The 72,089-nt window shown below is 34.2% G+C and overlaps 4 protein-coding genes across 4 annotated transcripts; 3 read left to right on the top strand and 1 right to left on the bottom strand.

Annotated features, from left to right (window-relative positions):
- Positions 1 to 3,734: 3,734 nt before the first annotated feature.
- LOC145036304 (Regulator of chromosome condensation (RCC1) family protein) lies at positions 3,735 to 6,342 on the top strand. Its single transcript, XM_078984753.1, has 9 exons — positions 3,735 to 3,881; positions 4,338 to 4,645; positions 4,724 to 4,876; positions 4,959 to 5,117; positions 5,202 to 5,363; positions 5,465 to 5,596; positions 5,684 to 5,761; positions 5,837 to 5,935; positions 6,023 to 6,342. Exons 2-9 carry the CDS (start codon positions 4,453 to 4,455, stop codon positions 6,196 to 6,198), a joined length of 1,152 nt encoding a protein of 383 aa, XP_078840879.1. The 5' UTR covers positions 3,735 to 3,881; positions 4,338 to 4,452; the 3' UTR covers positions 6,199 to 6,342.
- A 23,714-nt stretch (positions 6,343 to 30,056) lies between these two features.
- On the top strand, positions 30,057 to 33,557 carry LOC145036300 (protein NRT1/ PTR FAMILY 2.13-like). The gene is made up of 4 exons (XM_078984750.1): positions 30,057 to 30,263; positions 30,508 to 30,725; positions 31,633 to 32,213; positions 32,569 to 33,557. Exons 1-4 carry the CDS (start codon positions 30,143 to 30,145, stop codon positions 33,443 to 33,445), a joined length of 1,797 nt encoding a protein of 598 aa, XP_078840876.1. The 5' UTR covers positions 30,057 to 30,142; the 3' UTR covers positions 33,446 to 33,557.
- A 7,196-nt stretch (positions 33,558 to 40,753) lies between these two features.
- Positions 40,754 to 45,433, top strand: LOC145036299 (putative AMP deaminase). Its single transcript, XM_078984748.1, has 18 exons — positions 40,754 to 41,256; positions 41,650 to 41,837; positions 41,927 to 42,134; positions 42,228 to 42,406; positions 42,504 to 42,555; positions 42,619 to 42,746; positions 42,833 to 43,012; positions 43,113 to 43,180; positions 43,263 to 43,405; positions 43,487 to 43,548; positions 43,637 to 43,750; positions 43,962 to 44,102; positions 44,189 to 44,341; positions 44,439 to 44,492; positions 44,576 to 44,686; positions 44,768 to 44,941; positions 45,005 to 45,085; positions 45,177 to 45,433. Exons 1-18 carry the CDS (start codon positions 40,833 to 40,835, stop codon positions 45,342 to 45,344), a joined length of 2,628 nt encoding a protein of 875 aa, XP_078840874.1. The 5' UTR covers positions 40,754 to 40,832; the 3' UTR covers positions 45,345 to 45,433.
- Positions 45,434 to 56,600: 11,167 nt separating this feature from the next.
- On the bottom strand, positions 56,601 to 63,384 carry LOC145036298 (Actin cross-linking protein). The gene is made up of 3 exons (XM_078984747.1): positions 62,698 to 63,384; positions 57,425 to 58,117; positions 56,601 to 57,330 (listed from the first exon to the last, which is right to left on the bottom strand). Exons 1-3 carry the CDS (start codon positions 63,313 to 63,315, stop codon positions 57,007 to 57,009), a joined length of 1,635 nt encoding a protein of 544 aa, XP_078840873.1. The 5' UTR covers positions 63,316 to 63,384; the 3' UTR covers positions 56,601 to 57,006.
- Between the last annotated feature and the right edge of the window lie 8,705 nt (positions 63,385 to 72,089).

Raw genomic sequence — 72,089 nt, 5'->3', positions numbered from 1 at the left:
ATCGTACGATGCTATGTTTTGATTATTAAGCAATATGAGTATTTTATCAAGAATGGTTGAAGGAATTTAACCTCTTTTATTTAAATAAGTTCTTGTGAAATATAAAACAAGTAACTATTAATAAATTTCGTTATGATGTATGACTATGAACCATCACCGGTTTGTGAAAATTAGCATATAACATCATTTGAATGCAACAAACTTAATTTTTGTATCAACATGTCTCTAGTTGATAAGTAAGTTAGGTTATATATAAAACGTGTGCTTAATAGTTGTGGAGGATCTAAATTTCGAACCAAAGTGACAAAATGTGTTTAAAGATATGGTTAACCGGTTAAATGTCACGAAATTATATATTGGTCAATAAATTTTATATTTAAATAAATTAAAATATAAAATGAATTATTATAAGGTATAATTAGAATGTATTTAAGTGTTTTTGAATAAAAAGAATAAAACATAAACATTATAGTTCAAATACACAAAAACTACATTGTTATTTTATACTAAGTATACATGTATGTATTTGTATATATGTATTATTATCTAGTGAATGACTAGTTATGGGTCATGACTTAAATTGATTTAATGTAAGTTTTATGATGTCTAAATCAATTAAGATAAGAAAATTGGTGGAGATAAGTACCAACTTAACTAATAAGTTCTTAATCACTTAAGACATTTTACTAAGAATGCTTCTTAATCCTTCTTCTAGTTTTCGAGATTAATACATTCCCTCTCCTTAACTAGAACTCCTAACTAGCTAAATAACTAGTAGTTACTTAACTAACCTAATCTCTAAGCAACCACCCAAGCAAGTGGCTAGACAAGATCACATCACTTAAACTCACATCCCACACAAGCTAGTCTAGGTTTTATCCCCTTATCCTTTTCCACCCTTTCCTCCTTCATAATCAAGAAATTTCCTCATTATTTTACCCTAAATTCACCAGCCAATACTCCATGGAATTACTCTCAACCTTCATCTCATTTTCAGCCACAAGAACTTCCTTCCAAAGCCATCAAAACCATGAACTAAAGGGATGCTCTCCCTTTTGTGTTTCAGCCACCCTATCACCCATCTACACCTTCCTTTTGCTTGATATTTTTACCACCAAATACCCTTGGAAGTTAGTTGTTATGCTACTCAAAATTATAGATTCAAAACAGTGAGTAAACTTCTCTTTTGCTGTGAAGTTTTCGTGACAGCAACATAGCCAAAAGAGTGGCTGTTTTGGAGCATCAAACCAACACCCAAAAGTTCTTCATATTCAACCTTCCATTCTTCAATTATTCACATAAGGTGAGTTCATACCCCTACATATTCATGTTTTCTTCAAGTTTTAGGGGGGGGGGGGGGGGGAATACAAGTTAGAACACTAAACATAACTTAAATTTAAATGACAGCTTTCTACAAAAAAGTTGAGTCCTGTTCACGGACTGTTTTGACCATCTTAAACTTAATATCTTTCAAAACTGTACAATATGCAAATAGTTCAAGTTTATACCTTTCTAAGGACTACTGTCATGCGTTCATACGATTTTTCTACAATTTATGGCGATTTGTATAAAACTGTCTGTCATTTCAGAAGTAATTTCGAACCAGTCTGTGAAGATGTTCATTTTCACACTAGTTTGAGACCACTAAAAATCATAATAAAAATTAGGAACAAAGTAGACTCATTTTATAAACTCTCAGAGGTGACGGATTCAGTTTTTGACTTACAATGATTTTTCTATGAGTTTTCTAAAAACAGGGACAGTAAAGGGTAAAACTGTCAAAAGTGGTTTATAGATTTATTAACACCTTCTAACATTTTTGAGCAATGTTTATACATTAAGGAAGTTAAAACAGAATCATTTAAATATGTTTAATTACAATTTTTACAAAAATGATAAGTACAAAAAGGTCTTTGTATCAAACTTAAGGATTATTTCATGCAAAGTTTCTAATAAAAACGTAAGAATATAAACAACAATTATGAAACATACCAAATCATCTTTTAAAATTTATATATATATATATATATATATATATATATATATATATATATATATATATATATATATATATATATATATAAAACCATTTACATATATATGTTTTGTTTACAAACTTGTCTTCTACATCAAAAATATACATATATAGTTTACGAAACTCTACTCCATTCGTATCTTGTTGAGCAAATGGTAAAATATTGTCAAATGCATATCTAAATATTTCACGTCATTTTTCATAGCTATCCCAGTCTTAGGGGATGATCATTTATACAAACATTTTCAACACAAAAACAAGTAAACTCGTTGAACAAATTTAGTGAGTTTTGTCTTCACGGTACCTTATAAAGTACACACGAAAGTCCTGTTAAATATAACCAGAGTCTCTTGTAGGGAGAGCGTGATAGTTGTGTATAGATCTATACTGGGACCGACAATCCCGCACCTTAGCTGCTTGCAACTGCTAGACCGGCAGGTCTAGGGGTGACAAATGTTATAACGAAATCGACACCTGAAGAACGTTGCGAACAAGGCAGTTTGGGTCAATCAAGCATGATTATAAGATAAAAATTAAAACTCACGTAAAACAACAATGACACTTTTAGTTTACGCAAAGACAGTCTTCAAACAGTTTTATATACAAACAAAACTGCATAACATCATTTTAAGTAGGAAAATTACTTATACGCTTCGGTCTTGGTTCATTTAAGGCCACATCTCATTTTAGGGAAAATATAGGATTTTCCGGAAAACAAACATTACTACATTTCATAGAAAAGGTTTACAATATACATACAAATGCTTATGAACTCACCAACTTAAATGTTGATACTCTCTTTTAAATAACTTGTATTCTCAGGAAATCAATAAATCAGGTAACAATTGGCTTTGAGGATGGGACGCTTAGGCGTCTACACAAATCTTTTGACAACATATTGTAATTGATATTCTGAAATATGTAATACGTAGAAATGATGTAACTTTTTTTAATTATATATATGTTGGTTGTGTTTGCTTTGAACATTTATACTTAACTGTTATGATATACTACATGATAGTCACCCGCCCCTGGACGTTTCCGCCATCCTGGTTTGGGGGTGTGACAATTTTGCCATCATGTTCAAACGAAAACCCCAAAAAAGAATTTCAGCTTTTGATTATCATACACAAACACAATTTCAGTTTTTAGTTTTCATTGTGTTTGGGTTATGATGTGATAATGTTCAAGAGATTTTCTAGATTTGACAAACAAGAACATTTGCTAATAACTCGCCGGAATATTCATGTTCATCGAAATCTCGCCGAAGAGGACAAAAAGACCGAAAACCTTCAATAAGGGTCGACGGAATCATTCCCGTCCTTCCCGCTACCCGCTAAACCCTTTCTGGAAGGAGGCGAACCCGCCTAAACCCCATCCCTCCCAACCCATCTTCCCCATATTCCTTCTCTTCTAGCGGTTTGAGGAACCCTCAATACCCTCTCTTTCTCTCTTGCGCTCCTCCCGCTCATCCCTCTCTTCCTGCTTGGTCAAACCCGCTCACTCCAACCCTCTATGATTCCCTCATTCCTAACAGGTGATAGCCAGTCAGAATGGGTAATGTGAACACAAACAAAAAATTAAATGGTATATTAAATAAAAAAAAAAAAATGATCTACTGAAAACAAACCAAACAAATAATTATCCTCTTAAATCATTTTTCCTATAAACTATACAGCAAAAACCCATAAATAAAGGCATTACAAATTTACTATCTTTTGGAAGTCAAATAAACGAAATCAAAAGTCAAAATTGAGACTTATAGTATGGGTGCCCTGTTGCCATTGATGCACGAAAGTGAAGAAGCTGCAAAAACAAGCTTTTGATTCTTAGACCAGTCTTCAAGGTATCATATTCCCCATCTTCTGATAATCTTACACTCCTCTTTCCTCTTCATTTAGGTTTTTAGGGTTTCCTTCTATAACTTTTTGGTTTATGTAAACATCTGTCACACTTTAGGTAAGTTTGCATATTCGTGGAAGAAATCTGATCCGCGAAATTGGTATGCTTACATAAGAATATCGTTCGATTGATCGGTAGTTGTATCATGCTCACTTATACTGTCCATTTGTATGAGAACCGAGAAGAATAATCATCAACGAAACTGAAAGTGAACATACGTAGATTTTTAGAGTAACTGAAATTTCTTAATGCATAAAGTACACTTGTTGCTTGATTAAACACTTATCGAAAAGCAATCACCTGAATTGTTGCACATTAGGGCCTAATTTTAAGTTATTTGTGATTGGAGTTTCTTAGTGTCGATTGTCGAACTTATCCATCTAATTCATGTGTTTTCTAGGCATCAAACCCTCACATTATCGATCACAATCAAGTTCTATTCATCTTCATTGACCAATGGGATTAACATTCGTATGATCGTCAGATAACCTTGATCACAAATAAGTAAAACCAAAATGGAAGCAAATGAAAGAGTGAAAGATACAGCAGAAGAAGAAGAAGAACAAGTATGGAGTTGGGGAGCAGGTACAGAGGGACAACTAGGAACAGGCAAGCTTCAAGATGAACACCTTCCTCAACTTCTCCATATCCTTCCTTCTTTATCTCTCCTTTCTTGTGGTGGGGCCCATGTCATTGCCCTTACACCAGGTATCCTCATACCCCCCCTATTTACATGTATGCCATCTGTTTTTTATCTTTATGCAATCGTTCTCTCTTTCTTTACAGATAAAAAAGTGTTGACTTGGGGAAGGGGTACATCTGGACAACTTGGCCATGGAAATCTTGTCAATAGCTTAGAACCAAAAATTATTGATGCTTTAAATGAATTCAATATAACCCATGTCTCAGCTGGATGGAATCACTCAGGTTTTGTTTCAGGTTTGTACTCACTTGAGAGTTCTTGAAAATGTCATTTTTAACAATATTGATCATAATCTGATTTTTCTTTATTTGGTTTTAGAATGTGGACAACTTTTTACTTGTGGAGATGGGCAATTTGGTCAACTTGGACATGGTGATTACAAGTCACAAAGTTATCCAGTCAAAGTCTCGTCTTTTTCATCCAAACATGTTGACCAAATTGCATGTGGGATGCGTCATTCATTAGTCTTGTTGAAAGGTAATCTTGATAGTTGTGATTTGTGAATATTCATTTATTATCCATAAAAGCTTTGTTTCTTTGCTTATATGATTGAATTTTTAGATCATGGAAACCAAATATTTAGTTTTGGTTATGGAAAACGTGGTCAACTAGGAATATCTAATAAAGTCAAATCAATAAATCTTCCACAAAGTGTTAATGGATTGAAGGAAGTCAATGTTAGTAGTATCATTGCAAATGGAGATCATAGTGCAGCATTATCTGGTTAGTGATAGTAATAATTTAAGTTAAAGAAACTTCACATCTCACTAATCATAATTTCTTTTCCATTTATTTTTAATATTTTAATCACATTTTGTTGTTAGAAAATGGTGATTTGTACACTTGGGGAAGAGGGTTTGGAAGTAAAGCAGATGTGTCTAGTCCCAATTTGGTAATTTCACCATTCTCATTCACACAGACTGCCCTTGGTTGGAATCATGCCTTAATATTAACAGGTAGAATTTAAAAAATCAAATTTATATTATATAAGATAATAAAATATTGTCATTGTTTATTAATTCTTGTAACCAAACTTATTACAGATGAAGGGGAAATTGTTATGCTAGGTGGCAGCCATCATGGGGTTCTTAACAGCCTTCAAAAGGGCAATTCGGTCAAACGTATGCACCTAATAAAAAAAACTCATAACACAAAATTTTATAAAATTTATAATTTTTTATAATCTTGATTTACAGAGGATTCAAACGAAGCCCATGTGGAAAAAATTCATGGACTTGATGGGATAAAAGTTGTTGGGATTGCTTCGGGATCAGAGCATTCTGTTCTTACAACAGGCAAGAATTTTGGGTTTTATATATTATTATTTTTTTTTTGCTTCTTTATTATTAATAATAATAAAAAAATGTATAAATTTTATGTAGAAAATGGAGTGGTGATGACATGGGGGTGGGGTGAACATGGTCAACTTGGGTTAGGGAAGACATGTGACGAGAAAAGTCCACAAGTTGTAACATTTGGTCAAAATCAAGATATGACATCAAAGGTGTATTGTGGGAGTGGTTTTACATTTGTTGTTAGGAATTTGAAGTGCAAATAGTCATGAATCATGAAAATAGATTTGTTAATTTATTTAATTAGTTGTGTGGCATGATTGAATGGAATTGTTAAAAATGGAATTGGAATGGTTTGTTATATTGTTTATTGTGTTTGGTTGTTTTCAAATATGAATTGAGTTATTCAACCATGTTGTTTGTTATGCATGATTAATTAAATGGGTAAATATAAGTAAATTGATAGATAAAGAGAATAATGTTATTTTTAAGTAATTTTTAATTAAATATATTATAGACAAAATTATGTAAATGGTCCGTGTGGTTCGTCAGATTCGCAAGTTTCACCCCAAATGTTTTTTCACTACATGAATGGTCCTTATAGTTTCAATTTCTTACGTGGTGGTCTCGACTATTCTACTCTTTTATTCCGTTCCAAATTGATAGTCTAATTTTGATTTTTGAAGTTTTTTTTCTTAAACTTTGATCTTAAATATTTTTATTTATATTATATATTACTTGATAAAACTTATAATAATGAAAAAAACATTTAAAATGCAATGCATTTATATATTTTGCATCAACTATTATCTATAAAAAAACAAAAATATTTAAGTTCAAAGTTGAAGAAAAAAGACTTCAAAAGTCAAAAGTGGACTATCAATTTGAAACAGAGGAAAGCTTATTCCAAAAGATTTGGAAATACCATAGTTGTCTGAACTAGACATCTATAATAGAAGAAATTCAAGTTAGTTGTTATAAGTTCTTAACATAACACCCAAAATGAAATATTAAGGCTAGGTCCCAATACAATATTATACAATTCAGAAGAGGGATACCATAATCCAATTGTAAAATATTTGAAGGTAGGTAAATGACAATTTACCAATTTCCACTATGAAAAACGAAAAAGAATATTAGGCTTTAAATGAATTGAAATTCCTAGATCTTTTAAGATTCATTAAACTTTTCAATGGCATGTTTAAATCTCGATTATATTGTTCAAGTTTGTGACTAGGATGCCAGGATCACAAACAAGGTGTGAATAACCATGCAAATTAGCTTGGTACACTTAATATTACAAATCATCTAATCAATATGATAGTTAACCACACACACTCCACTAACGATTTGATAAGGGGCAAAGTGCAATTTCATGGGTTAGCATCAAATTCACATTTTTTCTAAGTAACTAAGATTGGGAATTTATAAGTGTTTAGTTACTTGGTATTTTCATTATACTTTTAATGAGAATTAATGTCATATCCTACCCATTCGGCTAACGACCATTTTATAAGCAGTAATCTTACACCCCCCTTATAGACCGACTTCGTGAATGAGGTCTACTGACGGTAAGACTGACTTTTAACTTATATATATATATATATATATATATATATATATATATATATATAATATTAAACTTTTTAATTTTATATAGTATAAGGGTGTATTTTAAACATTTAAAATAATAGGTGGTTTAATCTTTTAATTAAAATTGACTTTTAATTTAATTAAGCTTAAACCATGTTATTATGGATTTATTAAACTTCTCTTTTAATTAAACACTTTAATTAATTTAATAAATTCCATAAGGTGTAATTGAACTATTCAAACCATCTAGGTTATTAAAAATTCAAATTAAAACTTTTTAATTAATTTTTAAGTTATGAACCTATGAGTTGCATCTTTTGAAACCTTTCAATTATAGGAGTTAATATTTTCATAATTTGAGACTTTTCAAATACCAAAAGTTGAGGGCATGTTTTGTAACTCTTGAAAACTTTTCATTTCCATAACTTATAAGTTTAATGTCATTTTAATGGATGAGACTTTTCATGTTCCATAACTTGATGACAAGTTATGGAAGTCATTAAACAACATTTAGATCAATTTCAACAAATAGAATTATCATATAATCTAGGAATGATCTAATTTAACTCATATGGCAAGATAATTTATATCAACAATTTACAAGCAACTTTGTTTATCATATAAGTAAAAATTTAACTTAAAACTTTGACAATTATCTTTTAATTGGAAGAAGATCATCATTACCAAATCTGAAAATACAATTGTCATGATTACTAAATAGTTTGTGGTAATGATCATATTCCAATTCTGGCTAAAAACTTGAAATTCTGCAACCAGAAGCACCTACTCGACGAGTGCATGAGCCTGACTCATCGAGTTGCCCTTTTACTGAGTGGACTCGGCGAGTCAGCCAGTGGACTCGGTGAGTTCATCAGTCGGAGGCCATGAAATCGATTTTTTTCAACTTTGAAAATTAACAAGCATCAAATATAACAAAAAACAATCCTAGGCTCTTATACAACTGTTGGGTTTTAAGCACTATAACACTCATATGGCGCACATGCAACCCTACATGCTTTGGATCTATCTTTTCTCTAATTATACATGCAATAAAATTTCCAAAGCATGAAGCCTACATATAGCATACAATTTGGTTCATGAATCATAAACCTAGTTAGAATAATACCTCTTTATTGTAGCTTGTAGTTTCGGCCTTTCAAAAGCTTAGCACCTCAAGTGTGATGCCTCAAATGGTTCACAAACACCATGAACAAAAGAGGGCTTTGAGAGAGAGTATGGAGCACACAAAATTAGTTATATAAACTCTTAGAACACATAGGGTTATGATTTTGGCTAAGGGGAAACATTTATATAGTGTAGGATTCCAAGAGTCATGGGTAAACCCTAATTCGTACACTTGGGTTATGATCCATATCTCATGTGGGATAACTCTTATGGATACTTACATAAACTTAGCCCAACATGGATCAATAGCCCAAACACTATATATCACTGATTTTCATAATTAGTCACCATGAATTTAATTAGTTAATTTTGATTACTAAATTAATTCCAAATTAATTCTTGATCAATACTAATTAAATAATATGATTTCATATTAATATATTATACTTGTAATATATTAATAAATTATAAATAACCTCTTTCTCAAATATCCATCCTATTAGATTGTTCTGGTGAACGCAACCCAAATGGACCATGCTACTCTCGGGTCAAGTACATACCAATTATAGTTATGGGCTTAGACACCTAATCCAATATCTCACACCTGGTCCAACCACCATGTTACCAAGAGTACAAAATAATATGGCTACCCAACCTATAAACCTTTCTGCATCATACACAGACCACCCACTTAATCCTGCAACTTAAAATCCCAAACCTTGACCCAACGGTCTCTACCAGGTCCGATCTGTATTGTCATAATCACACAGGCCTCGCCTATGGTCCTACTCGTCTAGAGCTACACAGGCCCGACTCCGCCTCAGACCCCAACGATCCTCAACCCAAAACAGATAAATACTCCTCGACATCTCTGACCGGCATGTACAAGGCATGAACTGCTTCCCTCTCCAAGCTCATGACCACCTCTAACAGTAGTCTAGCTCGAATTGGTGAATGCTATGATCCCACCGCAGTATTACAACACGTCAACCAACCATGGTTACCACCCATAGCCTTACCACACCCTAACCATCACAACCACACGCCTCCTAAGAAACTTGCATCCAAACAAATGTTCAGGTTATGCTTCGAATCCCAAAGTCGACAACCTGGACTTGACCACAACCTTGTTATGCATAAAAAAGACGTTGACCATCGGTTGGGAAGTTTCCTTAACTCTCACTTACACAATCTTAATCTAACGACCACTTGGTTCGTCTCTCTCCTTTGTCAGGATGTGAAACTTGCCCTTGTTCCACACCCTTCCAAACTTTCAGAAATCCAGATCGATTCTCCCCTACTTGGATTTGACGAAGCTCTCTCACTTATTAGTTCTGATGGGTCTCTGAACTGTCTACCACAATTAGCATGAACCACTTATAACCTGTGCTAATCAATACTAGCGTTCCATTGCTATCCAAACTCCATGATCATCCAACTCCTGAAATCCTGAAGAATAATCTTGAAATATTGGCCATTCTGATATTCTAATTCACCTCCCATGCTACCATACAAAATCCAGAGCTCTTATGCATGTGACTGGAACTATAACCCTTACTATTAACCGATGAATCTTTATCCCAACTTCCATCCTCTTAGAATACTTAAATCCTGATCGACTGCAACCTGAGCGAATATAAACACCCGTGACATTTCAAATGACCAAACAACTCATGCAGCTAACACCACCAGCTTCCTATTGTCGCTCCTTTCCTAGCAGTACTAGTGTTTGAACCTAATAGTTCTTCCATAGGCAACTACCGCTCCTACCAGAATAATTACTAAAATCACTGAACCTTGATGACACTGGAGAACTAACTCGTTGAATCCTAACCATACACCTTCTACACAATACCCCCTGAATCGATCTCGACCAAAACTAGGATAACAATCGAACACATTGGAACCCGCTATACGAGATACAACCCCTCAGTAACCCACTATTTCTTCATGGCATGAAAAAGGCACATAAAAATTCTTGAAGATATAACCGAACAATAACATGGAATTAAACCAAATATAACACTTACCCAAACCAATAAAAGTAACGCCCGTAGATCAGGACTAGTTAATTTAGAGACGATAAGCATCAAAAATGACTTTTTGATGTAATATTATTTAGAAGGATTAATCTTACCTAAGTTATAGTATATGTTACAAGGATTTTGTGCATATAAAGAACGCCGAAATCCAAGTTATAACAAAGAAGTTATGACTTGTCGAAGTTTCGCGACAAAACCGACACAACACAGCGCGACGTAATAAGTGAATTTACGTTAGAGCGATATTTAGCCTTAGCGATATAACTGAAAGTCATAGAGTTCATTAAACCGTGAGCGTGCATAAAAAGAACGTCCAAATCTGACTTTGTATGAGGAAGTTATGATTTTTCTAAGTTCCGACTTAGCAGTATGCAGCCCGAAATACTCGATTTGAGATCGAGCGGTTTTTAGCCGAAACAATCTAAACGAGAATTGAAGATCTCATTAATAGTAGTGAAACGATAAAAAGATAGGTGAAAACGGACGTCGGATGAAGAAGTTATGAATTTATAACGGAGTTTTCCTCTCCCGGCCTACTAAAAATAAATAATAAAAATAAAGTCAAAATTAGCCGACGGAGTCTAAACGAAAGTTGTAGAGCATAGTCTCATATACGTGGGGATATAAAGAACGTCGAAAACAGAGCTCAAATGAGGGAGATATGAATTTTTGAAGTTTATTAAATAATTTAGATATTTAATTTAATTATAAAATACCCGATATTATCCAAAGGGGGGGAGTCAGCTGTCAGCGAGCTTATCCAAGTTACACCCAGCGTAACCTTAATTACGCCCAACGTAATTCGGTGGTTCAGCCCCTATAAAAGGGAAGCGAGGGCAGCCGAGTTCTTTGCTCATTTCTTCCCTTTCTCTCTCGTTTTCGCATCGTTTTTCGTGCAAGAAATATCCCGAAGCCCCGGTATCATTCCCAAGACCCGAAGCAAGTCCCGAGGACCCGAAGGTCCTGAGAAGTGAAATTCCCGAGCCGAAGCTCTGCCCGCGAGAAGCCCGATTTTTGCGAAGATCTTCCAGATCTACCGAAGAATACTACTTTTACAAGCCGTAGTGCTGTCCGAGCATCGTCTAATCAAGTGAGTGTATAGTTACTTTCTTCTAACACATAAATATAAAGTATTAGCTATGAAATACGTGCTATGTGTTATATATATTATTTTTCTATTTGAGATGGGCTTGGAATTGATGTTTTTATACGTGTGTTAAATGATTTAAACTGTATATGTATTTTATATCTACAAATGTATCGGGTAGAACATGGGTAGATGAAATAGCGGCGACTATGAGACGTAGTGCCTATTGAGTAAAGCCTTGGTGACAATGCGACTTCGTACCTATTGAGTAAGCTTTGGTGACGATGTGACTTCGTGCCTATTGAGTAAACCCTGACGACTATGTGACTTCGTGCCTATTGATAAACCTTGGTGACGATGTGACTTCGTGCCTATTGCATAAACCTTGGTGACTATGGAGTTAGCGCCTGATAACTATGGATTTAGTATTCGATAGATAAGCTTTGGCAGCAATGGACTTCGTGCCAATTCCTTAGGTAAATCCTTAGGAATGAATGAATGAAGGATAATGGATTCTTAGGGTAAACCCTTGAGAAAATAAAGTAGATATGGGGATGGGTATTTGGGTTGATTGTTTGATAATTGAATAGAATAAATGTATTATTGTGGGTTGAAAACCCTATATGCTCACCAGACTCCCAAGCCTGACCCACTCAGTTTTCTTTGCATTACAGGTAAAGGCACAAGGGTATAAGTTAGTGGACTTGATGAGAGATTTTGGATTATCGACCAGTAGTTATAAATAACTGTTGTAAGGTCTATTTTATATTGTTTATGCTTTTGGTATGTATCAGAACATGACATCCCGACGTTTTATTATTAAATAAAAAAATACATTCTCTTTGAGAAATATTTTGATAAGTTATTATCATATCTTGTTTTAGGAACAAATTCCGCAACCGTTTTCTTTAAACGATTACTCTGATTTATAAAACAAAGCATAAACAAATTGGTCTTTTCTGGCCGTGAAATTGGGGATCTCACAGTTGGTATCAGAGCATTAGTTTAAGCGAACTAGGAATTTGTAGGATATCTAGACTTAAACTTAGAATGCTAAGCGATGATTGTGAGATGAGTGTCTACCATATTTTAAGACACGAGCACTAGTATATTTTAGGAAAGTTGCCTAAAATGCTTTTGTGTGCTAAATGTTATATGTTTTCCATATATGATATTATTTGTTCGGATCTATGGTTTGCTGCCGACTGGATCTAGAAACCTTATGTGTTTATGATTCTAAGCGTATGTCTACGGTATTAGAACTAACATGTAAACTTTTTGGAGTGATAAGGATGATTTGAATATCTATCGTGAATGAGGATCTAATTTCACTTTATTCGGTGTATAGATCAAAAATGGTGAGAACAAAGAGTGGAGTTGGAAACGTGGACGAAAACAGGAATCAAATACCTGTAATAGAGCCAGATCCAACATCGTGACCCATAAGGGCTCACGTCGTGAGTATCAAGGGTATGTGCGGTTCTTCCAATTGGGGTCACGTTGTAACTCTAAGGCCTTCGTCTTCCTATCCAAAATTGCCACCGGCCTCTCCATATAATTCAAGCGCTCATCAACCTAAATACCGTCCATGGTAATTACCACTAAATCATCAATCACACACTTCCGAAGCCGAGAAACTTGGAAGGTGCTGTGAATTTGGCTTAGCTCCTCAGGCAGATCCAGCTGGTAGGCTACCTTGCCTACCCTAGCCATAACTCGGAATGGTCTAATCAGGGACCCAACTTTCCACTCTACCTAATGTGTATACCACCCTTACAGGGTGATACCTTTAGTAAAACCACATCCTCGACTTGGAACTCTAACTTGGATCATCATCTATCGACATAACTCTTCTGTCGGCTTTGGGCTGTCTACAACCTCTGCCTGATTTGCTAGAAGAGCTCTATCATTTGGAGAACTACCTCAGTCTTTCCTATGAACCTGTGGTTGCCCTCTCCTTAAAAATTTGGTGTACGACACTTCCTCCCGTAGAGAAGGTTGAAAGGCGATGCACAATACTAGAATGGTAGATGTTGTAAGAAAACTTGGCTACGGGAAGGTAGGAGTCCCAACTCAATCTGAAATTGATGATGCAAGCCCTCAACATATCCTCGAGCGTCTGAATGGTCCATTCACTCTGTCCATCAGTCTTAGGGTGATAAGTAGTGCTGAAATGCAGTCTCGTACCCAAATCCTCATGAAACTTCTGCCAAAACCAATAAGTAAACTGAACATCTTTGTTAGATATGATACAGACTGGTACACCATGGCGAGTGACAATCTCACACACATACATTTCGTCCAACTTGTTGGCTGAAGAACTCTCCCGAATGGAGAGAAAGTGGGCACTCTTGGTAAGCCAGTTGACTATGAACCAAATAACTTCAAATCCCTTGGTTGTCCAAGAATACTTGGTGATGAAACCCATAGTGATCTACTCCCATTTCCACATGGGCACCTCCAAAGGCTGAAGCTTGCCATGCGACCTTTGGTACTCTGCCTTGACCATCCGGAAGGTCAAGCATCTCTCCACATACCATGCTATCTCCCGCTTCATTTAGGTTTACTAATAACTAAGTCTCAAATCCCGATACATCTTGGTGGCTCCAGGATGAATCAAGAACCTGGACTTATGAGCCTCCTCCAATACTATCTGTCGAATCTCACCAGAGAATAGGACCCAAAACTGACCTCACCGGGTCAAAAGCCTACAACTCTCGGTAGCAAATTTGTCAATCTCACCTCTAATCCTCTCATTCTTCTAGTTTTCCATCTTGACTCCCTCGGTTTAAGCTTCCGTGATCAAATACATAAGTGGGGAGTCAATGGTCATCCTCAAATGAATTATGACATATGGCGGGAACTATTTGAAACTCATTGCATTGGATACGGTCTCGCTGGTCATCTTCAACCTCCGACTGATAAGTACCCGACGCCCACTGAAGAATGGACTCATTTTGATTCTATTGTTAAATCATGGATCTATGGAAATTTGTCTCAATCTATCCTCCACATGATTCTAAAGAAGAAAACATCGGACTTCGGTGTTTGTCAAAACCTTGAGCAACTGTTATTCTCATAGTTACATCATCTCAAATTCTGACACACATTATCTCAGTTCCCGGGTCCGAGTTCTAATGGGTTTTGGGCATTACAACATTCATATGGTGCACATGCAACCCTAATTCTTTGGATCTAGGTTTTTCTCAAGTTATACATGCAAATTACCTATCCAAAGCAAAACCTAGATCTAGTATATACAATTTTGAAATTCACTTATATATTAGGGTTAGAAGATTACCTCACTTGTTATATTGTAATAACAAGAACAATCCTTGCATGATCTTGACTTATGAAACCTAGTTCCCCAAGAGTTGCACCTCTAATGGAGTCACAAACACTCAGTGCAAATGATGGTTTGGAGAGATCCTATAAATCGACAGGGTTCTTCTAAAGATAAGAGTGGCTGAAAATCCATGCATGGGGGTCCTTAAATAGTTGTGGCTGCTAGGATTTTCAAGTAGAAACCCCAATTTCCTTGCTTAGGCCTTAAGCAGTCCATGAACCTCCATAATAGAAGCCTTGGATGAATTCTATAAGGCCTCCTATAGATTTCGTCCAATCCTCCCTTAGGAGTCCATCAACCCAACTTTGCAACTATCATTGATTTGCAAAACCAGTCCCTCCATTATTAATTAGTTTCTTTAATCCTAAAATTGATATCAAATTAATTTCTGATTAATTACTAATTAATAATATCATTTCCAAATAATATATTAATATTATAATATATTAATAAAATCATTCCGAGTACCAATTTATTATTAATATAATAAATCCTACTCTCTCCACTAGTCATCCTATAAAGTTGCATGAGTGAAGGCAACCCAAAAGGACCATGATTCAAATCAAATCATGTAGATACAAAATATAGTTATGGGCTTAAACACCTAATCTAACAGTCTCCCACTTGGATAAATCTAATAACTATTATTGCAAGTATGACTTCAAATTTTGAATAACAATCATAGCTTTTAAAAGCCGTTGTCAAACTCTGATCTTATCAGTAACATGTCCTATAGATAAGTGATCAAATATTCCTCCATTCTACAAGATATCGTATGGACATGAGACATGGATTATAATCATTCTCTCTGTCCAAGGTTTGTTTCCTGATTTTCGATTTATGAGGACTGACTCAGACTACAATTGAACACATCAACTTAGTCGAGGCCTGGCCAAGCACTTAGGGTGAAATCACTAAATCATCTAGGGGCCCACATATGTCGCTTTTATCCCATTTAGGGCAAAAAGAACGGATAAACTTCGACTCATATGCTTGTATTATTTACTTATCAAATCACACACAACAATACATTTTATAACATCAAGGTACTGATATGTTTACGTATCATCAATGCGCAACTGACTCACAAACAACAACTATATGTCTCCGTTTCAATACTATAAGATATGATCATCTCATAATCACTAGTGATAAAATCCATGAAGTGATTCAAATGAGCGTGAGTTTAATTCAATACTCAAATTCTTATTTCTGGAGTACTCACGAACACTACATCAAACATTTGCTATGTCTATGCACTTAGACAATCTACAGTAAGATTCATGACAGTCTTACCTCATTACTTACTTCCAAAGTATGATCGACTGTGGATATCTGAATAATCTTATTATTCGGGAAGTAAAAACATGCAAGGTGAAATACAAGAATAATCTACTCCAATATGTTCTCAAAACTTTTGAATATAAATAAAACACTTATTATTTAATCACCATATTAATTAGACCTTATTCATTGTTTAATGTTTCAATCAACTAAATACTTAAATTAAAACAATAGTCATCCCATGCTCCAAGCATGCACACTATGTTTTTCTATGGTTATTTCCTTGTGAGATATGTCAATTGAACACATTTCCAATGATGCACATTTCATAATTTCCTAATCCTTATCACAAGTGTAAGAATACCAAATTCTTGCCACTACTAGGATTTGTTAGAGTCTAAACTTACATGCAATGATCCTTTTGTAATGTCAATACACCAAAGTCACAAAGACTCTGCCAATGATATTAGAAAGCATTCCATTGAGATTGTTACAAGACGATTCCCCGAAAATGAAGTCTCACATTCAAGGTACACTCCTTGAATATCCTTCTTGCATAAAAGTTTCTAACTTACACATAGATTCTTAATATCCAACTCCCATTATGGAAACATTTCCATAATTTCCATATGACAATCCATTCTTAATAGAATCCTATCTATTCAGAATTATATCAATATGGTCAATCCATTACTATACTTCCAACTATCCACAAGCAACCAATCTTTGGTAAACCTTAGATTGTCCTTGAAATTTGTTTAACAACTTTAGTCATGTCTGGTTCCAGTCTGTTTTCCCTCTTAATGCGGTAGGCATTTGGAAAAATCAGAACAGGCCAATATTACAACATATGCAATCGATCCTATACCAGAAGCATATGGGATACGATTCATAATGTCTCACATAAAGACCTGAAGGTCTCTTGCTATAATATTTCCATATATTGAATCTTCCTATGTTGAATCACTCAACATGATATTTATGTATGTCCATAACTAAGTTCCATTAAAATTTCAATATGAGGTTTTAGATTTAAAATGAAGTATAAATGCCCTCTCCCTTAAGCCTTACTATAGTGAAACAATTTCCAAATTCTGCAACTTTGCAAATTTAGAACTTTGTTTCTTGTAAATAGCATTGCTAACTTGCAACACTTAACATAATAATCACGCTCCCACTAACATAACAATTATGTTCTTACCAACATAACAATTATGCTCCCACTTGCTTTGAAATGTACTCAGAAATCAACTGGACTTCTAGAAATCAATACTTATTGACTTTATTACAAAAGTTCATATTTCTGATTCGCGGTGCTTTGATAAGTTTTTATCTAGACTTCTCAAGCTCATACACCTTTCATTAGATAGCTTATGTGTGTGTCTAAAGCCTTTCAGAACCTATATCAATAAGTCCTGAATTATTCAAACTATTTGCCATTTCTCACAATTTGAACTATGAAAAGGGATGCCATAATCATACTCGAATTTGAGAACGCAATTATCACAACTGCTAACTTTAATCCTTTTAAAATCCACTAGTGGAAGCGTTTTCTCACAATCATTTTCATGAAGTAGAGAGAAACCTATTGCCACTTAGATTTTAAGGTGTATGTATTTCTATCCATGTTAATTTGTCATTTCCAACCACTATCATAAGACAAGGTTTATGAAAAATCCAAACTCATATGGACTGAACTTGCTTAATCTTAATTTCTTGCCATTCGGCAGCACAAGGGCCTACCAGTGCTTCCAGATTATTGAGCAGCTCACCCACAATGATCAACGTACTTTCACTTATCAAGGTGCTTTTCCTTATGCAGAAAAATGAGAACTCATAGGACTCGCATGCATAGTCAACTTAACTGGAAGAGGCACAGAAACAAAAATATGTCAACACGATAGGTTGTTAACCTCAGGTCGTGTGCTAGTGATTACTAAAAGGTTTATTGTAACATACACGTTTTGAAATAATGTTTTGTAATGAATAATATTATGAAATATTATGTGATATTGAGTATTGAGTTCTAACATATAGTTTTTATTAGAATTGAAGTAAAACTATGTTTAGAATCGCTTAGAAAATATTGGAAGTCTTATTAAATTCCAATCTAATGTCAAATATTGAAATTTAACGAAAATATAAAATTTGAAATAAGTAAAATTTTATTATTGAAAGTTGTAAAGAATCTCGTTACAAAACATTTAGGCAAAAAGCTCATTGAAATCCGAATTATAACAAAGAAGTTATGACTATTTGAAATTTCGCGACAGAACCGACACGACGTCGTATGACGTAAAAAGTAAGTTTTCGATAAACTACTTTTTAGCCATTATGATCTAAATGAAAGTCATAGTATTCCCTAAACCTAGAATTTTCATAAAAAGAACATCCAAATCTGACTTCGTATGAGGAAGTTATGATTTTTCTAAGTTACGGAATAGCAGTAGACAACTAAAAACTCGAAATAAAGATCGAGTATTTTTTAGCCGACGCAACCTAAACGAGAATAGAAGTTTTCATCAATAGTAGTACAATGGTAAAAAGGCAGATGAAAACGGACTTCAGATGAAGAAGTTATGAATTTTTAATGGACTTTTCCTGTCTCGTCCCATTAAAAATGTAATATTAAAAATGAAGTCAAAATTAGCCGACAGAGTCTAAACAAAAGTTATAAAGTATAATATCACATACGCGTGGATATAAATAACGTCAAAAATAGAGCTCGTACACAAAATATATGATTTTTTGAAGTTTTTAAATAAAAATAAATGAAAATTCGAAGCCTTATCTGAAGGGTACGCCCAACGTACTTCGCTTCGTACGCCCAACGTACTTCGCATGTATGCAACCTAGAGTTGGCCACGTCCCATATGTCCAGCGTACCTAAGTACGCCCAGTGTACTCCGAGGCTTCGAGCAGTTATAAAAGGGATGCGAGGCTGTCATGTTTTAGGTTACAAATTCTCACTCTCTAGCCTCTCTCAAGCCCCTCTAACACCCCTGAAGTTCCGGTATCATACCCGATACCCGAAGCAAGTCCCGACACCCTGAAGTTCCTGAGAAAATCATATTTTCTAGCCGAAACTCTGTCTGAGTAAGGCCGATTTTCAACTAAAATCCCTGGTTTCGTCACAAAAAGTTATACTTAAAGCCGAAGACTTGCCCAAATTATCATTTAATCCCCGGTTATTTCACGGTGAGTTTCAATATAGGGACAATTGTATGTTATGTGTTATATGTTCAATGTGCTTTCCCATGTTATTATCATAATGAGTTATACCTTATGCCATGAAGTGCATGACATAAGCATCACTTGGGTACTGGTATGTAGCCTTTGGCCATGAAGTGTATGACATAAGCATCACTTTGGCATAGTCATGGTTGCAGAAATCGGGATTAATCGGCGATTAACCGTGGATTAATCGTTTAGCGTTCTCCAACCGTCAAGGATTAGGGCATTAATCGGAAATTTAGGATTAATCGGCTTTGACGGGATTAATAGGTCAACAAAAGTCAAAAAAGTTGAAAAAATTCAAAAAAATATCAAAAAATTTTAAATTTTTTTTATAAAATATAAATTTTTTTTTTTTTTCAAAAAATCAACTTTTTTTAATCCAAAATTTTCAAATTTTCAAAATTTAGAATTATATACCAAAATGTTCATATTTTCGTATTTCCAAATTTCCAAATTACAATTTTTCTTATTTTTCAAATTTTAAAGTACTTGTTTTTCTTAAGATATATTAATATTTAATTAATTTTAATAGTTTATTAATAATCTATGGTCTCCGATTAATCCCCGATTAATCCTCGCCAAGACCGATTAATCCCTTAACACCAGTTGACCGTCGAGCTACCTTCGAGCGATTTTTACAACCTTGGGCATAGTAGAATACAAAGACATGGTTGAAAGCCTATGTATAATGATATTCTAAAATCATATTTTCTAAGACACTTGGGCTAAAGTCTTATTGATGTATATCAAATGTTGGAATTGTTATGTCTCATTGAATTTAAATCTTTGAATCTGATTATTCGTTGATATGGAAAGCCTGTCATATGATACTCATTTGCCTATCTTGTTCCTTGTTTCTCTATGCTTCTGTCATATTGATATGCATATGACATAATGTTATATTGTAACTATTATTGAACTCACTAAGCGTCACCTACTTATCCCTCTCAATGTTTAAACTATTTCAGGTGATAAGCATCCATTATAGTTTTGTACTGGTAGAAGATGTAGAATAGATAATATTATAACTTTTGTATTGTATTCCTGGGAAAGTATGTAATAGGTGTAAAACTTTGTAAAAATATAAATAGCCGATTTATATCCAGTCTATGTAAAATATTATTTTATGAATATGCATGTAGCATGTTTTGGAGCAACAATATTGTGAAGTATGAAAGTTTGGGTCTTTCAGAAATACGAAAGTTTAGAAAGTTCAAGTTCTTTCATTTATTCTTGTTTAGTACTTGAAACTATTCAAGACAACTTACGACTCCCACTAACCTCTTGACATATAAGATTCCTTGTCAAGGAACATTCCTTGACAAACAAATATTCAAGAGTTAGTGTGTGTTCTTATCAAGAAACACTTCATATAATTTGTCTTAGTTGATCTTTGTTTTATCCCAAACATCACAACTACCAATTTCAAATGTGCAAGAGTAAGAAACATTTCTACTCCACATTTCATGATGTGTTGTAAACATATTTAGAACATATTACTCAAGGTACAACTTGGAGAAATTAGAGTATGGCCCTAAAACTTGAATCTGGAACGAAGTACGATTTATCATTTTGATTTAACCATTTCAACAATTACCGATACCCCTTATTAGTCATGTAAATGTACTAAGGTGTACTTAGAGGATCGATTGTGACATGGTTCCATAATCATTAGGATGATCATAAAACATGATACTAAAGTACTCTCCTTTCATTTCAGATTGGAGAAACTTTTATCTTTCTGCCCAATTTGATTCTTCTTATTCCTTCTGCTATACATTGAAACCTTTTAATGTATCATAATTACACTTAAACTTTTAAGCATAACCAGATTTGCTAAACTATCAGTAAATCATGACAAATAGACTTATTGTCCTTTGTGGTGGATATGACTAGTCCATATCAATGTGTACTAGATCCTTTGGTCTTTCACTTGACTTATTTATACATTTGAACAAGGAATTAGCCTTAATTTCCCACATATCAAGATTCTCATACATCACGCAATTCAAATCGTATGATTCCAAGTTTCTGTCCAATTGAAACTTGGGCGATAACAATCTTTCCTCATTTGGTAAATTATGACACTACCACAAACGATATATCTAAGAATCAAATCCATTTCAACATCGCTAACAATGTAAATATAAACACCAATTTTCATAAATGTCATTGCAAGGAAACATAAAATAAGATAAAATCAAAATTTATTATATTGATAAAGTGAGGAAAAACTTGTCATACAACGCAAATACAATTGAAAACTATGTTTATAAATATTCCTAAGCAATCTATCATAACTCCTAAGTAGCAGTTCAAAAATATGATCCTCGAACCATGCGATCGAAATCCATCTTTTCACAATTAGATTCAGCTTGCTCTTCTTTTAATCTTCATTCTTTCTTTTTGATCCTACAAAACATCAAATTGCAATCTTATCACATCATGTATTAAAAGTCTATAAATAGGAACTTAACAGAGTTAGACAATGGATATACTTGAAGTAAAGTCATACAACTTGACTTTACCATCCTTGCGATCTTCCAGGTAGATACAAAAGCTTCACATCCAATGCCCTTTCTATTGGCAATAGAAACAAGTGGACTCTTTTGGAATGGTACATGAGACTATCTCTGAATCAGCCTTCCTCTTTTTACTGGGAAGAGAAAACTTTTTTTAGACTTCTAATGTTGCTACTGTCAATGTCCATGGAACTTTGGGAGATTGATCCTTCAGACTCTTTTGCTTGACCAGTGCTCTTCAACATTTTTGCTTCAGCAGCAATAAGCAATTCTGTTAAATCAATAAGGGTCATGTCGTGATCTGTCATATAGCAGTCCTTAAAAAACGACCATATGAATCGTGAAGTGACTGAAGAACCAAGTCAACAGCTAGCTCCTTTGGGAAAACAAAACCCAACATTCCCAGTTTATCAATGTGCAACTTCACGTTTAGAACATGTGCACATGCAGAGTTTCCATTTTTATGTTTTAATGCCAATATGGCTTGAGTAACCTTGAACTTTTCAAGTTGATGAAAACGTGGGTTAGGGAGAATCACCGGAGGGGGCGGAGGAAGGGAAGAATGATTTCTAGTTCCACCAATGCATGAAGAAGGGATTGATCTTTCACCTTGATCGACACGTGGAAGATCATTGTTGTCAGAACTAGACATCTACAAGAAATTAAAGTTAATTGATTTAATCCTTGATATAACACCCAAATGAAATATCAAGGCTAGGACCCAACACAATAATTCACAATTCGGAAGAGGGATGTCGTAATCCAGTTGTAAATTATTTGAAGGTAGGTAAATGACGATTTACCAATTCCACTATGAAAAAAAAATGTTTTAACGAATTAGGTTTTAAATGAAATTCCTAGATATTTTTGAGATTCATTGAAGTTTTCAATGACATGTTTAATCTCGATTATGCACTTCAAGTTTTTGATTGGGATATCGAGGATCACAAACAAGGTGTGAATAACCATGCAAATTAGCTTGATACTCTTGATGTCATTTATCACCTAATCAATGTGTCGGTTAACTACACACGCTCCATTGATCTACAATAATTTATGAGAAACCCATTGCCATCCTTCATTAATCCACATTAGTTTCCTGGTTAACCACACACGCTCCACTAACTGACCAATAAGGTGCAATGTGCAATTTCATGGGTTAGCTTCAAATTCATATTTTCCTAAAGTAACCAAGATTTGGAAATTTATAAAAGCATTTAGTTACTTTATAATTCATTATACTTTTAATGAGAGTTTAATGTCAAATCCTAACCATTCAGCTAACGATCCTCTACTAGTCAAGGGTATGGTGGGTTAGAGTGGATAACCAATGACAGTCGTTTTACAGGCCGCTTCTTTAAACACCCTTATAGACCAGCTTCGTGAATGAGACCTACTAAGGGTAAGACTGATATTTTCTGATATATATATATATATATATATATATATATATATATATATATATATATATATATAAATTAAACTTTTAATATTATAATAGTATAAGGGTGTATTTTAAACTTTTAAAATACTAGTGTTTTAGAATTTAATATCTCAAAACTAAAACTTTTAATCAAAATTTAAATTCCAAAACATGAGGACAAAATTTGAAACTTTTCAAAACTTCTAGATCAAATTTAAAACAATTAAATTAATCATATACTTTTATATTTATCATAAATTTGACATTTTCTTTTATTTGGCAAGAAAATTCAAATCAAAATTTACAATTAATTAATTTATCACAAAATCTCATAATTATCTTAAAATTTGACAATTATCTTTCAGTTAGATGAGGATATTCATTATCATATCAGAAAATTCGAATTTAATCAGTAAAAACAACTTATGGTAATTATCCTAATCTAATCTAGGCCAAAAAAAACCGAAAAATCTGCCAACAGATGAGTCGCCACGTCGTGTCATGCCATAAAACGTCGTGTAATACCAACACGTTGTGTACAACTATGAACATGTCGTGTTCATCAGGCAGAGTCCAAAAACAATTTTCTTCCAGCTTTGAATAAATCATAAATACATCAAATATAACAAAAAAAACACCCTAAGCTCTGATACCACTAATGGGTTTTAGGCATTACAACATTCCTATGGTGCATATGCAACCCTAATGCTTTGGATCTAGGTTTTTCTCAAGTTATACATGCAAATTAACTTTCCAAAGCAAAACCCTAGATCTAGTGTATATAATTTTGAAATTCACACACATACACACACACACACACATATATATATATATATATATATATATATATATATATATATATATATATATAGGTTAGAAGATTACCTCACTTTTTATATTGTAATAACAAGAACAAGCCTTGCTTGATCTTGACTTCTTAAAGCCTAGTTCCCCAAGTGTTGCACCTATAATGGAGTCACAAACACTCAATGCAAATGATGGTTTGGAGAGATCCTATAAACCGTCTAGGGATCTTACAAAGACAAGAGTGGCCGGAAATCCATGCATGAGGGTCCTTAAATAGTTGTAGTTGTTAGGGTTTTCAAGTAGAAACTCTAATTTTTTTGCTTAGGCCTTAAGCAGTCCATGGACCTCCATAGTAGAAGTCTTGGACGAATTCCATGGGGCCTCTTAGTGATTCCGTCCGGTCCTCCCTTAGGAGTCCATCAGCACAACTTTAACTATCAATGATTTGCAAAACCAGTCCCTCTATTATTAATTAGTTTCTTTAATCCTAAAATTAATATCAAATTATTTTCTGATTAATTACTAATTAATAATATGATTTCCAAATAATATATTAATCTTATAATACATTAATAAAATCATTATGAGTACCAATTTATTATTCATATAATAAATGTTACTCTCTCTCTCTCTCTCTCTCTCTCTCTCTCTCCACTAGTCATCCTATCAAGTTGCATGAGTGAAGGCAACCCAAGAATGATCATGTTACAAATCAAATTAAGTACATACCAAATATAGTTATGGGCTTAGAGACCTAATCCAACAAGTTCTACATGTCATACCTTGATGATCTTCATTATTTGTTGGTTATTCAGCTACTAGAATTGTGGATGGGTTATTCTTGTCTCAACTAAAATATGCAAAATGAGATTCTTGAGCGTACATCAATGACAAAATGCAAGCCAACTACCACTCATGCTGATCTCTCTGCAAAATTTGACGGCTCAGGACCTCCTGCCAAAGATCCCATATTATATCGCAACTTAGCCGGTGCACTTTAGTATCTTACGTTTACCAGACCAGAATTATGTATGTTGCTCAACAAGTTTGTGTGTATATGCATGATCCTTGCGAACCGCATTTCGCGACTCTAAAATGCATTTTGTGTTATATTCGTGGTACTTCACATCATGGCTTACAAATTCTTAGTTCCCATTCACGTGATCTCATAACATCCTCTTATGCTGATTGGGCTGTTTGCATGGTCACTAGATGCTCTACTTCAAGTTATTGTGTGTTTCTCGGCTACAATCTTTTATCATGGTCCTCCATGCGTCAGAACACGTCCTGTTGATCTAGTGTTGAAGTTAAATAGAGTGGGGTGGCTAATGTGGTTGCTTAAATGTGTTGGATTCGAAATCTTCTTCTAGGGTTTCACTATTATCAACATCGTGCGACTATCGTATATTGTGATAACGTGAGTGCCATGTATATGTCGTCCAATCTTGTTTCACACCAACATACCAAACATATTGAGATTGATCTACATTTTGTTCTTGATAAAGTTGTTATCGGTCAAGTACGAGTTCTTCATGTGCCATCTAAATCTCAATATGCCAACATCTTTACAAATAGTTTACCTTCCACTATTTTTCTTGATTTCCGGTCCAATTTGAACGTTCGTGATATTACCCTCATTTATATTGGCCAGGATGGGGGGTTGGTGTACTATTATTATGTATTATGTCTAGTTAGCCCATTCAAGGCCCTTGTTATACACAATCCTTATTGTATTTTGTATATACTCAGATTGATTGATGTATATACGTTTTCATGGAAAAATATCCCAATTATTTATGTATTACATTTATCTCTTCGTTCATAGTTGTTGCAACGAAGAATATTTTTGACGTTTGACTTCTCGGGAATCTCCCTACCAACGAATGGTTATAATATTAGTTCCAAATTTAATTTCTATTATTGTAAGTTACAAATATAGCCTTTCTTTACCTTTTTTATATCAAAATAAACGTTAACTTATCACATTTATTCTCGCAAACCACAAAAAAAAAAATAAGTGTTATAAATTATAATTAATTATCCTTTTAACAAAAACTAAACGAAGGTCGTATCCGGCTTATCTAGGCCTCGACACACTAGTAGTCTACGACATATTTTGTATAAAATAATAATATTTTCATATTACATTTTACAAAGAAGAATAATAAACCGTGTTCCTCTAAATTTGAAAAAAAAAAGTGTAGATTATATTGCTCCCAAGTCGCAATTTTTTTTGAAGGGTGAGATAAACATTAGAAGAGTGTTTTGGTCTCTCTATTTCCAAAATTTGACAAATGTCGTCCCAACTTATAATGAAAAAGTTGTTTTGATATATACAAATTGTAGATATCTACATAATGCTTCTTAGCCATACAAGTATTTTGCCTTTATTAATTATCATCATAACCTGTGGGGTTTTTATATCATATAATCATTTTATCTTATGCTTTTTTCTTTTCCTCAGCTTAGGAATCCGGTTTTGTCACAAAACTTTTCAAAAAACAATTTATTAAGTATTTTTTTTATTTTATTTGCGCAATTTAAAGCTTCAAATTTTACCAAAATCAAACTAGCAAAACGTTAGAAAACCAAATACATCAAAAAGAATTGAAATGGTTTCTGAGCCGATCAATTGTCATTATTAATTTTTCGGTTCCTACTCGTAAACCATTCAAACAAAAAAGTTACAACCGACTTAAAAATAACATGTTTTTCATATTTTTGTCTTCTAATACTTTAGAATTCTGAAGAAAAAAACATTGGACCCACCGCACTGTACCAATAATGACGTGTAGACCCACCTTGTTAGATATTATATTTTTGTTTTTCATAAAACCTTTAAGACTATGATCATTGATCAAGTACCAAATCTTAGACCAAAACTTGTGGTTGTCAATTGTCATCTCATCATCTCTTAGAGATTGAATATAAACCAAACTTCATTTAATACTTTTGGACGTGAAGTTTAGACGCCTGAAAATTCCACAATTTATAAATTATAAAGAGCACTTTTCAATCATTGTAACTTTTGGAAGTCGATTTTAGATCATCTCCAATATTTTATCATATATCCCGCTTTACAAAGTGCAAATCCTTTGAATCTCCACAATATTTAGAAAATTTTATATGCTTTTAGGACGGCCATTATGTATATTTTTCATCTTGATGATTGATTTTCTAATTGGTGTCCATAAATATTCTGTTGTAAATCACAATAGATAGAAATACAAAGAAACCAACAAATAATGTACAAATAATGTTGAGTATTATATGTGGATTAGTTGTGTTTATAAATTCAATTATTATTGTTATTAGTTACTAAGTTTCATTTAAAAAAGCACATCGTTCATTCACAATCAAATACGATTATAAAAAATGCAGAATGAAGATTATCCCGTTATCAGATGAAATTAAAAGACATAACAATAATATAAAACCAACATGGAGTGGTTGATCTTCGACTGGTAAAACTACCGAACAAAAAAAGCTCTCGCGCTTAAAGGTTTTTATGTCGCTTTATGGTTGTAAGTTCCAACATAAACACCAAGGATTTGATGCAAAATATTCTTCGTTGCAACAACTATTAACAAAGAGATAAACGTAAAATGATTACTCAGAAAGATAGAAGATCTGATGCCAATTTCTTTTAAAGTGTGAAATACGGCTCCTAAAGAGTTGTATGTATAATCACAAAAAACCTAGGAAGCTCCAAAAAATTAGGATTTGATGATGATGACGGCCCTATGACGATTCACATACTGTGGCTGCTTGCTCTCCAAGCAAATCGATTTTGGAGGCTCCTAGTTGTTAGCTAAACACGTATGAACTTACCCATCTCTTGATCCACTAAAGTCTCTAAAAGCTTATCAAGCGAATAAACTTATAAACTCATACAACGTTTTTTCCGACCAATGTAAGATAAATGAAAAATACAAACTCGCATTATCCTTTATAATTTACAACATATTCTATGTACTGCATGATTATATATATATATATATATATATATATATATATATATATATATATATATATATATATATATATATATATATATATATATATATATATATATAAAACCATTATAAATCGCTTGTATTCTGTGTATTCTGTTGGAAAGGTAAACCAAGTTAAGCTTTGATTTACGTTGACAAAGTCGAGCAATCATGGTACCACAAAAAGAGCACTAGCCCATGATGTATTTTGGGTCACATGAAGTGCTCAAGTTTCCTAGGCCAAGTCAACTGGATTTTGTTCGCACAATATTGTTTTGTTTTCTTTGTCTTGTTTTCTTGCTTGATTCCTCTTTTAACTCGTTTGTATGTGTGAATTTTTAGGACATGACATTTTTTGTACTGTTTTGGAATTCTAGTCCCTTTTGGACTCCCCCACTACAGCTAATGCATTCAAAAAGGTACAATAACATATCATAAAAGCAAACAATTATGTAGAGGTACGATCTAGAAATTTACAACACTATTCAATGGAGTTATGAGCACATGAATTAATAGTCGAAGCGTGTCCTAAAAGGGGTAATTTATAAAGAGCACTACACACAAAATATGAAAGGGGAAAGCTATTATTAATCTTTCTTGAAGGAACCAATATCCACATCAAAACATTAAAGTTTTATAGGAACCAATATCCACATCAAAGCATTAAGTTTTATAGGAACCCAAGAATTAAAAAGATGGTTTTAGTCCTTACTTTAGTTTTGAAAAAAAAAAGATTATGTTATTTCACTTTTTCATACAAACCATAAGACGAATGATTATAGAAGTTTCAATGTTGTAGATTTCTGCTGAATTAAAACCAATCTTCGTAATCAATGACGTTAAAAAGATAAACCTTTTCGTTTTTGTGACAAATTTGATGTTTACTTCCAATACCAAGACATCAATTACATGTTGTAGATTGTATGAGGTCATCTTTCACTATAGAACATTAGATGTAGACAAGTTTCTTTTGTTGAATAAGATATAAAAACAAACTCATGTTGGTTATGATATTTAAAGAAAGACAATTTTATGTAAGAATAAATATGTTATTTAACAAATATTAGAAATGCTAAGATTTTGTTAAAATAAAATATAAAAAAATTGTTTGTCCCATATTTTGATCATATGAGAAAATACATAGTGAAATTTCATACTTCGTTTTTATGTGCCTGAATTAAATTTATTGATTTAAAATGTAGAACAATGTTAGTCATATAGTTAGAAGTGTGAGTGTAATTAATGGTGATTTGGTAGGTTAGTCTTGTGAAAATCATTTTTTTCTACAATTTCAGTACACGATAAATTGTTATTTTAGAGAATAAAATTATGTTTGGATACTAAATGTAAGTTGAAGGTTGTAATTTGTATTAGTATATAAATATCTAAAATAATTATAAGTTTGAACAATGTAAATTAACATAAAACATACAAGATTAGTTTGAACAATGTAAACTAACATAAAACATACAAGATTAGTTTGACTAAATCTAGATAAAAAAAAAATTCAAAATCACCACGAAAATAAAAATAGTACTACGTAAATAATAAATAAATATGTAATAAAACATAAAAAGTAATACCTATTTTATCTTACTTTTTGTCCACAAAAACCAATAATGGTTTATATGAGGTATAAATAGGCGAAATAGGAGGGGTAGGATAGTTGTGACTTTGAGCCACATGCCTTTAGAAAACAACTAAAATCATCTTCATTGCAAGGGCTTCTCCATCACTTCTTCAAGATCAATGCCACCGCTATCTTCGCCGGAAAATGACGTCGAAAAATCTAATCACCACCACAGTCCTCCGCCGGCGAAGCCCACCAAACGAAAGCCTGGTGGTTGGAAGGCCATGCCTTATGTTTTGGGTACAAATATCTTTACTTTTTCAGCTATCTTATCATTACAAACGTTATTTTTTATCAGCTAACGTTTAATTTTTCAGTTAATCTGCTAACCATATTGATTTTATTCATTAATCTCTCTTATTTTCCCAACATTTCCATTTCACATGCGACTTGTTTTCCATGCTATCATAACCTATACATCACGAGACATGTTATAATTTGAATTTTCTTTAAAATATTGTTTTTTTCTTTTTTCTTTTTATAGGAAATGAATCTTTTGAGAGATTAGCCTCAATAGGACTGATAGCTAACTTCACGGTGTTTCTAATGACGGTATTTCACATGGACCAAGTATCATCATCGAACCTTATCAACATTTGGTCAGGAGTTTCCAATTTTGCCCCTCTCGTTGGAGCCTTCATCTCCGATGCTTATTTCGGCAAGTTCTGGGTCATCGCAGTCTCCTCCTTTGCTACTCTTGCGGTAAATAAATTTACACTTTACGTACATGCATTCAAGGGTAGTTTTGTCTTTCTGCAACTAATATTATGATTATGGGTCTCAAAAACTTAAATTTATCCGAGTTTTTCAACTCCGTTTGTACTATTTTTGGATTTTATTATGTTACCAAATCGAACACTTCGTGTTATTTATTTGGAGAATCATATGTAAAAATAATTTTTTGGATTGAATTTTCATTTTCATTAATAAATAACAAGATATTTACAATTTTATAATACTATCTGTTAGTTTTATTATCACTTTGATAATTTAATAAACATATTAGTTATCTTCTTTTTTAAAATGATAACCATAATTAAGTAATTCAATGTCAAAATATTTTTAATTATCTTTGAAACGAATATAATATTGGATTTTGTAATAGTTTCCCTTTAATCAAAATGTATAGTTACTAAATTGTATCAAAATACACACACACGTGGCAGACATACAAATATAGAAGATAAAATGGACCTATAAAAAGGTAATATGACATATATGTAACAAGATAAAAAGGTGCTTTTGGAATTGGGAGGGTTCAAAAGGAGTAAAATAATTAGAAACGTCTCGATTTTGTCATCCCACTACGTCCCACACATTCAAATGTCTTTGTCTCATGATTAAAGTTCTACGTCCCATACATTCAAATATCTTTGTCTCTTAATTAAAGTTCTATATTGGTTTCCCTAAAAGGATGAAAGAACGTTCACAAACATTACATGGCCACAAACCCACAACATACACTATATGAATTGGCATTATCCAAATTATATTTCAAAATTTACAATTTAAATGCCATAATCGTAATATAGATATTAATTATTTTACAAATGTCAATCATTGATGCACAAGTTATACAACTTATATAAAAGTTTCTTGATTTATGTAGGGAATGGTGACCATGACATTAATTGTGGGACTACCAAAATTGCATCCACCATCATGCACCACTCAACAAGCCCGACTGAACCAGTGTCAAGGTGCAACCAATAGACAGTTCGGTATCTTGGTCTTAGCCCTCGGGTTCTTAGCCTTAGGTACAGGTGGGATAAGACCTTGTAGTCTTCCATTCGGAGTAGACCAGTTTGATCCAACCACAGATGAAGGTAGAAAAGGGATCAACAGTTTCTTTAATTGGTACTACACAACGTTCACTATCATCCTACTCATTGCCATGACCCTTGTGGTCTACATCCAAGACTCGGTGAGTTGGGTGTGGGGATTTGGTATCCCAACAATGCTTATGGCATGTTCCATTGTGTTGTTCTTTATTGGTACCCGTGTATATATTTATGTAAAACCCGAAGGAAGTATTTTCTCTGGAATTGCTCAGACACTTGTTGCGGCTTACAAGAAACGTAAACTTGAAGTTCCTAGAGGTGAAAAGGAAATTACTAGAGGGAAATTATATGATCCACCTATGAAGGGAATGTATCAAGTCCCGAAGTTGCCTCTAACTGATCGGTTCAGGTAATTTATCTCTTTTGGAAATATATTTAATCGTAGAACATCTACAATGCATGATTTAATGGAATGGTTAAATAAGATGGGATGTCGAGTTGACATTAAATGAATTCAATTCAACTATAATAGGATGCAACATTTTATTAATATTTTAAAATATATTTGGTTGAACTTTTTAGAATTCAATGAATTTATAAATTAAATGATAAAGTTGTATGAAAAATAGAATGATATTATACCAATCCATTAAACGTTAAAGAGCTCAATGTCATGTGGATACTCATGCATTTAATCAATGATTTGTAAGATATATCTTTTAAAAGATGTTTAATATACAACATTTTGTTATGTATCAATTTAGGTTTCTAAACAAAGGAGCTATTGTAGTAGATGGTGACATAAACCCTAATGGGTGTAGAACAAGTGCTTGGAAGTTGGCTAGTATACAACAAATCGAGGAGGTAAAATGCTTGATAAAAGTTATTCCGATAGTAGCTTCTGGCGTTATTTGCTTCACCGCGATACTCCAACAAGGGACTTTCACTGTGTCCCAAGCACTAAAGATGAATCGTCATTTGGGTCCAAACTTTCAAATACCAGCAGGCTCGATTGGTGTCATATCCATGATCACCATCGGGATATGGCTCCCTATATATGATAGGATTCTTATTCCCTTAATAAGAAAGATCACGAAAATCGAGTCAGGAATCACACTCCTTCAACGTATCGGAATTGGAATTGTGTTTTCTATTTTATCAATGATTGTTGCCGCATTTATTGAGAAAATAAGACGTGATTCTGCAAATCACCACAGTCGGGTAGATGGGGTTGCACCCATGTCAGTCATGTGGCTCGCACCACAACTGATCTTGATGGGGTTTGCTGAGGCGTTTAGTATTCTTGGTCAGCTAGAGTTTTACTATAAGGAGTTCCCTGATAATATGAAAAGTGTTGCAAATGCAATGTTCTTTGTGACTGCTGGAGTGGCGAATTATGTGAGTAGTGCGTTGGTTTCAATGGTGCATAATGTCACTGGAAAACATGGGCAACCCGATTGGTTGACGGCTAATATAAATGAAGCTAAAGTTGATTACTTTTACTATGTGCTTGCTGGATTAGGGGTCTTGAATTTGGTTTATTATCTTGTAGTTGCTTCTCAATATAGATATAAGGAAAACATTCGGGATATTAAAGATGAACCACAATTCGATGTCGAGTTATATGGTGTTAAAAAATAGATTAGTTTGTATGTATTTTAAGACAAGCAATAATAATTTCTTTGGTAGTACCATGTAAATGAATGATGACGGTTGTAGTTATTACTAATAAATTAAAAGAGTCATTAATGTAGTTTCAATATTTAAGACAAATGAAGTTTATATGTGAATAGTATTCAAAACGATGTTCTTTGTTGTTTCTTGAAAAAATGTTCAAGGTTACAATTAAAACGATTGGATCGTTCTTTAATTCACAAATAGATAGTATAACATTAGAATAAACTTGTGAAGTTGTGTTTGTTGTGCATCTTTTAAGTATTGATGAAACAATACGTACATGACATTGGTCGATAATCTAGAGAAAGAAACTAGTGTTTACAATAGTTTTTGCCATTGAGAATACTTGGGTAAAAAATACATTAGTGTTTTTGAAGCCCATGTTCATTTATGAACATCTGTTTAACCTGCTCATGTTAATTTGACGTGTTCATTTAATTATACAGGTTTAAAGCCATGTTCATTATAAACATATGTTTATTTATGAAGACGTTTATTTAATTTTTTTGTTTTGAGCATCTGTTACGAGAAATAATTGGTCGCCTCTTCCTAATCGATGTAGTCAGTTGTTGAGTTTTTTTGTTAATGGGTTGTCTTAAATTTTCTGAACATACGCGTATGTTTATTTTTGAAATCAATATGAAAATACGTATAAGTCACCATTTTCATGGATACAGACGTATTTAATGGGTTTCAGTATTCATTTTAAGTTTAATAGTATTTTGATTTTACCATTATACTCTTAATAAAAATAATCTAATCTAACTGTTAACATGTTGATTTTAGAAAAATATGATTTCTTTATATTATCTTTCTAACATGTATGTTCCTCCTTTAAATTACTAGTTATCTTTTTAATACAGTTTCTTTCATGAAACATGGACCTATAAAACATACCCTTTTATATATTTATTTACTTTTGACTTTTAAGTGTTGTGTTCATATGACCCGATCTTTGTTTTATTCATATCTTTTTCAGCCACTATCTTACCATATTGTTTGCATGCTTTATTATCTTCTGAATAATTAAATATTATATGATGTAATAGACGTAGACTCTCACCAAAATTAATCTACCATCAAAATTCAACACGTTGTAATTCACTTTATAATATGAGTTTTATTGAAATTATAAATTAAAAAAAGAAAGAAAGAAAAAAAACTGGAGCATCATCGTGTGATGCAGCGGAAGCGGAAACTAGGAAGGATTAAATGAGAAAAATAGCAGCGTTTCAACTGATATTATGAAATTTATTAGAATATTGATTGAAATCGCAATTGTGATTTGTGATTATTTTATTTGTTCATATTAAATTGTTTATTATTTTATATAGATAAATATAAGTTTATCAAATTTTAGTATTTTGATGATACTTTGTGTTGAGATAAAGGGTTAACGATTTAATGGGGTAACCAACATTGATTTTTGTGTTGAGATAAAGGGTTAACGATTTAATGGGGTAACCGACATTGATTTTTGTGTTGAGATAAATGGTTAACGATTTAATGGGGTAACCAACATTGATTTTTGTTTATATTTTGATAATCATGTTTTTGTTGTACATTTTGACTAGTAAATTTGTTTGATAAGTTTAAAGTAGTATATTATTATTGATAATTAATGTTAATATTACCCTATTATGAATATGTCAAAAAAAATTATTGATCAAACGTATATGAAAAATGCATGGTTATCTAAATGTTGACAAAAAAACAAGATTCGTCATCCATTTACGTCATTAACCCTATAAAAAATGACAATACTCTTCCAAGTGATCCATTCCGAACTCTATTTATTTTGAACCTCCATATATAAATCAAAGTCCAAAAATAGGAAAAAATAAAAACTAAAGAAATTTGATGAGACGAAGAATGAATTTTTCCTTGGCCGAGCATACTATGAATCATGTTATTTTTATGTATTTTGTTGTGCCATTTGTAATCAAATAGGCAAAATTTTAGCTCTTAAATGCAAAGACTTATGGAATGTGTGCTATTTAAGTATTGTGTACTTTATTTTTTGTATTTACGTTGTTAGTGTGTTTTTATGGATGATGATGTTAGTTCCATTGACATGACCTAAATAACATGACCATACTACTTGACAACATCACATGATTGCAACTAGCTAAAGGGCAAGTTCCTGACACTACTCTCACTGGCTCGGAAATCATAAGAGAAGCGACCGAGAATATTGTCCAAATTCGAGAAAGATTACAAGCCTCTAGAGAAAGACAGAAGAGTTACGCGGATAAAAGACGGAAGCCTTTGGAATTCCAGGTTGGAGACCGAATACTGTTGAAAGTCTCACACTGGAAAGGAATGATACGTTTTGGAAAACGTGGAAAACTAAATCAAAGGTATATCGAGCCGTTCGAGATCCTCTCCAGGATTGGCCCGGTAGCATACAAGCTCCGATTACCACAAGATTTAAATAACGTACATCCTACCTTTCATGTATCCGACTTAAAGAAGTGCTTGTCCGTTGAGACTCTCGTCATCCCTCTTGACGAAATTGAAATCAACAAGAGCCTCCACTTCGTAGAAGAACCGGTAGAAATCATGAATCGGGAGATCAAAAGAACGAAACGAAGTCGCATTCCCATTGTGAAGGTCCGATGGAATGCTAAACAAGGACCCGAGTTCACATGGGAACACGAAGATCAGATGAAACAAAAATACCCACATATTTTCCCCAACCCTTGAAGTCCCATTTGAAATGCTAATTTCAGGACGAAATTCCTTATAAAGGGGGGATAACGTGACAACCATCAATTTCTGGTTAAGTCAAAGTCAAACAAAGTCAACGGTCAAACCGTTCAACTCAATTAGTGCTTGTATGCTAGGGCTTACTCTATGTTTACTAATGGACAACTCTCTATCTTAATACAAAGTATCCCTCAGAAATCTCAAATGTTCAGAAAGGCTAAACCCTAAATAGGGCGAGTGATGTAACAACTCGATAAAACACTACTACGTACCCTTTGGGGATGTATAACATTCATAACGAGGCATAATGGGGTTTACAAAGCTTGCATTGCAAAGCAAAACGCTAGCAAAAGCTACAAACAAAATCTCTCCCGAATCTCTCTCGAAATCTCTTTTAACTTTTTTATAAACACCCGGACCATCCCGACTCTTCAATTAGTTGAAAACCACTTGGAACGGGAAGATTTTATGAAAAACAGTCCATAGGGTGCGAAACCTCTGATGAGTGCGAAACCTCCTTTAAATGTGAGACCTCTTGGACCAAATCTCCTGACTTTCGCATTATATCCAACATTCGCATCCAAACCGAGGACTTTCGCAACCCAGGTACTTTCGCACCGAACCTCGGTTCGTATCCACTCCTCTTGCAGCGAAACCTCCTCTCGCATCCAGTATCAACTCTCGCACCGAGAGCACCTCAGGAACAGCTGTAAACCCTCTCATATCTTCAGCAACCTTCGCAGTCTCGCATCCTCTTCCCTGTTTTTGACTACTTTCTCATTTTAAGCCCTTTTTGACGTTTTTGATGTGGGATTTTCATCCAACTCATATTTTATCATTTTAAACCCTCTAAACTCATATCTTATTCACATCTTGAAGATTTATTTAATATAAATTATATTTTTGCTTAGGATAATATCAAGAGTACATAAAGGATCTCTTTGACTTTTCTCACAAAGTTATGACACCAACCAACTTCATGTCAACTTTATGTCGACTTTATATCACTATTCACATCTAGATAGTCAATTTCTTAAGCTTCTTCAATACTCTTCCCATCAATAAATATTTATAAACAATTCCAAGAGATTTGTTTCACTTCTCCTCCAATGTTTCACTCCTCACCAATAGCAAAACTCCTCTCTCTCTCTCTCTCTCTCTCTCTCTCTTTCTCTCTCTCTCTCTCTCTCTAAATCACGATCTTCCTAGGAGGTTTTGAATAATTCCTCCATTATAGTAAATATTTTCCCCTTAACTTCTACACAATCTTCACATCTTCATACAAATCATGGATCATTTACACAAATCTCTACATATTTGTTCTTAGGATCTTCACATCTTGGAACATCTTTCAAGTGTTCTTGACTTGGAACTCTTCATCATCAACTTTCCATTCTACAAGAAATCACTTAATGTGAGTTAATACCCCTACAATTTCATGTTTTCTTCAGTTTTAAGGGGGGGGGGGGGGGGGATACAAGTTATAACACTAAAACATATTCTAAACTCAAAAATCAGCTTTCAACAGAAAATTTATGGTCTATTCACAAAATGTTTTGACCATCTTAAACTTAATATTTTTCAAAACTGTTCAATATGCAAATAGTTTAGGTTTATACTTTTTAATGACTACTTGCACTCTTTCATACGATTTGTCTACATTTTATGGCGATTTTTACAAAATTTCCTATCATTTCAAAACTAATTTCGGACCAGTCTGTGAAGATGAACATTTTCACATTGGTTAGAGACCACTAAAAATCATAATAAAAATTATGAACAAAGTAGACTCATTTTCTAAACTCTAAGAGTTTACGGATTCAATTTTTGATTTATGATAATTTTTCTAATAACAGAGATAAAAATGTTAAAACTAGAGAAATTGTTTATGAGTTTATTTACACTTTGTAACATGGTGAGCAAATTGTGTAGCAATACAAAAATACTTGTTGATTTTATTCCATGCTATTTTATTTCCATGAAAACAAATAATCATTCACACAAGGGTTTTTCATTCACTACAAACATATATGATAAACTATAATAGGTATAGTTTATGGTTCGTTACACTAAAAACTCATTATGAAAGGTTTCATTTCCACCACAAAAAGAGTTTTCATTCACACTACACGTAAACTCATTAAATTAGGTTGTGAAGCACTACTTCATTGTACCCACTAGGGTACATGATAAAATCATGTAGTTATAACCAGAGTCTCTTGTAGCCTGTAGGGAGAATGTGATACTTATGTATAGATCTATATTGGGATTGACAACCCACACCTAAGCTGCTTGCAACAGCTCGATTGGCAGGTTAGGAGTGACAAATGTCATAACATTCTAATGCCTGAAGAACATCGTAACCGGTCACTATATCATTAACATGGTTATAATAACTTACATATGGAAATAACGATACATATAGTTTACAGGGAATTTCTACATTTAAACGGTTTATTCACTTTAAAATTGCTTATACTATTATAAGTATGAAATAACACTTGTACATTCAGTCTTGAGTTTTAAGATTGCATTTCATTTAATAAGGAAGATATCAGATTTTTCTAGCACAAACACTACTTTTTCAAAGAAAGCTTTTCAACTCTACATTCAAAAGCTTATGCACTCACCAACTTAATTGTTGACACTCTTTCAAAATTACTTATTCTCAGGTAATCTTTAAAACAGGTAACTATCAAGCTTTTGAGGATGAGACGTTAATGCGTCAGACAATTCATTTTATTATTATATTGTAATCGATTTTGAAACATGTAACTCATGAAACCATGTAACATTTTCGATTATATTTATGATGGTTGTGTTTAATTTAGTCATCGTTATATTCATTGTTATAATATTATACATGAAGTCATCCTATCCCCGGACGTTTCCGCCATCCTAGGTTTGGGGGTGTGACAATCCTCATCTTCATTTTCATTTTCATCATCACCATCCAAATGACATGTCTCAATTTCTTTAACTAGTCCTACACCATTAAGAACTTCTTCCACTATGTTATCAACTACCTACCCTTTGTGTTCTTCTAACCATTCATGCATATTAGTATTACCAAAATGGTCTACATACATAGGCAGTATAACACCACATTCATATGCTATTGCTATAAAATCGGCATAATCCAACTCATTCGAAATTAAGGTCAGACCTTTGGGAAAATGAATATCTGGTTGGCAGTAATAGAGCTTCACATACTTTTTTTCCAGTGAACCTTTTGATAAATTCATAACACCCGATCTTGTCTATGCCTGCGAAATCAATGTTCGATAACGTCTGAGTAATCCCCTCGGTGTAGCGTATGGGGCATTTTGCAAAGATTCATTGGAAAGGAACATCGACTTGGATGAATACGGGATCCATGTTTGAGATTTGAGGAGACAGAACGAAAGTCAGGGTTTATCGAACGAGCTGGAAGTGGTGAATGGAGAACAGTAAATGGGAAAAGATCTCATTTAAGTTAAACTATTAGTAAATGACATGACATACACAGTTAGCAAGACAGGAGATTAACTAACACATGTGGCATAAATATGACCGACTGACCTCTTCACAATTCACATAATAACTTAATTGACCCGAAAAAATAAAGTTCGTTCCCTTATAAAACTACTTGAAAAGTTTAGTGACTAAAAGGGTAAACCTTAGAAAGTTCATAGGTCATCTGTGTCATTTTCCTAGTATAATATACAGAAAGCATACTTCATGTCGATATAAAAAAAACACTTTGTAGTGATACAAGTAAAACCTAGAGTAAATTACACGAATGGTCCCTATGGTTTATGGTAATTTGCGCGTTTGATCACTAACTTATTTTTTTAACTCACAAGGTCCCTAATGTTTGTATTTGTTACGCGTTTGGTCACTGCCTTACCTAAAAAGATTATTTTACCATTTATTTTTTAAGTTATTTAAAAAAAACACACTCCCAACCCCACCCCTCACCTTACCTTACCTACCCACAATTTTTTCTTATTTAAATAATAGTCTTTTTTAGGTAAGGCAGAGACTAAACGCGTAACAAAAACAAACAACAGGGACCAAGCGCGTAACAAAAACAAATAGTAAGGACTTTTCACGTTAAAAAAATAAGTTAAGAATCAAACATGCAAATTACCCCAAACCATAGGGACCATTCGGGTAACTTACTCTAAAACCTAATTTGATACCGAAAATATATCACATAATATATATATATATATATATATATATATATATATATATATATATATATATATATATATATATATATATATATATATATATATATATATATATATATTAGATCAACAACAAATTGATATCAGTATGTATATAAATATATAAATCCAAAACAAACTCAAGTACTCAACCAACTGTTAGCTTTCAACTATAGCATCTAATTTCCAACATCCAACTAATTATTTTTCTTCCAAAATTTGTTTTATATTCAAAGAACAGTGAAAACATAATCTGTTTTATACTTATGTACTTATGTAGCATTTAGGCCCACAGCAAAAGCCCATATTCTCCCCTGATCATTACACTATAAATTGCTTCCTTCTTCCTATCGTCTGCTCACAAGCGAAGCTTTCACTGGTAAAACCCTCTTTCAAAACCCAAAGAAAAGCTCTAACACGCATAAAAAATGGAATCATCGGCTTCATCTCCATTGTCTCCGATTCATTTTGCATTAGCAACTTTATTTGGCGCTTCAGTAATGGCAATCTCAGCCTTTTATATACACAAGCGCAGTGTTGATCAAGTCATCGAACGACTCATCAAGCTCCGTCGACGGCCCGATCGTCTCTTCACCGACCAGGAAGATTTATCTGGATACGAAGATGGAGATATTGATACTGATGATAGACTGTATCTTGATGACGACGACGATGATGATGGTGATGATTATGTGAGGAATACTCATGCTTATGGTATGTCGTGCTCGTTGCCGAATGTAGGGCTGGCTAATGAATGGACGAGTGAGAATGCGAGTAAACCGGTGTCGTTTGGTTCATTGGAGAAACTTATTTCGGATAACTTGCCACCTCTTCGAATGAATCAGAGACAAGGTACGTTTCTTTCTGTATATTCGCACTTGTAATTTCATTACATTATTAGGTTTAAACATTTGTGATCAACGGAACTTCATCTGTAATTAATTTGCAATTTTCTGACACTAGAGTAATAAAAGTAGTACTTCTTTTGGATCATTTTTCCTATGGAAAAGAAGAAGAAACGAAGCTATTGTTTATTTCTTCACATTCTTCAGTAGAACAGATTAAATTTGAACCTAAGCTGAGCTGCAAGCCCTTAGGTTCCATGGATATTTCAGGATGAAATTAAGAAAACAGAAGATGAAGGATAAACAAATTGGGGATTTATTATAGACGTACACAAAAACAAGTATTGTATGTTGAATCTGCTCAGAAAGATCAAAGTAAAGTTTCAGTTCTGTTATGCAGGAGATCATCACCATGATAATCAATCTAACCCTAAGATGAGAGTTGGTTCTTATGGTAGAATTCATACGCCAAGATCACCAGCTAGCTATGCATATGATGGTGCTGACAATTCTGATGATGATGGAACCGAAACTGCTGTTGGGGAGGACACTGAGTATTTTGATGAGGGCATAAACTCTTCAGCGAATGTAATTTCAAAAGCATTTGATCTTTTTAATAAACTATTTTCTTACTTTACTATCCATTCATTCCATATTTTCTACTCATCTTATTTCAGGATATATACTCAAACATTCAAAGTATGTCATTGGCTCCTACACAACCTGAAAATGCAAACAATGATCTAACTACTTTACATAGGAAAATTGCTAAAGAAGTCAACTCAACTGTTGACCATGGCAATGAGAAGATGGAAATTTTTTCAGATAACAACATCCCAATCAATGATGGCAACAACATTTTACCTGAAGCAACAATGATGAAAGGTAACTAACTTTCTCTTCCCTTTGTTACTTTAATCTTTGATCTTTTAAACAAATATAATCATTATTAACTTCATCTATACTTTCTGTATCAAGAGTCATTGAATCATGAAGAGGAAGAAGTTCGGAAAATGATACGCGAGTGTTTAGACTTACGCGATAAATACGTTTTTAGGGAAAAGAATATTCCATGGACACATATGGAAGACTCTTCTTTATCTATTAAACATGACAAAAATGACCCCTTTCGATTCATACCAGTTGAATCAACTAAAGTAAGTTTCCCTAACCCTAATTTCCCATGAATTCAACAAATTAAATCAGTTACTTCAACATTTCTTGATTTTCTTACCCTTTTGTTCAAAATTTCAGCACCATTTCAAGATGGAAGATGGAGTTATACATGTTTATGCAAGTGAAAACGGTAAGCCCGTTAATTAAATTACGATTTTACCCTTATACTAATGATTGTTTTTCCAATTCTCAGATTCTGTTGATCTCTTTCCTGTTGCAAGTGCAACAACTTTTTTCACTGACATGCATCACATTCTCAAAATAATCTCTGTTGGAAATGTTCGTTCTGCATGTTATCATCGATTAAGATTTCTTGAAGAGGTAAAAGTTTTCTGGGATATTCTTTAAAACTTCATTCGTTTGATTTGATTTGTGTGAAATTACGATTTTGCCCTTATCCAATGCAGAAATTCCGTCTTCACCTGTTAGTGAATGCAGATAGTGAGTTTTTAGCTCAAAAAGGTGCCCCTCATCGCGACTTTTACAACATCAGAAAAGTTGACACTCATGTTCATCATTCTGCTTGCATGAATCAAAAACACCTTTTGCGATTCATTAAATCCAAATTAAGAAAAGAACCTGATGAGGTATGATATTTATAAACCATTTATTAGCAAGTTCTTATCAATTTGAGTTCAAATATCTATATTTTATTATTTATAAATTATAATGGATAATGTTTTGTAGGTTGTTATATTTCGTGATGGACAATATCTGACACTAAAAGAAGTCTTTGAGAGTTTGGATTTAACAGGGTTGGTAGTTAGCTTTATTAATTTATTACTACTTTTTATAAATATATATAATTTTGTTTAATTACTAGCATTTGATTTTCAGGTATGACCTTAATGTTGACTTATTGGATGTCCATGCGGATAAGAGTACATTTCATCGATTTGACAAATTTAACCTCAAGTATAATCCCTGTGGACAGAGTAGACTCAGAGAAATCTTTTTAAAGCAAGACAATTTAATTCAAGGTTATAAAAAATTAATGTAATTTTGATTTCCTTATGTTTTCTTTTTAATATATTTTTGTGCTTAACTGATTATATTTATAGGTCGTTTCTTGGGAGAGTTGACAAAGCAAGTTTTATCAGATCTTGATGCAAGTAAATACCAGGTGTGGCTACTTTCTTAAATGCTTAAATCTACTGAAATTCTGAAATGAACTAAAGTTTAAAATGACCATAATGCCCTTTTCGTTCCAGGTGGCAGAGTATAGGGTTTCCATATATGGAAGGAAGCAAAGTGAATGGGATCAGTTAGCAAGTTGGTTCATCAACAATTCAATTTACAGTGAGAATGCTGTTTGGCTTATTCAAGTATGTTTTCATTCCTCATTTTCTCAAATTCATTAAAAAATAGTAATTGCAAAAAGCTCAATGGAAGGGTATTTTGGTCTTTTTACAAAATTTCCAAACCAAACACAAAACAAGAAAGAATCTCATTCGATTTCATTCATTCCAAAAAAACACTAACCCCTTAGTGTCAATTCATTATTCATGCATATTTGACCGTTTTACCCTTGGTCAGCTTCCACGACTCTACAACATATACAAAAGCATGGGAACAGTGACATCCTTCCAGAACATTCTAGACAACGTCTTCATTCCACTTTTCGAAGTCTCTGTTGACCCAAAATCCCACCCTCAACTCCACATTTTCCTTATGCAGGTAAATAAATATATATATATATATATAATATCTGAAATATCAATTTCCTTAATTTAATTAAATAAAAAATATAATATATTTTACAGGTAGTTGGGCTTGACCTTGTGGATGATGAAAGCAAACCCGAAAGGAGGCCTACTAAACACATGCCAACACCATCTGAATGGACAAATGACTTCAATCCTTCTTACTCATATTATGCATATTATTGCTATGCTAATCTCTATACATTGAATAAAGTAAGTATTTTATTTTTTACTAAGATATAATATTTAGATATTTTTGTTATTACCCATTTTTCTATTTGATTTAACATTTATATTTTAATTGTCTCAGCTCCGTGAATCTAAAGGACTGCCAACAATCAAATTGCGTCCTCATTGTGGAGAGGTAATTTGATTATTATTATTCTTTTAATGATTAAACTTTTTTATATTCTTTTGATTTTTAACTTTTGATTAAAATAATTTTAGGCGGGTGATATTGACCATTTAGCAGCTGGGTTTCTTCTATGCCATAATATTTCACACGGGATCAATCTACGGAAATCTCCCGTGTTACAGTATTTATATTATCTTGCTCAGGTTACTTACCTGAATTACTATTTACAAAATTCATTATATTTAATATAATTATTTAATAATTAAAATTTTGAATTTTGCCAGATTGGATTGGCTATGTCTCCATTAAGCAACAACTCCCTTTTCCTAGACTACCATCGAAACCCATTTCCTATGTTTTTTCAACGAGGGTTAAACGTGTCACTTTCCACGGATGACCCGTTACAAATCCATTTAACAAAAGAGCCATTGGTCGAAGAGTATGGTGTTGCAGCCAAGGTATAGGTGTTTAAATTTGTAATCTGTGAAATTACTGTTTTACCCTTGATTTATGGTTTATAGGTTTGGAAGCTGAGTTCGTGTGACCTTTGTGAGATTGCGAGGAACTCTGTATACCAGTCTGGATTCTCGCATGCAGCGAAGGTATTGTTTTTTTTTTTTTTTTTTTTTTTGGAGGAAGGGAAGGGTAAAATGGGAAATGAATGGATGATTTATGGGTTGTAAATAATTGTAGGCACATTGGTTGGGAGGGAAGTATTTCAAGAGAGGGCCGGAAGGGAATGATATACAAAAGACGAATGTACCCAAAATGAGGATTAGTTTTCGACACCAGACATGGACTGAAGAAATGCAGTATGTGTATTCAGGACGTGCCAAATTACCTCAAGAAGTTGATTTTTAATTGCTGCAACTACCAAATGGAATTGAAATTTGAATCACATTATATAATATATTATTATATGTTATGTTATATACTTATATACTTATCTATCAGTTATAAATCCTATAAAAAGTAGTTGATAGAAACTCCTCGTTTTTCCACAATTTAAAGAGTACTTATTTGAGGTTAGGGACTTTTCATCTGTTGCACCAAAGGACTCCTCCCTTAATTTCGACATTAGCCCCATCTATTGTTCACATAATAATGAGACATCCGTTAACCTAGAAATTTCATGTTAATATCAAGGGTTATTTTCATTGTAGCCCAACAAACTTTAGTATATTGGTTTAAATGGTCCCTCATGACTATTTTTTACATTTGAAGGGCACGAACTTGTGTTTTACTGTTTTAAAAGGTCATTATAAAAAATATGAAGGGGTCACCTGGTGAACGCTTTCCTAATGATTAATTTTTGTATGCCACGTGACATTTGGTTAATTGAAATGGTTCAAACTACCCCTGATGTTACTGCAATTCATATTGTGAGATTGAGTTTGAAGACATTCGTTCTTGCAATTGACTTCTATCAAATCAAAATCAAAACAAAGAAAGATCTCTGTCAAATCAAAATCAAAACAATCAAAACATATTATATATTGACGAAGAAAACACACAAAATTGAGTCATATAGGTTACCTTTGAGTCGAAAATTTTGAGGAAGAATCGTGATTTAGAAACAGAGAGCTTGGAGCTAAGAATATCAACAAGTGCAACACTTAGTTTCTTGTTTACATCGGGATTTAGATCTCCGATGGACACCAGCTCACCATACGACACTGACTGCTCACTACCTCTAAAAGTCATCGGCACAGATCCCTTGTGTAACTATGACTCTAGAATCACTACAATCAGTTTCAGATCTACCCTAAGGAAATTGAAATTCACTCATGAACACTGAAACATTAACAATCGTAAAAGCAAGTCATGGATTGATTAGAAAGGGGGCTTTCTTTTCCTTGGATAATTTTTGAATAAGTCATTGATGACATTATTATCGAACAGAAGAAGATGATTCATGGAAACGATTCAACATCAGAAACTCCAAACGAATCGCAAAGTTCATCGCCTGTATGTGATGACAAAATCGAGAATATCCAAAATATCCATAAAATCGAGAGGATCGATGACGACTCAAGCAAAAGAATTTCGACGTTGTGAAAATCAATAAAATTGAGAAGAACGACGACAACCCAATGAATGAAATTAAGAAGAATTTTGATTGATTAAGAGATAGATCATTCCATTTAACTACCTTTGCCATCAAAACATGCTGAAACTCCTGTGTCTTCATCGCCGATCACCACAGATTGACAAACGTTGACCGAGAGAAATGTAGCCTCGGTCGATAAGAAACCACCGCTTTCGTCAAATCCACTAAAGTGTCTTTATCGTTGATCACCATCGATCACCACTGATTCACGAACGTTGATTGGTAGTGGTCGTGGTTCTATGGAAATTTTATGCGACCATTGTCGATGGGTCTTCGGATATTGCTATCGTTGGAGACTAGATGATGGTTTTCGGAGAGTGTGTTGGGATAGTAAGCGTTTACTGTCACAGTACTAGTCACCGGAAAGTAGCCGGAACGATGAAGAAGCACAATGAAGCGACCACTATGAAGATAAACATCACTTTATCGGTGACCATTCTTCATTTAGGTAGTGAGAAGTCACCAAAAATATAACAAAGAAAAATATGGGCCCACAAGGTTTTAAAAAGAAAAATAAAAAGCCAAGTAAGCTTATTGTAACCGGTAAAACCTGCTTAAAATGTGGTCTATCCCTTTATTAACAGGTAAAACACAAGTTCGTGCCCCTTCAAATGCAAAAAATAGTCACGAGGGACCATTTAAACCAATATACTAAAGTTCGTTGGACTATAGTGACAATAACCCTACTATCAATTAATGAATTCCTTCTAACATTATTCCTATTAACAGGATGGTATTTCTAAAGTTCCATAGAATCGGTCATTTAGTCAGAATAATTGAATTCAAGGCAAGCATCTTTGTCATTGAAAGGTTATCTGAGTCGATCCAATGTACATCTTCAAGTGTGGAGAAAACAAGAATAGTAAATAGTAATATCTCATCGTTTCTCAACATAAGCCCACAGATCATTGGTGACTTGAGATTAGAGGTGACAATCATGTCGTAAATAAGAAGATGCTTGAGATTAGAGGTGACAATCGTGTCGTGTCGTGTCGGGTTCGAGTCGTGTCGAAACAAAACGGGTTGAAAGTGTTTGACCCTAATATAACCCATTTAATTAACGTGTCATGTCGTGTCAACCCATTTATTTTCGTGTCGAGTTCGTGTCGGGTTAGGGCTATACCTTGAAATATGTTGTGTCATGTGAGGTTAAAAGATTGAGCATGTTGAAAAAGTAGGAGTTGGGTAGGCGGAAAGAAAAAAACTAATAGTTTGGGGAAGCGGATGACCAAGTCATGAGGATGTGAGAGTGGTGAAAGAGATTGTATAGTTTGAGAGAGAATGGAAAAACTGAAATTAAGTATTGATCTAGACGTATTTTGGGAGAGAATGAAAAAAACTAAAATGAAGTCTTGATCTAGACGGCTAAGTCATTTCAAAATTACAAAACAATTCAATTCGAAGGTTTTCTTTTACTTATGATTTTGGTTTTGTATCTTTTTAGATTATTTAAATAATTCAAAAAACTTGCACATAAATAAACGAGTCATTTTTGAGTCATATTCGAGTTGAAATTCTCAACCATAACCTTACCCATTTAATTTTCGTGTCATGTCGTATCAACCCGTTTATTTAAACGGGTTGAAATATCTTACCCAAACCCGTTTATTTCGTGTGGGTTTCGTTTCGTGTCAATTTTTGCCACCTCTACTTAAGATCTTTCGTATCTGAATTACAAACAACACACATTACCGAAGGAACATCAACTCCTTTCGCATCCGAGTTTAGACGAATAGGTAAGCTATTGTGATGACAACGCCATTAAAATATATTTTCTCTATCCTAAATTAATTGTCCACTTTTGACTTTTGAAGTTTTTTTTCTTCAACTTTGACTTTAAATATTTTTTATTTGTGTTATATGTTATTTGATAAAACTTACAACAATGAAAATACATTTAAAATACAATCCAATTATATATTTTGTATTAAGTATTATCTATCAAAAATAAAAATATTTTAGATCAAAAATTGAAGATTAAAGACTTCAAAAGTCAAATGTGGACAAATAATTTTAGACCGATGTAGTATTAATCTTCCTTGGGAGATAATTATTCCACCTAGTTGCAATGGTACAACCCAAGAGAGTTTTGGTCGATAATCATTCTAGCTTCTAAGACCATGAACTCGTTGTTTCCACCTATATCCCAAGACCCATATACTTGTGGAGTCCGAAAGAGGTCAACCAAGGACCAAATCAATTGTCTTTTGCAGTTGTGGCAACATTGTCTCTCCATTAATTGGCTGACTCTCAGATCAATTAAACAACTTCCCCATTCCATCTTTGGCTGATTTTTGCAATCTTGATCGATAGCTGATAAAAATAATCGATAAAATTTCATCATTAAAGGACAATTACCAATCCAACAATCTTTCAAAAAAATAAGTAGAGGCCCGCCACCTATATTTCTTTAGATAGCATGCCGGTGAATAAACCCGAAGTCATTGATTAATTGAACTAATAATACCAAACACCTTTTTTTTTTCAAAACCGGATTATTACTCCAACCTAGACCACCATCACGACCATGAAAAACATTTTATAACCTTAAACCATAAAGCTTCACTGCTATTGAGAAAATGCCACTTCTTTTTGAAAAGAATAGCCTTAATAAAAACATCCAAAGAACCAATACTTAAACCACCTTTTTTTTACTTGCCAAAGAGCTATTTCATTCGACCCAATGCAATTTTCGATCACCTTTTTCTATACACTTATTGATATATATTATGACTGATCACCTTTATCAAGAATCTTGGTTTTGTCTTTGTAAGATCAATTCTCAAAGAATGTGTTTTTAGTTTGATTGATACTAACTTTTTTCGGTAATTCAAATTCGATTATGAACAAAGCGTTCTCACAGATGCTATTAACACAAATATGGATGCCAGTTTGGACACGACCAACATGTCGGGTGTTTGGCTCGACTTATAACAGAGTAGGGATTTTGTATTTAGATGCTATTTCTGTATTGAAACTCTTTGGCTAATTATAGCCGATTACAGGATGTATACAAAGGAAAATAGAGAAAATCAAGGAGCTAATCTAGGGCAATTATACAACAATAAATCCTATCTAAAAATACATCTAATTTGAAATTGATATTATTTGACTTCCTTAATACGCCCCTGGAAGATGGAGGATCCATCGGATACTCCAATCTTGGACTGGAGTCGCTGAAAGGGACCCCGTCCTAAGGGTTTAGTGAGAATATCTGCAAGTTGATCAGCCGAGTGAATGTGCAAAACCTTTAACGAGCCATCAACTATTTTTTCTCGTACAAAATGGTAACCCAATGCGACATGTTTCATACGTGAATGGTAAATTGGGTTTGCACATTAGTATGTGGCACCCACATTGTCACAAAAAAGAGTGGGTGGTACTTTAATAGATATTCCAAGTTCAAGTAAAAGGTTCTTCACCCACGCAAGCTCAGCTGCCCCATTTGCTAGTGCCTTGTATTCGGCTTCGGTTGAAGATCGAGACACAGATTTTTGACGTGTAGAGCGCCATGAAAGGATATTGGACCCAATATATGTAATTTAGGCAGTTGTGGAACGTCCCCCATCAGCAATACCACCCCAATCTGAATCTGTAAAGGTTGTGAGATCTAGAGGAGAACCACGATTAAGAAACAAACCATGGTGAATTGTGCCTTTAAGGTACCGGAGTACACGTTTTAAGGCTTGCCAATGTAGTTGAGATGGTGCATGCATGTGTTGCGAGAGCTTGTTGACAGCAAAGGAAACATCTGGTCGAGTAAAGGCAAGGTACTGAAGCGAACCAACTAGCTGGTGGTACGGTGTAGGATCGATGGTTGGAGAACCATCATTGGGAGAGAGAGGATTGGTGGAGCTCAGTGGTATAGTTACAAGTTTTGCACCATTCATTTTGAACCGTGTAAGGAGATTTTGGATGTGAGCATGTTGGGATAAAAAATAAACCCTTGGCGGTGGGAATGACTTTTATACCAAGAAAATGGTGTAGCATACCAAGATCTTTGATGGAGAATTTCTTGGAGAGAGCATGAATGACATTTTGGAGAAATGTGGTATTGTTACCCGTCAAGAAAATATCGTCAACATATACCAAAAAGTAAGAGATGATGCCATCACAATTATAAATGAATAGGGATGGATCAGCTCGTGATTTGCGAAAACCGAGATGGAGAAGAAAGGTGGTAAGCTCCATGTACTAGGCACGAGGGGCTTTTTTGAGCCCATATAGAGATTTGTGAAGTTTGCAAAGATGAGTGGGAAGTTCCGGATTGACATAACCTGGAGGTTGGGACATATAAACATCTTCATGCAAGGTGCCATGCAAAAAGGCATTGTTGACATCAAGTTGCCTAATGGTCCAATTTTGAGATAGGGCAATGGAGAGTATTGTACGAATGGTGACAGGTTTAGTAACGGGGCTGAAGGTTTCAAAATAATCTTTTCCATATTCTTGAAGGAAGCCTTGTTCCATGAGACGCGCTTTAAATTTGTCAATGGACACGTTCGGGCGTCTTTTGATATGAAACACCCACTTACAACAAATGGGTTTGTGGTTGGAAGGTGGAACAAGTTCCCATGTGGAATCCTTTAGAAGAGCATTAAATTCATTGTCCATTGCCTTGCGCCATTCGAGATCTTTTATAGCTTGATTGTGTGTAGTGGGTTCAATGATTGATGGAGTCGGGTGAAGGGTGGAAGGGTTAATGATAGGAGTAGTTTGTTTTAAACAACCTGTTTTGGACCTGGTAAGAATGGGGTGGTTGGAGGTTAATTGTGGATCAGGAACAGATTGGCTGGTTGTGTAAGGGATCGAGGTGGGGTTTGTTTGTGTGTTAGTAGTAATAGTTTGAGGGATTTCTGTAGTGGGGACAACAACAGTTTGGGTTGTTGCTTGGTCGGTTTGGGCTGTTGTTTGGTAGTGAAAAAACTTGGTGGGAGTTGGGCCTTCACGGTGGCGGTGGTTGGTGAAAAATGGGGACTGCTGGGCAGTAGATGACATGGTGTTTATGGGCTGTTCGGAGGCTCGTGTGGAGGTTATTCGGTCAAAGAAATTAGTGTTGTGGTGTTGCAGATGGTATGTATGAGGAGTGGGTTCAGTTTCTTGCATATGAGGGGATGGTGGTGATGAAATGGGAGATGGGTGTAAGGGATGTTGATGTTGAGAAGGCATGCTAGGGATATTGGAAGAGATTGGAGTTGGTAGTATTGAAGGAGAAAGGAAAGTATCGGTTGTGGGAATGGTAAGTGAGGTAGTGCTAGAAATTTTGTGAGGAAAGATGGTTTTAACAAATTCCACATGTCGGGAATGGTATAGACGATGACTGGTGGGGTCGTAGCACTGATAGGCTGATTTGGAAGGAGAATAACCTAGAAAGATACATCTTTTAGAACGGGGATGTAACTTATGTTTGGCATACGGGCGAAGCTAAGGGTAGCACAGACAACCAAACGGTTTAAGTTTTGAGTATGTTGGAGTTTTGTTATAGAGTACTTGATAGGGGTTTTGAGAGTCAAGAAGTGGAGTAGGTAAGCTATTTATGAGATTAACCGTTGTTTGAAAGGCATGGGTCCAAAACGAGAGTGGAAGATTGGCATAATGAAGAAGTGCTAGACCGGTTTCCACAATGTGGCGGTGACGCCGTTCGGCGGTGCCGTTTTGTTCTGGGGTGTGCACCGGGGGGGGGGGGGTAGTGAAATGGGAAATACCTTGAGACTGGAGAAAAGCAGTGAGATCAACATATTCTCCACCATTTTCAGTGAATACAGAGATGATGGGAGTTTGAAAGTACTTTTCCACCAGTAATTTGAATTGGGGAAAAAGTGTGGAGACATCCAATTTGTATTTCATTGGGTATAGCCAAATGTATTTTGTATGATAGTCAACAAATATAATGTAATAAGTGAAGCCACCAATATATTTTTCTACAGGTCCCCAAACATCCGAATAAACGAGTTGCAAGGGTTTTGTAGTAGTGAACGAATTCATGCCAAACGAGACTTTATGACTTTTATTGATGGAACACGAATTGTAATGAAACTTTTGAAGATTAAAATTAAGACCTAAACATTTGACTAATGATTTGAAAATATGAAGCGAAGGATGCCCAAGTTTATGATGCCAATCAAGAGACGAACTAATTGTGACTGAGTTGAGTTGAGGCATGGATGGAAGGCTAGCATAGTAGACGTCAAGGTAATTCACCTCCCACATTAGACGCGCCCCCGTGCGGAGATCCTTGACAAAGAAATATGTGGGAAAAAATTCCATAGAAACCCGGTTAGTCTTACATAATTTTGCAATAGAAATAAGTTGTTTTTGAAGTTTAGGAACACACAAAACATCTTTTAAAGAGATTGGACTAGAAGGTGTGTGAAGATGAGTGTGACCGGAATGAGGAATGGAGAGAGTTTTACCATCGCCAAGAACGATCTCATCCAGACCACCGTATTCAGAAAGACTGTGAAGTGAGGCACGATCAGACGTAGCATGGTGTGACGCACCACTATCAAACATCCAAGAGGATGATGGAATAGGACGATAGGTAGTAACATTAGCATATGGGGAGGCATTGTTTGATGGTGTTGAACCTCTTATGGTCACCTGGTTGTCACGAAGAAATTTTGCAAGTTTCCTGCATTCTCTTGTTTCATACCTTGAAAAATTACAAAGTTGACAGTGAAAAAAGTTACGAGTCATACGATTTCCACCATATGAGTTGTTTGAATTGAACAACTCTTTGCGATTCACCCTTGTGGTGGAACTACTCTGATTGTTTCTGCGAGAGTTCTGGTTGTTAAAGTTTTGTCGATAGCTGGACCAGGGCTGTTTGTGAGTATAGTTTGCAGTGGCCATAAGTGGTGGTGATGAGGTTGTAGTTTGTTTGAGGATGCGTTCAAAATCCACAAGTTTCTCAAACAATTATGGGAAGGTGATTGGAGTGTCACGAACCTAAAGGGTTGCAACAATGGTTTGATATTCTTCTCCTAATGATATGGACAAGTAGATCTTCATCGGTAAACGGTGACTAGACAAGAGCTAGTGCATCAGCAATCGCTTTCATATCGTGAAGAAACTCGGTAATTGATCGAATTCCTTTAGGGTTCTTTTCCAATTTTGCTTTGAGGGAGATGACCTTGGAACAAGATGCATTAGCATAACTGGTAACCAGTTGCTCCCAGGCTTCACTGAAGTGTCAGCAGATGAAATCAGTGGTTGAATCGTATCTGAGCAGCTACCCAAGATAGCACTGAGGATGGTTTGATCCTGCCAATACCAAAGCGAATAAGCATGGTTTGGTTTTGAAGCTTCCAGAAATTTCACAGGGGGTACATGTGTACCAATAGTGAATCGATCTAGATTAAGACCAATGAGAGCTGATTGGATTTGTTTTCTCGATATAGGAAAATTGTTGGTGGTCAGTTTGATGGGAAAATGGTTATTGACAGTGATTTGAATCACTATTTCTGTTGACATATTGCCAGAATGAAAAAGGGATTCAAGATCGGTGGTTTAGGGCTCGTCGGAGCTGTGGTAGCTCTGATACCATATAACGGAATATAGATTTTGTATTAAGATGCTATTTCTGTATTGAATCTCTTTGGCTAATTATAGCCGATTACAGGATGTATACGAAGGAAAATAGAGAAAATCAAGGAGCTAATCTAGGGAAATTATACAACAGTAAATCCTATCTAAAAATACATCTAATTTGAAATTGATATTATTTGATTTCCTTAATACGACTCTGACTTGCCATGGTTCGTGCTCTCTCTCTCTCTCTCTTGCAAATTACTAGTAGCATTTAATATATATATATATATATATATATATATATATATATATATCAAAGAATTTGTTTTATAAAACACCATAACCCTTATTATTTTAGACCAAACCAATTCTCTTGAAAATGTCTTCATCTTCCTCTTTGGATGAATTTCAATTTTTATGGTGGAATTTGTCACCGGGGTTGGTAAAATGTTACTGCAAACATATCACATTTTATGGAATAACAAAGCTAAAAGCTCTCAACGAAAATCACAAAAATATATTCAGAGAGATCGTAAAGCTTTCCACCAACTTTTGATGCAAAAATATTTTGACGAACATGTGGTTTTTCAAGGCTGCTATTTTAGATGGCAGTTCTTAATGTTCAAACCATTATATCAACATATAGTCGAAAGATTTGACAAGAGAATATCGTTATTTTCAACAACATTCTGATACTAGAGGTACACTGGGTTTCACTCCACAACAAAAATGCAGAGTCGCATTTCGTCAACTTTCATACGACATCATTGCCAATGCTTTGGACGAGGGTTGTAATATGCCCGTTAGAACCACACAAGATAGTCTACATAAAATTTACAAATTTGTGATTATGATTTACAGTCCACGATATTTACGTACACCATGGTTAATATATATATGAAGTGATCATTGATCATCCAACGGTCATACTTGAAGCAGTGACCTCACATGATTATTGGATTTGACATGTGTTTTTTGGTTCTTTTTGTTCGCTTAACAACATCAACGTTCTTAATAGGTCACCGCTATTCAACAATCTATGAGAGATCTACACCAGATTCTTCTCTTCAAGTGCATAGAACATCATATAAGTATGACTATTATATTGTTTATGAGATCTATCCTAAGCATGTATTTGTTAAATCATTTTTCTGTCCAAATGATATTAAATTGAGAAAATTTAAGAAAGCTTAAGAGAGAGCTAGGAATGATGTCGAACGAGCCTTTGGAGCTCTTAAGAAACTTTGTACTTCCTGAAAAAGCTGGCATTTTTTGAGAAGGAAAACTTGCAACGGTCATGAATGCATGTATTATATTTCATAATATAATTATTAGAAAACAAATGAATAGCGATATGGGAGTATGATGAGTGCGGAATAATTCCCGAGACACAATCAATAGAGATCGGTAACGATGAGTACATTGATAAAAAGAGTAGAAATACATAACTGTGAAAAGAACGCATCACAATCTTCCTATGAACTTAGTGGAACACATTTATAGGGTTCAAAACATTGATTTCAGACTATCCGAAAGAAGAGTTCTCGGATGAAAACTTCGTTTAAAATGTTTTAGTTAGGGCTATAAACGAACCAAACGAACACGAATAAGGTCTTTTTCATGTTCGTTCGTTTAAATTAACCGAACAACAAACGAACACGAACGGATAAACGAACAAGATTTTCTTGTTCATGTTCGTTCGTTTAACAAATTACTTTGTTATGTTCGTTCATTTATGTTCATGAACATGCTAAACGAACATAAACGAACATATAATATAGCAATATAATAAAAAATAATTGAATATAAATGAATATAAATAAACTTAAACGAACGAACATAAATGAACATCATAAACGTACGTTTACGAACATAAATGAACGAATGAGACCATTGTTCATGTTTGTTCATTTAACTAAACGAACGATAATTTTTGTTCATGTTCGTTCATTTATTAAATAAACGAACTTCCCGCCGAACAGTTCACGAACGGTTCGCCGAACGTTCAGTTCGTTTACAGCCATAGTTTTAGTTATTTAATTTTGCACTTTTTTTTTTTTTTTTTTGATTTCAAGTTTTTTATTTTTTATCTATGTATTTGTTTTTTTAATTTCAATTAACAAAATTTTAAGTTTTTTGCTTGAATTAAATTGTTTTAAAAAATTTCTGTGGCACGCCTCATTAACATAAATTTATAAAAATGAGATGACACTTATATGCAGACAATTAACATAAATTTATAAAAATAGATGACGCTTATATGCAGACAAAAGACAAAAAACCATGGATCTATAAAAACATGGTAAGCATGACCCACCTTCACCTTTAAAAGCCAGGCAAAAAAAGTATATAACTTGGGGGCCATATTCCAATTAAAAAGACAATTATTTAGGAGATATGGAGGCGTTCAACATCCATCCATCCATTCATCCAAAAACTTCAATCAAAATGCTATAAATTTATTCAAATTTTAGACATGATAAAAAAAAGACACATATCTCATAGCATAACTTCAAATGTTCACTTACAACAAGCCATCTATGGTTACAAATAGGTGGCCACTTGTACAACGTAAAAGTTAAACCCCACTTATTTCTTTCAGACACCTGAGAACCAGATCTAAATGTGGCCGGAATTCAAACTCAGAAACTTCAGTTTCAACCTACACCCTTCATACGATTATTCTTGTTATATATATTAAACCCTGAAAAAACCCTCTTTTTGAGAACTCTATACAACATACTACTATCATCTTCTTATTCCTCACACACTCACAGACATCTCAACAATTCCAATCAAAATCATTGTAAATAACCTGTTAGATACTCACAACAAATTTGATTGGTTTATTGTTGTATTCAGTCGGAAACTTGAGGAGCAAATTCAACGCCTTAAGCGAAGTCGTTTCTCTTTCTCACCTTGGAATGGGTTTTGAACGACGACGACTTTCATGGTGGCGTTGTTAGGAGGAAGCTGCAATTGAAGTGGGTAAAGCTTACCATCTAATGGACTTTGAGAACACACTGTTATGTTGTGTAGTCGTGTCTCTTGCTCCAATGTCCGAGTCAACTCGTTCACTTCTTTCCCTTTGAAACTGATGCAAAACCCTTGTGTGTTTTCGTTTTCCTCGGTTTCCCCCAAATCCTCGGAGATCACATGGTAGTATATCGCTCGCCCTTCTTCTCTCTTCAATGGCCAATCAATCGTCTGAAGAAAATTTGAAATTAGATACTCAAATGATCTGAATTCAAGTTTGGAGCGTAATTTTGTTATCAATTTATCATATGGACATTATACATACCTCTTGATTCCAGAATGATGTGGATTTTGACCAGATTGTTGAAGGCGAGTTGGGTTCAGAGGAAGGAATGGAATCGGAATGAGGAACGACCTGCGTCGACGACGATGTTGGTGCCGGCAACTGGAGTGGGACGTCGACGATGTCGATTTGCCAATTGATCCAACCCTGGGTGGCGCTCCGGTGAGGGATGTCATGCGTGACTGAATTCCTCCACGGCGGAAGTCCGCCGTTAGCACGTAAGTAATGTCCGTATCTGGTTTTGAGCTTCACTTGTTTCCCATGCCCCATGGGCTCCCACTCCACCGACGAGTCAAGGCGGTTGGGAACAGTCTGGAGTACTTTTTTCCCGGTCATTCCGAGCAGGAAATGGTGGTTGGAAGCTGTTAGGTATTTGTCATAGCATGATTTCAGGCGAATGATGGTGACGTTGTCGGGAGTATTGCTGACGAACTCGATGGTCCAGATGTTGTTGTGGGCGGTGGCGCTGCGGTTTTGGGAAACGGATTCCTGGTCGTCGTCGGCGTGGAGGAACTTGCCGTGGTGGCTTCTCAGCCGGACTGCTTTGGCGTTGCGGAGGAGCTCCATTATCGATGGTCCGGAATATTCCTGTTCTTGTTGTTGTTGTCGTTGTTGCATCAACTGCCTCGGTTTGATCAACTTAATGGAGAAATTCAATCGGAAATGTGGAAGTTTCTGTGAAGAACAATGCAAAATCAAGATATATTATAATTTATAGGTGATAAAATTGGGTATTCGTCACTGTCATTCTACTTGATTAAGCTTCACTGTGTGTAAATGGCGACGCGTATTAGAAACGGAAATAATGACGTGTGTCGATAGCGGGGTTGATCACCAAGATTATGATTTTATATAAACCAAATTGTGAGACCCATGATTAAAAAGTTAATTATAAGATTTAGATATTAAGTATTTTTTAAAATAAAATTTTGAATTAATTTAAATGAAATGAAGTAAAAAATCATTGTTATGTTTTAAAAATGATGCTGAATATAAATGTGTAAAAACTAAGTATATTTTAAAGTAAATTTTCGAAATAAATACAATAAATAGAATAAATCACAATCACTATTTATGTAATTTGTCTTAATTAATTTATACTAATAAAACTAATTAATATAAATTCACAAATGTAATTTATTAAATAGAAATAAGAATTCATAAAGGAAAGATTTACTACATACATTAATTACTATAAGGTGACATTTAATAGGTGGAAGTTGAATAAAAATGTAAAAAATACAAAAATAACAAGTGGAAAAAAATAAATTTAGAATTCTAAGAAAATGATATGGGTTAAATTCAATAAAAAGTTAACATTTGGTAAAATTAATATTTATTTATTAGGGTAGATACCAGCGGAATATCCGCACTTTGCAGAATAAAATTAAGACTTTTGCAAGTTCAAAAAAAAAATTAAAATTTTTGGTAATCTTATTTATATTAACTATAAAATAACAATTATTATATTTAGTTTTATGTAAAATTATATTAATTTAAACAATAGATAAAATAACGTTTATTAAAATCAAATCATTTAATGGTCTTTATTTATGTTTTATATGTATATAATATTAGTTATATTTGTTAATTATTTTAATTTACAATTGTTATGATTTATTAATTTAAAAAAATTTAACGGTGTTTTAATTTCATCATGATGATTATGTAAATTATCAATAAATGTTTGCAATCTAATATAATTTAATTTCTAAGTTTTTATTATTTTGAACTATTATTATTATAAATTAATTTAAGAACATCTAAATTGAATTTTAGTTATTATAAAATATATTTTTCAGATATCTTTTAGTTAATTCAGTTAATTGATTTAGATTATTTTATATTTATTATATTTAATGTTTTCCTTTTAACTAAGTTATATATATATATATATATATATATATATATATATATATATATGTATTGATTTTTTAAATATTATTTGATATTTTACTTTAGGTTTTAAATTTTATACTAAATTTTTAATCTTATTTGATATATTAATGTAAGTTATTTATTTAACAATATATTGAAGTTAATAAATTAATGATAATGTTTCCAGCTAAAAACATATTTAAGTTAATAAATAAGTATATTATATGGAAATATAAAGAATGAATTTTAAATTGATGTGGTCAAAACATATTTAAGTTAATAAATAAGTATATTATATGGAAATATAAAGAATGAGTTTTAAATTGATGTGGTAAAGGAAAAACATTTTCTTTATAAGTATAATATAATATAATAATAAATTTTAACAATATTATAAGTTTGTTTATTTTATTTTGATTAGAAGACTAGGTGTGAGACCCATGTATTATATGGGTTTACTTAAAAAAAATTAAATATGAAATTTTTACAATTTGAGAAGTTTGAATTTATAAGAAAAATGAGAAAAAATTTAAATTATTAAAATTAATAAGGATTTAATACATTGAATAAATTACATATATAAATCATTTCTAATAAATATCTTACATATATGTTACCTTATATATTAAATGTGGAATCTTAATTTAATAAAATGAAAAATACAATAAAATGACAAGTGGAAAATAGAAAATTTAAAATTTTTAGAAAATGCCATGTATCCAAATGAAAGAGAAGAAGACATGTGGCAAAAAAAAAACCTTCATTTATTAAGGAGGATATTCATTGGAAAACTAACTTACCAAATCTATCACTCTATCAAGGTTTTGTGTTTCAATGTGGTATCTTTTTATGTTTTAAATATGTACATGTATTTATGAGGCTTAGGTAGTACTTTGACACAATAAATGTTACCAGTACAAAAATAGGGGTAAGTAAGTAAATTGGTTTCTATTTAAGTTAGAATTAGGAGTTCCAAATAAGTTAGAAGAAATAAGTTTATTAAACAATAAACATTTTTGCTTTCATTCCATTAAACACTAAAAAAAGATATTTACTAACAATGACAAACTTACAATAAACTAATAAACAACCCCAAACATTGTTTTGTATTTTTTGTACATAAAATAAAATATTGTGCAACTTTTTCGAACTATAAAAAGTAGACTTTTTCTCGGAATTTTCAATTAGATTCCCTCGTCGTTGGAAACGGAAACGGAAACGCAACGAATAAACCGACTCACAGCCTTTGCACTGACCGATGTGGAATATATGTTTTTTTTTAAAAGAAAATATACTACCTTCCAATATGTTTTGAAAGCCACCCTCAATTTATTTAATATGAACAGAATCACCCCTCATTTTATTGTACCCCATTTACTCGGATTTTAACTTCTCGAATTTGGAACATCTTTTTTTCACAATATCCAAGATATTTTTCTGCATTTGATCATGTATAATTTCTTTAATAATTATTAATTCTTACAATTTTATCGTTTACTATTTAGTAACAATGACAACATAAATTAAAATTTTCAAAGTCAATTAATCGATACAAACTTTTTTTTTTTTTTTTTTGTCGACAAGATAGTATATTAAAAGAACCTTTTTTTAGTATTAAAATTTGGTCCATCTTTTAGTAGTTCTAACTTCTCAGGTATTTTGAATCAGATTCTCGTTAGGTTTTCAATGATTGAAAACATTTCTCGTGATACAAGAATCTAATAAATAAATTTAAAATCATGAACAAAATATTCTTTGATGTACCAAATTCCGGATTTTTTTGATTAGACAAAACCTTAACAAAAATTTAATCCTATGCCATTATTCAATCAAATTGTGGCATGACACGTTATTTAACTGTTCTATGTAAAAACACAATATTTTTAAAACATCAAAGACACAACATTAATTTATGACTCTAATCAAACTATAACCCAATTAACTTATTAAAATTCGAAGGCCAATATTCATACCAAGATAATACTTGTTATGAGTTGTGACACTATTGAATAATAATAAAATGACATGAATACCCCTACTCTAACCCAAGTTGTCCTCTTGGACAAAGGCATAACCGCAAATAGTGTTGTCATATTTAAAAGTAGAGCATTTTTAGAGATGTGGATTTTACTTGTCCACTAATGATGAAATGACAAATTTACCCTCCACCATTTGCATTTGGAATTTGACATCTTAGTGGCCAATATCTCAGTGTCCACTGTCCACACACATTGGGTGGTCCATTAGCTTCCCATCCACATCTTTTGTGCTTTTGCACTTTTAATCGTATGTTATTTTGTTAAAATAGTTTTATAATACTAGACAAATTTTACTAGTTTTTTTTATTAAAAATAATTGCTTATATGATTATTAGAAAAAGAGCATCGTCATTGACATTTTATTATAAGTGTAGTTTTTTTTATAACATCTTTGACAAATTACACACTTTATTTTATTTGCTTAGATGATACGGGACTTATATATAATTTAAAAATTCCTTAATTCAATATATAATTCTTTAGTCAACCAAAAAAAAAGGGTAACTTATTTACTTAGTAAACCAAAGGTCGCATGTATACTTGTGGGGTTGGCTTTTCGATCACTTTTTTAGATTTATTATGATTTTGTTGTTTTTTTAGAGTCAAAATATATTATTAAAGTATATTAGAGTAAACGATTTTTCTATTCATAATATTTAATGTTATTGCAGATGAGTGGTTACAAATTGTATTGTAATAAATACAAAACCTAGTTTTGTAATTACACTAAATAGCTTTCTTTTGATCAAACTATTTTTTTAAGGTGCAATTATTAATATGTATCTTATTTTACTATTTTTTTTAAGGAGCCATAATTAATATGTATCTTATTTTACTATTTATGTTTCATTAAATAAAAACATTTCCTATTCTAGCTACCATAACTTTTATACCATTTAGAAAAGAATCACACATATACTCGTTGTTATGACATAAATTAATATTTTTATGTCGATTGAGGTAAATAAAAAAAAGAAACATTTACTATTATTATATCGAATAGATAAATATGTAAGTTATTGAAATCAAAACAAGTTGTTTATTGGGAATAAAGATAAATGATTTACACCAATTAATGAATTACGTTTTAACCATGTATAGCATTTGAAATTTTGTTATAAATTAACTATATTATAGTTATAAAATATTTTAATTTCTATATTTTACTATAAATTACTTATTATATTTACAAAATTCCAAGATGATGCTTCAACAAATTTTCATAAAGTAAATACAGGATGATGATTAATGAATGAATAGCCACAAAAATAATATCTAACAGTTATTGCGAAAATAAATAAATAAAAATCAGTAAAAAGTAAGAAGAAGAAAACGTACTCTCATCAATGATAGGGCATGATGATGATGGTTCCGACGATAGAATCTGGGAGATTGGACCGGTATCGGCGATCGGAGCTCCAGGCCGGAAAGTTCATCGGCGACCGATGAAACATAAGGAACAATCGATAGATGATTATTATTATCCTCTTCTTCATCCTCCGTTACATCTACAGCCTCCACATCCCATAATATCCAATTATTCGCTGAACTCGTAAAACTTCCGTCATGCGACACGGTGTTCCTCCACGGCGGCACCGCTCCGTTCGCCCTCAAATACGTTCCGGCGAACGACTTCAGCTTAAACTGAAACCCGTCCCTCACCGGCTGCCACTCAATCGCTAGATCTCTGGTGTTGTTCGTCAACGATTGGACGACTTTGTTTCCCGTCGTGCCGAAGAAGAAAGGCGTATTGGTCGCCGTTAAGTAACGACCGTAACAGCTTTTAAGACGGATGACGTGATCGTTTGATTCAACATGCTCCACCAGCCACCGTGCAGCGCGTGTTGAGGCGGAGCTGCGACTTTGACGGACGGTTTCAAGGTCGTCGCCGGCGACGAGATATTTGTCGAGATGGCTTTTCAGTCTAACAGCCACTGCTTTTTCGAAGAATTCCATTTTGAGAGAGAGAGAGAGAGAGAGAGAGAGAGAGAGAGAGAAGACGAAGCAGAAGTAACAATTTTATTTTCACAATAAATATTCTTGGCTTTATATGGCTTTATATAAAACAAATTAGAGTAAATTACAAAAAACACCCTCGAGTATTTTAAAATTACAATAACAAACATAAAAAAGAAGTTGTTCCCTTTGCTTATTTTTCGTCTCTTACGTTGATTCCATTACACTAATTATGACACGTGTTAATGTGCTTGTCACGTGCCTTCGTTTGAAAAGCTAAATTTAATCTTTGTTATGTTAATAAAATAAAAAATATATATTTTCATGATGCTTTACCGATTTCATTTGTCGATAACTCAAATCTTATACTTCGGTTTGGAATGTGAATATATGATACAATTCATGCTGCATCGCTTTAGGGAATGTGCAAACATGTGTCACATTTCATGCTGCTTCATTGATTTACATTTGTCATATGTATTTATAAAGTTTGTATATGTAGTTACTTATAAAAAAAAAAAACTGTTGTAAGAGTATCATAAGTTGTTGGATATGTGTTTCTCAACAAAAATATTAGATAGTTAAAAATGTTGGTCGCTAATGTCTTACACTTTTTTATAAGAGAAATTGAGTAATCCAACCATTTTTTTTTGGGGTTTTTTTAAAAATATATATATATATATATTTATTTATTTTCAAAATAACCACATATTTTGGAATGGATCGTTACAAAACGAATTTTGAATTATTTTTCAGGTGGCACTGACCATTTCATTGGATCCGTAATGCGTATTATGGATCAACTGTATATGTTACAGATCGAGATTTTAAATTTCAAAATCCGGAATATAATTTGAGGATGCGATATCATTCCGGAAAGGCACATTCTGATTCTGACATTTCGACTCAATTCCGACGTTTCGACTTGATTCTGACACGTAACTCTCATCTCCGACACGCATCAACACCCACCTCCAATATGAAAGATGAGCACTACGACCATGTTACTTTATGGGTACGTCATTCGTTTTCTTTTTGTTTGTTTAAGGTTCCTATTTATCTACTGTTACTTATTGTTTCAGAATTCGTAGACCGCTTTTGGAATGAACTGAAAACGTTTTTGAGTTTTTTTAAAGATGACATTGTTGTAGGACCAACTGAAAATTAGTTTAAATGTTTAAGTATTGTTGATTTACATCAAAATGACGTGTTCCGGATCTTACATTTTCATCTTGGAAGCTTCCGACACGTGAAGAACTATTCTGGAACACAATGAACTCGTCCGGAACATGAAGAACATGTCTGAAAGTACTCCAGAATATTGTTCATTTCCATTTTAGAATGAAGTGATAACATTTTTTTTGTGCAACACAACATGGTTTTTGATGCATCAATTACACTCTCGTGCAAACCAAAATTAGCGGGGATACATGTTTCGGAAAGTGATTAGGCATTCCTAATGTAAACGAGGATCCTTTGCTTCTACATTACGTCTTTTGCCACGAAGTTGTCACCGACCCCCGAAGCCAAGTAGAGGAAATGGCTTTTGAGGTTGTAGGTTACGGGCTGTCTTTCGGAAAGAAAGAATTTTGTCTCATCACCAGCTTCCGGTTTGGTCACTATTTTCCTGTTTCTACATTCGACGCCACCTTCCGTTCTCATGCCTTTCCTATGGTCCCGACGAATGTCTCTGTCAAATTACACCATGTTATGAATGTGTTTCTGTAACATCCGGATTTCCAGGTATATTATTCTAATATTTTTATTTTTGGAATTTGTGAAGGAACTCGGCGAGTTGATGCTTAGACTCGCCGAGTAGGGTCGTGGATTATCATCCAGGTTCGCGACTGGACTCGACGAGTCCATTAGTGGACTCGGCGAGTCCACGCTGTTTAATGAAACCCTAATCCCCCGGGGTTGGAGCATATTTAAGGGAACTCATAGTCCCCCATTGCGGCTACCAGTCCCTTGAGAGAACCCTAAGTGAGCTAAATCGTTTGGGAGGAAGGAGAAGCTATATTTGATCTTTCTATCTTTGGTTTAGCAAGAAGAAGGTGATCAAGAGCAAGAGGAGACTGAAGGAGGTGTGATTCTAGTGGTTTCAGAGTCCAGAGACTTCAACTTGAGGTATTTATTCGGACCTTCTTTAGTTTTGGTATTGATTTTTAGAGTTAGGGTTTTCTAACCTCTTTTGAGGATGGTTATGTGGAGCAATTGGTCCCTTCTCGATTTTATGCATTGGATCTGGACTCAAAAAGGTCCAGAGACCTTAACCCTTGGAGCTTTATGAGTTATCTTGGGAGTTATGAGCTTAGAATGTCATTTTTGGGGCTAAATCACCAAATGAGACCATCTAGATGATATATGAGTGTCAAGGTTTGGACTTTACATGATTATTATGCTTGGGAAGGCCAGATCTATGGATTAGAGGAACAGATCTGACCTCAGGAGGTCAACGGAGTTGGTGCATGACATGTACTCGCCGAGTTATTCTTGAGACTCAACGAGTTGAGTCGGGGTGGCCCCACGATTCATACCTGGGGACTCGTCGAGTAAAGGGAGGGACTTGTCGAGTAAAGGGAGGGACTCGACGCGTTAAACGGGACTAAAGAGTTAGTGGACACATGTGGACTCGTCGAGTTGCCCAAGTGCACTCGACGAGTCGGGTCAAAGTTGACCGTTGACTTTGGTTGACTTTTAGGGTTTGGTCAACAATGAGGGCCTTTGAGCCAAAGGAGGGGTAAAATGGTCTTTTACCCTTATGAGGGTGCCTAGAGAGGGTTGAGTCTAGTTCTGAGAGTTTTATTTATCAGAGTATTACTTTATGTGTTTAGGCGGATGCTAGATCGTATTTCTACCGAGTCAGTGATTTACCGGGACATCTGAGGTGAGTCTTCTCACTATATTTTACCTTGAGTGGTAATTAGAGTTATGTGACAAAGTTATTGTATGCTATTATGTGATGTCTTGTACTGCATTATTTCTATGTGGTTTATATCATGTGTATATCAGAGTGTACCAGAGTTAGAACCGAAAGGTTCACAGAGTTAGGACCAGAGGGTCCACAGAGTTAGGGCCCATGGGCCCACAGAGTTATAGCCTCGAGTGGCTAGTATGTGTTATGTATGGTATTTTGGGGAACTCATTAACCTTTATGCTTACAGTGTTATGTGTTATGTGTTTCAGGTACCAGTGATGATCGCGAGAAGGCACCGGTATGATTCGTACACACGCATGGGTTTTTATGTATTTTGATCCTGGGAAATATTTGTGAAACAAAGTATGATACAATGAGGTTTTATCAATAAATGTGTTTGGAAAAGTGTGTTTAAAATGTGAAAATTTTGTTTTAAATTTTACGGTGTTACAGTTTCAACATTCACTTAATGAGTTATTGGACGAGGATGTAGTCTGTGTATGTCTTCTATACCTGTTAGAGAAGAGTTTTAATGGGTGGTTGGTTAAACAATCTGTTATAGAAGAGTATTTCGCTTTGCGATTCAACCTTGATGAATTAAACAAGTATAATGGCGTCTATTTTATAATTACTGATTAATTAAATTACTTATCATTACTAATATTTTTTAGAAAGTTTGAGACATCCCCAAAAATATGGTCCAAAAATTTCATTTTAAATCATTAATACAACCATAAATATCATCATCATAAAAAGTCATAAACCATGTATCTCAAAATGTCATAACAACAATCTCATATCAAGTATCAGAGTAAATATCCCAGGCTAAAAACGGTGGTGTGTGTCATGCAGTCATCCTGAGCTCTTTTGTAACACCCCAAGTTCAGAAGCAAGAGTTCAGGGGTGTAAAGTGTTATTAGGAGGATGGACTCAGCGAGTTGTAGCTATGACTCGTCAAGTCAGAGCGTGTGAAGAGAACATGATAAGTGCCCTGACTCGCCGAGTCGGTGGTTGGACTCGACGAGTCAATACTAGAAGAGGGAAACCCTAATATTAGGGTTTGCACCCTATTTAAAGGACTTAATGTCCTCCCCTCAGCCCCATTACTACCCTTTGAGATCCAGAAACCCTAAAATCATGAGTGAGAGTCCTTGGAAGCAATTTGGAGCTTAGATAAGTGATTTTGTGGAGAGATCTTGAAGATCAAGGAGATTTATGGAGATCCGACTTATTCTTCAGTGGGAGGTCGTTTTGGAGGTAATGAATCGTTATCCTTGGCCTTATCCTTTCTAGATCCATCTTTCATGGAGTTTTATGGTTTGTTTGGAGATAATATGATGAGATCTTGGTTCATGAGTTAGATCTGGAGCTGAAACTCCAGATCTGAAATATGCAGAAAGCCCTTCTAACTGTTACGCAAAAGCCATTCCCCATGAGTAAATTCCTTTCTAGCTTAGTTTTTGGAATTATGGGATATGAAGCACGTTAAGATAGAAACTTTATGTTGCTAATGCACTCTAGGGACCCAGATCTATTGTTTGGAGCAAAGGAGTAGATTTGTATCTTTCGATTATAGGAATACCCTTATCAACTCGGCGAGTCTGGGAGATGACTCAGCGAGTTGGGCTAGGGCTTCAGGCATTGAGTCGCGTAGTGACTTGGCGAGTCACATGGGTGAACTCGGCGAGTCATATGATGATGAGCTTGGACTCGACGAGTGGAAGAACAACTCGGAGAGTCTGATGAAGATTGTCATAGACTAGGCGAGTCTTTTCTTGGACTCGGCGAGTCATGATGCAAAACCCCCCAACCTCTTCTAGTTAGACTCAGAGCAGTGAGTTGAGTGGTGACTCAGTGAGTTGGACATGTTAGGGCTCGGAGATTGTTGAACTCGACGAGTCATGGGGTGATGCGGCGAGTTGAGTCGTGATATGAGAGTTTCCATAGTTTAGGAACTCGGCGAGTAGGGTCAATCAGGAAGGTGGACTTTGACCAGTTTGACCTTCAGGGGTATTATGGGAATTTTTGGATATTTATGTCATTAGATCGTTGATGATTATAGGTGTTGCAGTTGGAGGCAGTGCTACGGGTTTGTGCTTTCGTGATTCGGTTCGGCAGTTGCAAGGTGAGTTATCCTCACTATATCAACAGGTTCTAAGGCACCAAGGTCGGCCCTTTATCGGATGAGAATCCGAGTATTTGTTTGATATGTTTTTGAGTTGCTAGATCTGCATCCTAGTTTTAGGATGGTGTTATGTTAATGACATGGTTAAGGTCGGTATCCTGGTATGTAGGGTAATGTTTTGTTAGTGACCAGTTTGGTCGGTATCCTGGTTAGGATGTTGCTATGCTGCATGATCTGATAGATTCATTTGTTTGGTTGAGGATTGTTATGTGATTAACTATTTTATGTGCACATGGTTGTTTGGCTGGGGTTGGGTTGAGGCAGGTCCTGTTGTGTGCTGTACGCCAAAATACCCAGGGCGGACCGGATAGACCGAAGTGGTTGTTTCGGGCTTACAGTTGTAGTGTTTTGGTTTCAGGTACTTCAGGAGATCGTGGCAAGGCGAAGGCGTGATCGTACCGCTCCTCATACTTCATGATTTTGTGATTTGGTTCTGGGGATACTCTGATGTTTAAACTCTTTTGAAAACAAGTTGTAATAACTTAATGGCTTTTGAATGATTTAAAATGTTTTAAATTGATGCAAATTTTTATGAGTGTTACAAGTTGGTATTAGAGCCTTGGTTTGAGTGAATTGGAGGAACATTCGTGTGAATCCAGTCTCAAATCAAGGAGGGATTTTCAAAAGGTTTTTCGAAATAAGTAAAGGAGGATGCAGAGGGTACTATCAGCCATAACCAATAAGTAGACCCCAAAATACCATACGAGTTATTTGATTATGTGATATGTTAGAACAACATGCTAATACTAGGCTAGGGATCTTCAGGAATTGCATGATAGAATTGCATGATTATGTGATGCCTACTAGCCTAGGGTTTCCCTTATATGAGATATTCAACTTTCCTCTAGGGGTGAGGATTGAGCGCTCGCTATGTGTGTATATGATTAGGGTGTTGTGATGATACTTGAGACAAATATGGGTAGGTGTGGAAGGTAGTATGAGCCCGTACTACTGAAAGCATAGGACCCATACGCGTATCAAGGAAGTCACAACTCTCTAGGGTGTCGGTTATGAGATAGTTCCCCGGCTGGGTATGTGATGTGTCTAAGGGTCTTGTTGGTGTAATGCAGTATGGCGATTACGAGACATTTTGGGGTAGGATCTAGTTCAGGATCGGGATCAGGAGAGGGTGATCAGGATGGACCAGTACCACCCGAGGTCATTGGTTAGATGAGTATGGATGAGTTGGATGCCAGGATTCGTGAGATCCTGCATGATGAGATTGCTGCTATGTTCCGGGCTGAGTTGCCGGAGATGTTTGGGTCGATCAATACCGCCATGATTGAATACTTTGATGATTGCTATGTAGCTCTTGCGGATACGGCTGTCGCGGCAGCTACAGTGGCTGTAGCAGCGGCAGGGGGAGGAACCGGTTGAGGTTTTCAGTATCGGGACTTCGATAATACGAAACCCCTACCTTTGATGGAGTTCAAGATCCTATCATTTCTATGAGATGGTTGTTAGACGTGAAGGGTTGTTTCTTCATGTGTTCATGCCCTGTGGATCAGAGGGTGAGGTGTGCTATGAACCTTTTGAGGCTCAGAGCGAATGATTGGTGGAGGTTGACTACGAGATCTTATTCTGATGCGCAGCGGGCTGCGGTTACGTGGGATCAGTTCCGGGAAATGTTCAGTACTCGTTATTGTTGGATAAGGTGTCTAAGTCCATAACTATTTCTGGTATGTACTTAACCCGACCCGACATGGTCCATTTGGGTTGCATGACACCATGCAATTGGATAGACTAAATGAGAGAAATAACACTTGTGGATTATTAATATATTATAAGCTCTAATATATTAATAGTATTATTTAATTAGTTTGATCAAGAAATAATTTAGAATTAATTAAGTGATCAAAAGATAACTAATTAAATATATGGATTGATTGTGTAAATCATCCATAACTTGTATAGTGGGCTAAGAGGCTCCATGGATTATTAAGTTGGGTTAAACTCATAGGATGCTCCATGGATGCTTCATGGGAGTTACAAACCCATGGGTCATGGAAATGAAGAGTCATGACACATTAGGGTTTACATGGTGTAACCCTAGATGTGTCACACTATATAAGAAACATACTATCCGCCCAAATCGGCTACACAAAGGAAAGTGAGGGCTAGGCTGATTTTTAGAGTGTGTGTATTCTCTCAAAGGTCATTCCAAAGGCATTTGGTGTTGTGTGAAGTATTTGAGGCATCACACTTGGGGTGCAAGGCTCACAAGGTTTCAAGGAATCAAAATCAACTACAAGGTATGTATTTCTAGCTATCCTTTTAGGATTAAAGTTCTCATGTATGCTAGATAGGATTATGAACCTTGGAAACCAAATTTTGCATGTATTTAGACAAACATAGATCCAAGGTTTATTAGGGTTGCATGTACACTTAGGAAGTGTTAGAATGCTCAAAACCCATCAGTGGTATCAAAAGCCTAGGCTTGTTTGTTAAATACTTGATGCAAACTTGTTGTTCAAAAAGCCAAAAACTGTCCAGACAGGAAAACTCGCCGAGTTTTGGCCAAAACTCGCCGAGTTTGTGTGTTATAGCATGAACTCGACGAATTTGTCACCCAGTGAGCAGTTTTTGGAGCTTGGCTACTGGAAATGGACTACAAACATTACCCTAAACTATTTTGATGTTATAAAACTTGTTTTAAATGGTGTAATGGTGGTTCTAATCCATTTACAATGGCTGATATCAATTTTTCAGGATTATATGTGTTCATATGTTCTTGAAATTTTGATATGAATGTTCATGTTCTTATGAGCTCTTGATAGATCATAGGAGTTACTTGTTTATATGATTAATTCATGATCTTTATGTGTTTTAATGGAGTCCATAACTTGTCCTCAGGTTATGGATAACCAAAAGTCTCTTTGTGTTAAAAGCCATTAAAAGAACACATAAGTTATAAAATGAAGAGTCTTCATTTTAATGACTAATAAGTTACGAATGTGAAAGGTTTTGTAAAGTTAGAAAACTTGCCCTCAAGTTTTGGAACATGTAAAGTCACTTAATAAACTTTAGTTCCAACCCTTAGAATTTTAAAAGTTAAAATTCAACCCTTATACTTTATATTATAAGTTAATAATATATATATATATATATATATATATATATATATATATATATATATGTATGTATGTATGTATGTATGTATGTATGTATGTATGTATAAGATTAAGTCGTCTTACCGCTAGTACGCCTCATTCACGAAGCCAGTCTATAAGGGGGGGGGGGGTATAAGGTTGTTGCCTATAAAATGACAACTTAATGTGTGTCCACTCTCACCCACTGCTTCCTTGATCGGTGGAGGGTCGTTAGCCGAACGGGTAGGACAAGGACTTATAAATTCTCATTAAGAGTATGATGAATATTATAAAGTAACTAAATGCTTTTATTAAATTCCCAATCTTAGTTACTTTAGGAAAAATGTGAATAAGGTGCTAATCCATGAAATTACACTTTACACCTTGTTTAAGTCGTTGGTGGAGCGTGTGTGGTTAACCGTCACACTAACTTGGACTTAACAAGGTAGGTAAAGGGTGACTTAAGGTTTATCATAGTATCGGTGGAGCATGTGTGGTTTACCGGCACATCAATTAAGTGATAAACTTTAAGGGTACCAAGTGATTTGCATGGGTACTTCGCACCTTGTTTTGTGATCCTTGG

This window comes from Lactuca saligna, chromosome 3 (assembly GCF_052625555.1).
Source record: "Lactuca saligna cultivar CGN05327 chromosome 3, ASM5262555v1, whole genome shotgun sequence".
NCBI lineage: Eukaryota > Viridiplantae > Streptophyta > Magnoliopsida > Asterales > Asteraceae > Lactuca > Lactuca saligna.
Note: the sequence above shows the minus strand (reverse complement) of the source record. Positions and strands in the feature narration are given on the sequence as shown.

What these genes read in the sequence shown, in the direction of transcription:
- LOC145036299 (XM_078984748.1), top strand. Translation starts at nt 40,833, where the DNA reads ATGGAATCATCGGCTTCATCTCCATTGTCTCCGATTCATTTTGCATTA. An exon ending in ATGCTGTTTGGCTTATTCAA is followed by an intron (nt 43,751 to 43,961) that starts GTATGTTTTCAT and finishes ACCCTTGGTCAG; the next exon opens with CTTCCACGACTCTACAACAT. An exon ending in TGCGTCCTCATTGTGGAGAG is followed by an intron (nt 44,493 to 44,575) that starts GTAATTTGATTA and finishes AAATAATTTTAG; the next exon opens with GCGGGTGATATTGACCATTT.
- LOC145036298 (XM_078984747.1), bottom strand. Translation starts at nt 63,315, where the DNA reads ATGGAATTCTTCGAAAAAGCAGTGGCTGTTAGACTGAAAAGCCATCTC. An exon ending in ATGCCCTATCATTGATGAGA is followed by an intron (nt 58,118 to 62,697) that starts GTACGTTTTCTT and finishes TGTTCTTCACAG; the next exon opens with AAACTTCCACATTTCCGATT. An exon ending in CATCATTCTGGAATCAAGAG is followed by an intron (nt 57,331 to 57,424) that starts GTATGTATAATG and finishes AATTTTCTTCAG; the next exon opens with ACGATTGATTGGCCATTGAA.
- LOC145036304 (XM_078984753.1), top strand. Translation starts at nt 4,453, where the DNA reads ATGGAAGCAAATGAAAGAGTGAAAGATACAGCAGAAGAAGAAGAAGAA. An exon ending in TCACTCAGGTTTTGTTTCAG is followed by an intron (nt 4,877 to 4,958) that starts GTTTGTACTCAC and finishes ATTTGGTTTTAG; the next exon opens with AATGTGGACAACTTTTTACT. An exon ending in TCATGCCTTAATATTAACAG is followed by an intron (nt 5,597 to 5,683) that starts GTAGAATTTAAA and finishes AACTTATTACAG; the next exon opens with ATGAAGGGGAAATTGTTATG.
- LOC145036300 (XM_078984750.1), top strand. Translation starts at nt 30,143, where the DNA reads ATGCCACCGCTATCTTCGCCGGAAAATGACGTCGAAAAATCTAATCAC. An exon ending in GGCCATGCCTTATGTTTTGG is followed by an intron (nt 30,264 to 30,507) that starts GTACAAATATCT and finishes TTCTTTTTATAG; the next exon opens with GAAATGAATCTTTTGAGAGA. An exon ending in CCTCCTTTGCTACTCTTGCG is followed by an intron (nt 30,726 to 31,632) that starts GTAAATAAATTT and finishes TGATTTATGTAG; the next exon opens with GGAATGGTGACCATGACATT.